Raw genomic sequence first — 71,773 nt, 5'->3', positions numbered from 1 at the left:
CAGCAGAAAAGGACATAAGGAGGTTGGTCAACAGCACTGGCCAGGTGGCCAAGAAGGCCAATGGTATCCTGGCCTGTATCAGCAGTAGTGTGGCCAGCAGGACCAGGACAGGGATTGTCCCCCTGAACCTGGATTAGATTGGACAACAAGACAAATTTCATGTCTGATGGGTTATCAAGCATTGGAACAGGCTGCCCAGCAAAGTGGCTGAGTTTCCATCCCTGGAGGCATTTAGCAGGTGTGGCACTAAAGGACTTAGTGGTGGATTTGGCAGGGCTGGGTTGCACTTTGTTGTCTTAGAGGTATTTTCCAGCCTAAATAAGAAACTATCTTGCTGTGTGATAGCTTTAGGGTGCTTGGTTTTATTCCCAACACCCTCAATACATGTGAGAAGCAGCAGGGAAAGAGCACACTATCCTGAGAAAGGTACAGGTGCACTCCTCAGAGAACGGTACTTCTGTGCTCTTCACAAACAACATAGTAAATAAAGAAGCAGAACAACTACACTGTGTCAGAAATATACTGTATTATTAAACCTAGTACTTCATCCTTCACAGGAAAAGAAAATATTTCAGTTCTTGGGTTTTAATCTGTTACAGATCCAACAAAAATTTTGTAAATTTTCCATGCTAAGAAGTCCTGTTTGTCTACACTCTCAGAAAGCAATAATTCCAAGATCCCAAACGTTGTTCTGAATGTGTTTTCACAGTATTTGAGGATATGAGAGGAACTATGACAAGTGCTGACATAAAGCTTAATAGAATAATGGAAATACTCTATTACATTTAATCACTAAGGGCACCTGCTACTTAGTACTGATTGAAGCAACTTATCTTAATTTCTAGATCAAGTGTCTTCTGTTAGTGCCTTAATGAAACAGTGTGACATACAAGAAAAATTACTTTGCTTTGCATATTGCCATTTAAATTATTCAGGGGGGTAGAAAATCAACCCAAACAAATATTTCAGTACTTTTCTTGTTTTGTAAACATCTAATTTTCCATAAAAACCCTTCTACGACACAAGTGCCTCCTGGGTAACTTCTCTCTGTGCACAATATGAGTGCATTCTTTGGAATTTCAGTGCTGTTCAAGTCACCTGCTGTTGGCTTCAGCAGGGTAAGTGTAGGCTCCCTTTACTCCAAAGTGGGAATGCTCTCACTGCCATGCTGCACCAAGTTGAAAGCATTAAGGCATTCAAATGAAGGATTGTCAAAAGCAGGGGAATATTTTTTCCATTTCCCTCTTCCTGTGCTGCTTCTTTCCCTTCTAAGACAATTCCTACAAGCCAGAGCAGTTGCATTTTGCCCTCAGCTGCTTTGATTCTGGTCCTGTTTCCTACTTTGGTGTGTCCCCTGAGGGCCACTACAGCCCTGCTCTTCCCAACCCCACCCTATTTGTGCCCTTTCCTCTCAAGCCTCAATTTCCCTGACTTTGATCCTTTAATTGGTTATTTCCCCCTCTCAGCCATTAGCCTGCTTCCCTGTGTGCTGGCCAGCATCCCATTATTAATCCACATTTTGAGAAAAGGGCAAATCACAGGATTTAAATGGCACCCAGGAGCACACAACTGTGCTGTAAGGGGTCTGAGCAAGCCAGAAAACCAGGAACACAAACCCTTGATGGGGAACACTTGCAGTGACTGTCACCTGAGGCTTTCTAATGAGCACCAATCTTCATCTTCCTTGTCTAAGTCCAGTGGTTTTGCAAGTTCTTGTAGCACCCAAGACTGTGCCATCCACTGCAAAACAGAGTGGTGAGAGCACTCACAAGAAAGATTTTGTGGATAAAGAATGTAGCCACTGGCAGTGTCATGAAACAAAACAACTCAAATACTTGAGTGTTCTGTAGGATAAGGAGCTAAGACCAAAATGAAACCCTTATAAACTAATGACAGATGTGCAATAGTTACTCAGGAAACATTTTCTAGTATGTGGGAATTATTGACATTTCTTGTATTTTAGAGAGGGAGATGCATACCACTTGGAAGAAACTTCCTGAAATGTAAATCCACCCTCAAGTTCCTTTTTTACCTTTCAGGTGAATGTCAGATAGTCTTGGTGTCTTTCTCACTTTTCTGATATGAGCTGCCATTTTAATCAAATCCAGCATACTTGTAAAGTATCTCCCTAGAAAAACCCAATATGCAAAAAATTGCCAGCCACTTCTCAAAGGAGCTCTATGGACTTGGAAAAATTTCCTTTGTAATTCTCATGTCTTCAATCCATGAAGATGTGTATGGGGAGAATAAAATGAGAGAGCACCATAGTTTCTAAGGTAGCAGCAGGGAAATAAGAAGGTAAGCTGAGATGAAAGAGGAAAGGGAAAAGGAAAGAAGAAGAAAGGACCATGAGATGCAGAGCAGTGTGGAGAGCTGATTCTCTTCCTCTGACAGGCCAACAGCTAGATTTTTCCCTAAGAAGGATCAGCCCACCTCACAGCTGCTTACAACATGAGCTGGGGGATGGGAGGGGAAGCAGAAAAAATAGCAGCTCATTGCCAAGCAGAAATTGCACTGGAAACAGGCCCTGGGAATGTGCAAGACGGGATCTGCAGGCACAGCCATGCAAGGTGAAGAAAGAAATCATATTCTGAAAGGTAGGAGAGGCCACTAAGACAGTTCTAGTGTTCAGTGTGAGCTTCTTCCTTCAGAGTTAATTTACACAATTTGGAAAAGAAAAGGAAATTTGTAATAAAATGGCAATAAAAGTTGTTATTTTTATAGGAACATGTACCCTGTTGGTGCTTACCCTCACAGTTTTGGGTCCCCCTGACCCTCAGTTACATGCTGGCCCTTCAGTGCACTTGGGCAGTGACCCAAGTCCAAACCCACAACACACTTGCTGCCAGAAAACTCTTCCCTAAGACACTTTCACCCATTGCAACAAATCTTCTGGACAGTAGATTTCATGGGTCTGCTAAATGAGTGTATTTCTATTTGGGACCATGTAACAGCACAGACTGTTCATCATTCAAGGTTTGCTTTGCTGTCATGATATCACTGTCTGGGACTGATATTTTTGGTGATGGCCAGGAACAGCAATAACATACTTTTCCTCATGTTTTGATTATACAGGAAGAACTCATACGATAACACTGATTGAAGTTCAGAAAGAGAACTAGTCAAGTTATTTTAAAAGCAATTTCCAAGTGAAAACTTAGAAATTGGGTTTTCAAAACTTTATAAAGAAAATAAACATTTGTAGGAAATGTGATAATTGCAAATATTTCTAAAAAGCAGGTAAAATTCCCAACTTCCCTTTTTTGTCCTCTTTCTAGTAAGAAAAAATGAAAGAGAGAAAAAAGAGACAAACTTTAAAAAGTCAATATTCATGCTTAACTTTGAAATTGAATTCTAATCTAAAAGCAAAACTATTTTAATATTTTAGACAAGTGTATGAATATTTCATTTATGAAACCACACCTTAGGGGAAAAAAAATGTGAACAAAATTTTCATAAAGAACTTTGTAGACAAGGTATGAATTTCCAGATAGTGTCACTATTTTCTATTTAAAATTTAATTTAAATTTAAAAGTCCAGCAGCAGGGATAAGACAATTTTGCCCAGAGAAGCATGTAACACTGAAGTGCACAAGGTGAGAATTGTTTAGGGTCACAGGGATGGACACCAGCTTTCTGACAGTGCTGTAAGACAACTGGTGGCATCCTGTAAAAATGGTTTAAGTGGTGTTTATCTGAACTGACAGCAGTTAGAAGTGCATTTCATCCTTATCTACCAACTCTAGGGCTGATCTAACTGGATCCAAGACCATATTCATGGAGGGCTGCTCCCACAGTTGTGCTTAGACAAGCAAATGCAGACTTGATGTGGCCTGAACCACATACAGACATTGCACCAGTGCAAACTGCATGCAGAATGTTTTTTCATCCAGAATGGCAGCACTTCACCATTTTCTTGCACATCTTCAAAAGAAAGGAGTCCACAGGGTCAGGACAACAAAGAATTAAACAGAGAGAGTGACAGGGAGAGTGCAATTATTGTGAGTTACAACACTGTCAGGATTAACATGTCTCTTTAACAAAACGTGCAAAGGAATCTCAAGCCATTAAACTGTCTAGCTCCTAGCTATTATATTTGATCCATAAACAGTACCTTCCACAGCACAGTGCCCTCTAGCACTGTAATAAAGTATCAACCATTAGTTAATACTTACCCTCTAAATTGCTACTTAGAAACCTCTTTAAGTCCTCCCATTCAAAACCTATCAAAAAAGAACAGTTGATTCTGAAAGGGTGCAGCCCCATTTAGAATCAGTGTTTGACTCTCTTCAGACTGTTAACTCTTCCTCATCCCCAGGGAAAGCAATGCTATCACTCATATTTTACTGGTTTCTAAATTAATGTTGTGATTAATCTTCCCCTGGAGTTTTCTTTATGACAATGCAGGTTACTCCCTGAAACAGGAATGGCAGTAATTGAGAAGTGGGAGCAGAGTTTAAGAAACCATGATTTTGAAATGTGGCTAGGAGCAAAGGAACTAGGTAAGAAGTGGAGCAATTGACACCATATTATAGAATTAGCTGACAGTAGTGGCAGGATGGATGTGTGGAACCATAACAAACTACACTCACATTTGAGTCAGGATGAGCTGAGCTATCTCCTCACCTCCCCATATCCAAGTGCAGCTAACCTGTGTGAACTAGACTCCTCTGAGCATTGGTCAAAAGAGCTAATTTACAGGAGCAGGATCAACCTCAGCTGCTTGATGCCAGACCCCTACACTCAAAGATGACACAGCTTGGTGTGATTGTCCTGTAGAAAGGGACCACAGCATAGCATGGAAAAATAATTTTAACAACCATAGAATCACAGAGTGTTAAGAGGCTGGAATGGACCTCAAAGATCATCTAGTCCCACCTGCCCTGCCACGGGCAGGGACAGCTCCCAAGTCATGGATAAGGCTCAAGGCCTTATTCAAACAAGTTCACTTTTTTGGCATGTAGAATAATGGACCACAGGTAGGTAACTCCACTCTTAAATGGTTAATGGTTAATCCACTCTTAAATGGCTAAAACAGAGATTATAATTTATCAATTATAGCTGTGCACTGCAGTCATTGGCAAAGTTCAGTGGGTGCCAGCTTTTCAAGAGGAACTAGGAAAAAGCAAGGACATACCCAAGGCCTTTGTATGCAGTCCCAGGTTGCAAGGGCACAGCAAGGAGGCACCAGGCAGGGAACATCCATATCCACACTCTGCTGACTTCTGCTGCTGCCCAGGGGGACAGCTGAGGGTCTGTAGCAGTGTGGATACAGTAAAACACCAGGTTTGGAGAACTGGGAGGTATTTCAAGTGCCTGAATACTCACTACAAGATATTCTTTTTGAGTGATGTACTTCTAACTGCTTCTTGAGTTGCTGGTCCTGTCACATCTGTATGAAACTTCAAGCTTCTCCCAGGTTCATGTTCTTGGCATTCAGAATTTCCATGTTCAGGCACTTACCCCAGATTCTGCTGCATGGCAGAGGGGCTACAGAGACAGAAGTTCTGTGCCTTTCCCCAGATACTTATTTTTGCAAAATACATTAGGCTGTGCCTTTGAGCTCCCAGCAGTATTTCCCCCAGTCTTGTTTAGATTTTAGAGGACACCCCTAGTGACCAAAAAAGAATGGATAAGATAGCACACAGAAAAAGGAGGTATTTTCCCACCTTTTATTCCAAATGTCTATGATATGGATATGTCATGCACAGCAGATTATATCTATGCCTAAAAGCAGCAGGCCACTCAAGGGAAATTGCACTAATTAAGTATACAGGCTGATTGTTGTCTCACTTAGTTCCTGTCAGTTCTGCCCTGAAAGAAGACACAAAGAAGAGATTGTGGAAACTTCAAGAAGCATGGATGAGTTTTTCCCACAGTTTAGGATACTCACATGTTGGAAAGTCAGGAATCAGTTCAGGTGCTGTATTCTTCCTCCCTTACCTGCTTCACCTTCCAAGTCAGGGCCTGTTAGTCCAAGCAAAGTCCATTCAGTCAGCGTGGTGGGAAGTTCTGGCAGTCCAGCGAGTCTCTGGGCTGTAGGAGTCAGCCCTCCCCAGCTAGCAAGCTACTCCATTTGCTGATTGGAAAACACAGATTGCCCCAGTGGTCCTAGCATCTGAATCTGGGGGATTAGGTGGAATGCAGAATGTGACAAGGGCTTGGAAGCAAGAAAGGGAATCAGAGCCCAGAAAAATCCCTTCTCACATGGCCTCCTTCTATCTCCTCCAGTGGCCTGGAGATGCTTTTGTTTCAACCTCTGTTTTCAGTCTCTTTGGTCAGAAAAAAAAGGAGCAGCTGGAAAATACTTTTCTAAAGGCTGTGGTAAAGTTTGTTCAGCCTAGCCTACATGGCAGAAAACCAGAGCAATTCCTATTTTTTGCTGGAAGGCTTCTCTCACATGGACTGCAAGATCCCTGAAGTGCTGTCAGTGTTATTTGGAAATAAAAACTACAAGGAGGTCCTATTTTAAAACACTCTGTGTGTAGAACCCTGTGAAGAATACATGTGCAGAGCACTGTGAGACACTGTACCTATTGTACAGTTTGCATCACTCATTAATGCAGGTTGGGACTGCTGTTAACTGACTTCCCATAAACCCAATATATTTAAAGAATCCCACAAAAAATCTCTCAAAATACTTTGTCACATGGAACTATTTTGAAATAAATCATGGGCTACTGGTGCTAACTAGTGGGCTTTGAAGTCGTGATATTATGTATGAAAAGCTGATTTTGTCTTTCCTCCATCTCTGATGTAGACTTTTCCTTTGGAAGCCTGAACACCACCAAAAAAGCTTGGCTTAATGCAAAGGAGGTGATTAGTATTCCAAATCAAGCCTTTAACCTCTTGGATGCATTTCAAAGCCAGACTGAGGTGAGGGATGTTGTAAAGGTTTTATTAGCACAAGCTTGGGATGCCCTGCATATCTCAGTTGCAGCTTTGCCAGATGCAGGGTGTCAGAGCAGCAGGAGAGGGCTGCTCTGCAAGGCTGAGGGTGACAGCAGGGCAGGCAGGGCAGTGCTCCCACCCACGAGGGCAGCAGCAAGGGAGCAGAGCATGCCCAGGGACTCCAACCAAGGCCAGCAGCTGCCAACAAGGCTGCAAAGGCTGTCAGGCTGTCAATTCCAGTCCCTGGGTCAGGGACCAGGGGCAGGAACATCATACCCTGTGCTGTACCATGTGCACAGCACAGCTGCAGCAAGGACAAAGGGCCTGAGCTTGACAGTGGCTCTCAGCACTCCAGGGGTCCCTGCCAAGCTCCACACGGGTCTCACACAGTTGTTTCACTGTCTCACCCCAGGTGACAGCTGCACACAGCAGACCTGCTCCTGGGCACAGGCAGCCAAAACCCTTGCTAGGGGCAGGGAATGCTGCAGAGCCTGCTGGTGCACTCTGGCTCAGGAAGGCAGCTCTTCCTCATCTCAAGAGTGGGAAATGTGAAATCAGTGGATGCTGTACCTCCACCAAGTAGTGCCCAGTGCCTGAGGATGAGCTGTTTTATAACAGTCTGGAAAACAATACAAAGCTGAACTGAACAAAATGTCCAGAGCAAGCAAGCTAACAGAAAAACATCTGCAGCATGTTATGGAGACACTCACAGAGTCACCCACATCCACACCCATCCACACAACACATCTGAGGTCATTACAGAATCCTATTTGCTTCTGCAAAAGAGAAAGAGAAAAGTAGTTGAAGTTTCCTTCTTGATGCATGTCTAGCACCTCTGACTCAACTTCCTCCCCCTCTCCATTTGGTTTGACTGCACTCAGTACACCTTTCTCCTGCATCAACCATTTCAGTAGCATAACAGCCTCTGCCACTTCAGCCCACTCATCCAGGACACATAACAGCTACTAAGAAAGCTCCTGTAGCACACCTGTATCAGGAACAGCCTCCTGATACCAACACCACAACATACAAGAGATTGTGGACACTAACCCTGGGAAAAATTATAATTAAATGCAGGCTGGGTGCTGAAGAGTATCTTTGCTGCAGCAGGAAAATAAAACACAGCCCTTACAGAGTATATCCAGTCATTCTCAAGCAAACCATTGGCTGAGACCTTGTCATTGCCCAGACAGGAATTCAGGAGTGTGCATCAGCACAGGTATCCAGATCCAGAATATTTGGGACACCCTGCAAGCAACATATCTCAGGTGATGGCACAGAGACACTGAGAAGGTGAGGGAGCTAATTAGTGACAAGCATTAGCACTCTGTTTCATCAGTCCCTTTGCAGACTTCTATTCAGATACTAAACAAATTCAAAGTCAAGTGAGACTTGGAGATTAGCATCTGCCTGTCTGTTATATAGAGGCTGTTATTGATGTGTTTCACATTCAAACCAATAAAAACTGAAACACCCAGCACCCCAGAAAGACAGCAGATTTCCAGGCTGAGAAAAAAAATTCTGAAGGGAGCCTCAGAAAGACCCTCTGGTCAGAAATGAGAATTGTTATCACTTTTGTCTGTGGAAGAACCCACCTCATACCTGCTCAAACAGCATAAACAGACTCTAGCTTGTTTCTTCTGAAATTTTTAGATAATCTTGAAACTGTGTAAAAGAAAAGGCATCAAGAAAGAGGAGTGGGAAGCAGAACAGTGCTACAAATGTAATCTTTTGGTGAATAATATCTGTGCAAGCTCTGATTCTATGGCTGGTGAAGTAGCACACTATGGCAGGAGGAAAAGGGACTAGAAAAACAAGAGAAGGAAAACAAATAGTCCTATCTCACTCAACACCACCAGAGACTATAAAAAAGGGGAAGAGGGTTCTCCTGAGCTTGGTACATCCCTCTGTAGAGGGAAGGTCACAGGACAGCTTTTGAAAGTTCCTGACCTGGAGGCCTTCCTGCTCTTTGAGGGCCCCTCTTTCCACATAATGCTATTCCAGAAAACATGTCTCATAGTGGTTTTAAACACTAAGTCAAGATCAAGGTATTAGAAAATCTGTTAAATGTTAACAGGAAAAAATGTTTAGTATTTTCGGGAGTTTCCTCAACTTGGGAGGGGAAAGGTTAAATTAGTGGATTCACTGATGAAGAAAAAACACTGTCAAACATAGCCTAGAGGATTATTTTACTGCTAATCAGTGGATTTTATTGTAATCTGAATTAAAAACACGCTGCTGGATATCAAAGCAGACAGGCTTTATCACTGAGCAGGGCTATCTTTAGTAGGGACCACAAGAACTGAAAAACAAGACTTCAAATGTAAGGCTTATTCTATTCAATTAATTCAGCCTACATAAGAGAAGTTTTAGAGGTGACATAATTGCTGAATAAAGGGATTTACACACAGAAAAGCATTTAATAAGCGGAGGAGGCAAGCAGACAGGCGTTTCAGTCTTTCTGTCAGAGACATAATGTGAACCAACAGCTGTAAGTTCAACAAGAAAAATTCTTTCTTATTTAAATAAGTTGTAATTTCTGGGAAATCAGAACTACTACAGCAGAGGTCACCATCTTTTGGAGTCTTTGTGACAAGAGTTTATATCTTTAAGAACATATATTTACTATCTAGCTTCAGGGGGGAAACTGAAAAGGGTATGACTTCCTTCATGAAGTCAAGATGCACTCACCCTTGGGATGCATTCACCCTTCAGGACACACAGTGAAGTCTGGGATGGGGCTGGCAGCAGAGCAGCCTGCAGGAGCACCTTTTAGCAAATGGGCCAGGCATGGTGCAAGCAGCCAGCACTCAGTGCCCCCAGCTGCCCTTGCACACGTGAGGCAGCAGACCAGCAGCTCCATGCCACAACGTCTAGAAGCATCTCAAGATCAGCTAAGAATAGCTCACCCAGTGCAGGGATCATCTATCTCCCTCTGAAGCATTTGGCAGTGGCCAGAGCCAGCATACCAAAGGAGACAGCCTCCTGGGCAGGCACAGCCTGGCAGTGGCTGCATCCTTGGCACAGGCTGAATGCACACAGCCTGTCCTTGGAGGTCTCCTATGCATGCAGCGACCAGAGCTGACCCTACTTAATTTATGAGCTTGTCTGAGATCACAGCCTCATGTATTATGGCTCCAGGCTCCATTGAAATGAGCTTTATTAAAATAAATTCCAGCTGCTTGGAAGGAGTTACAGAAATGACAAAAAGAAGGCAAACTCCTCCATTTCCATACTCATGGATAACAGAAGAAATAGTTACTGAACACCAAGCAAAATTCAGCTGGCTCAAACTGAAGGGGCATGAGAAAAAGATTTAGCCAAAGAATAAGCAATTTTGATAAAATGAGATGGTTACAATGCCAAGGCAGAACTCCCAGCCAGACAACAGGCTTAAAGCAGACAGACAGAAGGACAAAGGGTTAGGAGGGCACCTGATAAAGCTTCTGACTGAAGGTGGGATACACTTTAATAAATCAGATTCATTTGCAAGGGGTCTTGAATGCTTGTACCTTTCCTGTTTTGTCTGTTCCCTGGCCTTTGGTCTGCTGTATTTCCTTCCCCAGGATGCCTGTGGGCTGTTAGTGGAGAATATTAGGGGGCAGCACCAGGATGTACCTCACTCTGCATGTTGTTGCCAGCAGCCTACATGTTCATTATTGTCCCTGTTTGGTAGATGCTCTTTTATCCTTGCTTGGATTTTGGGGAATTTTAAAAGGATGAAATTTCTAATGAAGCCTGGCATTCTTACCCAGCCACAACTAACAGAATTGCAATCTGGTAAGGATCTCAGAAGGAAAACTGTGGTTTTCTGCCCTTTCATGGGTCAGCAGAGAGGGGATTAGGTCTAGACCCTACCAGAATTGCTCTCCTTGGTCATAGGGCTGCCCATTCCCACCTCATGTTCTGGCACTGACACTGCCCCTTGGAATCCCAATAGGAGCACCTAAGCTTTCAGGAGCCAGAGGCATGAGACAGCAGAGCTCATCTGACCTTGTCCCCATTCCTACCTTTCTGCTTCTCAGCAATGAATTCTCATGACCTTCTAGCAGATCTCCCCAGTTTTAACCAGCATTGCCAACAGCCTGCTTTCCTCAAGAAATTCTGGAGTCTTCTTACAATAATTTATTTCACCTCAGGCATCACAGACAATATGGGTGATACTTACCTGTGGTTCCTAGATCCAAGCCAGCTACAGTGCAAAGAAAAACCCAACAGAAAAAAAACCAAACCCACCCCAAACTAGAAGCCTGGGATCTAGTTAGTTCAGTGAAGTGGAAAGAGCACATCTCTAGTATACTCAGAAAAGCAAAAACGTTTGCCAGATAATCCCGTAAATTGGGAAGATCTTCAACAGTTTAAGGGCATGCACTGCCACTGTGGGAAGGATGGCACACCTCAGTAAGAGCAGGTTCCACTGAATGAGATGAGAACATCTAGTTCAGCAGTAATTTCACCTGGTGTCAGCTCTGTAGCAGGGGTTTCATGTGAACAGTGTAGCTGTAAGCCATTAGACTTCTTCATGCTATCATCAACCACTTTTGGCAAGGCCTGTTAAACAGAATAACTTGCAGAGTGAGCCAGAAATAGGGCCTGTGGAACAGATTCTTCAGATCTCAAATATTAAACCATGGAAATGGATTGGTGACAAAGAGGGTGGAGGAGGGAGAGAGAAGTTTCCACACACTATTTTTTCTCCCCATCACCACCCCACACGTGGTCTACACCCCAACATATGTTTGCCATGAGTGTAGCCCAAGAGACATTCCAGGTCTTACTCAAGAGCTGAAACTTGCAAGAACCAGCCAAGTTTGGGATTAATCAAAGGGCAGGGTGATGGTGTGTGAGTGCAATGGAGCCACCCATGCTTAGATGGACAGACAAGGGGCAGAGAGGCACCAATGGCCCTGCAGTAAAGACTGATCTATAGCCCGAGGCTCTCTCTTCTGAAGGGCTCACCTCCCAGCCCAGATTAGGTTTTCAGCTGTGACTAGGCTGTCAATTTATGCACCCAGGTGTGTTCCCAAAGTTAGAGAGGTGAAGCCTGCTTTGGGGAGCACTTGGCTTTGAGAGAAGGTTCTTTGAATTTTATGGCTCCTTCCTTTCTTGCCTCTGCTTCTGCCTCTCTCCCCATTACACTGGATTGGCTTAACAATTTTCACAGAAACATTCTGAGCATGAAAGAAAATGTCTCTTCACTTAGCAAAATCCAAAGTGTGCCAAGGTGGTTGCTAAAGAGTGAATTCCATGTCAGGTCATGTCAGATCAGAAATAAGGATGCTAAATTATTTTAGCAAAACAAAAGAAATTAAACACAGCAAGAGGGTTACCGTGGGATACAACTCTCATGATCATACCATTCTTCTAAAAATCAAAGTTATACATCTATGTTTCATAGAGAGATTTAGGAAGAATAAATTTGTAAGTTTGATAGATTTGGAAACTTGTATCTTTAAAATTCCTGAGAAGATATTACAGAAAATTAGGAATACAGATGTATGTACTAACATATTTCTAGTGCCATAAGTTAATTTAGGGAGACCTATTAGGAGAATAGTTTATACAAATGAGATAGTTTATACAAATGTGTTATTTTATTTATCAAAAATGTTTGTGTACTTGGTTAAAAGACAGCTAAAGATTTACTGGGACTTGGGATATAGGCTGGGGATTTTTATAAAGCTATAAATGAAAAGGGAGCAGAAAGGAGAAACATATTTCAATTTTATATACTCAGTTTTGAGACTGGAACTAAATACAGAGCAACAGAACAGTGATCCCAAAGAGCCACAACTCTGTCACAGGGGGGCCTGGCAGGTAACATATGGAATTGTTAGATGGAAAATGACCCACCAATTTTTGGCTTCAGTAGAACTTTTTTTCCCCAAGGGAGTAAGAGCAGTAACTAAATAAAAATTCATGGAATAGGCTGAGTGATGCAGGTCCATATCTTATCAGAGTTGGTGCCTATGTTCAAATGATGGATTCGTTTTGGCAACTGAATTTGGAAATTTATGGCTGTTTTTATTTTTCTTCAGTGGAGGAAAGACTAGCAGTTGGAAAGGAAGCCTATAAATCTTAACATTAGAGAAGGGAAAGGGCAAGGTGTTTTACATACACACAGGGGCTAGACAAGAAATTGTTTTTTCTAGACACAAAGAGCAATGTGCAACAGATTTCTTTTGAAGATTTTTCATTTACTGAAAAATAGAAAAAATATTCAGTGCACATCCCCTTTGTTCTTTTAATTCCAGGTTTTATTAATTTTCACTGAAAAATCTGTAGGCATTTCAACACGAATAAAAACCTATAGCTTCTTTTACACAAAAAAAGGGATCACAGATTTTTGCCAGAAAGAGGAAATCACAAAAGAAAGCAAACCTCTTTATCTCTTTGGAAGATGATATAACCAGAGTTTTTTCTGGGATGAGAAGTATTTGGGCATCACCTCACCCTCATATGAAGTATCTGACCCAAACAGTGGTTTGCTATTCCCCACTATGGATCACAGATGGGGAATGCACAGTCCCAGTGGGGAAATAGCCAAGTAGAACAAGGCTGCTGAAAGGGTGATGGGAACAGCTCTTGTAAATGCTAAAAAATCCTGACATCAGTTGAAAGTAGTCTGAGGAGCTCCAGCCTACATGGGAAAGAAAAAGATGCAGCAGATATTTAACTGTTCTCATAAAACTTTCCATTGGCTATTTGCAGTGATTCCTCCTGTCCCTGGGCAAGATGAACAGAATTGCCTAATTAAGTCCACATCTTTGAATGCCCCAATTAACCCAGCTCCTCATCTTCTCTTGCTGAGAGACACCCTACATTCCCTGATTGAAGCTGGTGGCAGCTGAGAGCTTTTGGCTAAAAGTTAGAAGCTCTGAGAATCTCTCCCATGCCCTGAATTTGGGATGGGGCTGGTAAGCAGCAGGCTCTAGAAGGAACATGGAGACTTCAGTTTGAAATGAGCATTGAGGAAGTTCATAAACTCTCTGGCAATGGCAGGTGATGACAAGAAGCCCTCGAGGGTGACAGGGGCTGGCAGCAGCTTCAGAAGAGATCTGCCTCTTACCTTGGCAAGCACAAGGGAAACTCCCTTCTCTGCCTCCTCTCCCCTGAAACAAAACAGCCCCTCAGAGCACTTTGGAAAGGAGTATTAGTGCACCAAGATGACAAGGCATTCTGCAACATGGGTCTGAGGAGCTGCTTCCAAGAAAGAAATCCTCACACACACAGATCACAGGAACCTGAGCCCTTTCCTTATCAAGGCAATTTGCTCAAGGGCCTTCAAAGCACATTCTCCATTCCAAGGTCTAATGGAGTTGGAAACCTTCAAGGAATGAGAAAAGATAAATTTCTGCCAAAGAGCCCCACTCTCTGGATTTTTAGGAGATCAAAATGTTTCAACTGCTAGGCCTGCAACTAAATATGGGATAAAATGAGATATTTTATCCCATTAACAACACTCCCTTCACACTCCTTTTTCTTCAAGTCCCTGGTTTAAGAAGGATTAGAGCAGTGGGAGGTGAGAGAGGGAGAAAAAGTACTGAAAGGAGAAAAACTGCTAGAAGACAATGCAATGACATTTTAAACAATAGAAAACTGAAATTAAATATAATTGTATAATTGGAATAAGGCAGCATCAAATATTTCTGATTTATTACACAGCTTGACTTTTGATTTCCAAAGAGTAGAACCAGCATTCTGATATGTTGTGTGAGTCATAGAAAAACAGTTTCAACTTGAAACTGTAGGATGATGGTGACAAGATCAACAACTGACAACTCTGTAGCACCCCACAAAAGCTTTTGGGGTGTGATTTCCACATCATGATCAGATCAGTGGCTGAGATGAAGCCTTAGTTCATCCCAAACTTTTGTTTCCTGATCTAAGTTTTAAATCCAGTCCAGCAACCACTTGCCACATCAAGCTTCGTGCATTTACCAAAACCTTCATCAACCTCTCTCTTAAAACTACAAGTCCTGAATAAATCCCCAAAACTCCTTTCAGTCCCCAAGCTCTCCTGAATGCTTCTTAAGCCTGGCCTCACCTTAGGCTGTCCTGACTGGTACCTAAATATCCACAGCCCTTCTTGGAACCAGCCTTCATTCTTGCCCTGCAGGCAAGGAAAGGCAGAACAGGATGATAAATCTTAATCCCAGCCCAAATCCTGGCTGCCTCTCTGGTGGAAAGACACCAAGCAGTTCTGTCACCTCTGCCAAAATTCAAAGCAGCTTATAACTCAGGGCTCTCTCTAAATACTGGAGTTAAGAATAAACTTGCTCCACACTGACTTGTACTCACAGACCATTTCAATGGGCAGCCACCAGTAAGATCCTGGAAACTACCCCTTCTCTGAGACCTCTGAACTTCAGCAGACTACAGGTATGATCAGCATTAGGAGTTTGCAATAAACAGTTTTCACTGCAGTGCCAGAGGGCTTGCAAAAATAATGAGCCTTTTGTAGCCCAGTGGCTCCAGCTGAACTTGCACAGAGACCTATTGCAAGGGTTCAGGTTGGATTTCTGATTCTTGTTCCAAAATACAGGCATCAAAGAGTTTCAGCTGGACTCCTACATGTAGGTCTCCCAAAGTAAGTGTAAGCATGCCAGAAAGCTCCTCCAAGCCATGATTACTTGCAGGGATGCAGTGCCTCAACAGCCTTCAGCTAAAATTAGGATTATGAATAGGAAGTAACTGGAGCTCCTTTTGTTCATTAATCCCAGAAATTTGTACCAGCAGGCAGATAGGGCCCTTCAACTTGTGCTTTATGTGAGTCTGCAACATCAAACTATTTTGAACACTGGATGTATAGCTGGGGTTAGATTTTACTTTTGGAAAAGAACTACAGGCCATGACCAGTTCTTATCACACCCTCAAAGCTTGCAGCAGAACAAGAAAACAGCAACATTCAAGGGCATTTTTTAGATAACAGGAGGTCTCTGCAGTTATGGTGTAGCATCAGGGTGTGCAAGCAAAATGAGGAGAATGGGAGTTGTTTTTACTTAATAAAAGATTTCCATGGATCATGGACAGAACTATGTTCAGTAGGGTCCTATTTCTAACACTAGAACAGGTTGGCCAGCAGGGTGGGAGATACACCTTTACCAGAAATATTCAAGGCCAGGTTGGATGGGGCTCTGAGAAGCCTGATCTGGTTGAGGATGTCACTGCTCATTGAGGGGGATTGGAGTTACTGGACCACCAATCTAAACTACTCTATGATAACTCTATGAAATGAGCTCCTCCTAACTCCCTAACCAGATTATCAAGACATTCTGCTATAAGCAGGTGAGCTTTACAGTTTTAATAAACTTCCATTTGTCCTTGCATGGATCCTAACCACAATCTTCCACTGCCAGTGAGGCAGGCTTTCCTTTACTGATGGAATCTGACAACAGCAGCTGTGAGCACTACAAGCCTCCCAGTATCCTGAAATATGCCATCCTCTCAACCTTCTGGTCCTCAGCTTTTATCCTTACAGGAAACATCACATCACAAACCAATTACATGGGCTACTGTAGTTCTCTTCCTGCAAACAACAGTAAGCAAAGCTCCTATAAGGTCCTGCTGGCAGTAACAGGAGGCTGTGACAGAAGTTCTCTTAGTCTGGGAGAACAGAGGGTTGAGCATGAAACAATTTCCCAGGAGATTCCATCATTAAGTCAGAAGCTAGCAGATCACCCTTTCCCAGCAAGCTGATTCCAGGGTAAAGACAGACACTGCTTTCTCCTCTACTTCTGCTTTGCCCTCCCCTTTGCTACTGGAGCATAGGAGTCCTCAGCATGGCTTGTGAGGAATTCAAGGGGAGAAGATCTCATCACCATTTTGCTGCCTATTAAAGAGTGAGACAATCAAGCTGTGGTAAAAAATAAATAGCTGTATGCAATTATGAGAATCTCCAGACATCTCATTTGATGTCAGGCAAGACTATTGCCTAATAGGAAGACAATATAATCCTGCTGCTGCCCTGCTCAGATGAGAGAGACTTGAGCTAATTAGCTCCCACTATAGCCAGGCATGAAATTGCCAACTTTATTTTATGATAGCCATCTGAACTGTGATGTGCTCTCTGCATCTTCTCATCACATAAAAGCTGGTGTAACCAGCTTCCCTACTCTTACAAAGTGCTACTCTTACACTACACTTACAAAGCTCCTCAACAATGACCTCAGGGATACTGAGGGAAACCTAAGAGAAAACAAGAGAGGGTTCTCAAATCCCAGACACACCTCTTCTCTGGAGCCTTGGTCTCTGGTGGAACATCTTCCCACTTCTGCTCACAGCTCACCAGTGTGAGGAGATTCCTTGCAGCCAAGAGCCTGGACCCCACAGCACTCTGCAGCCAAGCTTTCTCATCAAGTTTTGGTATTCATTAGCCAAAACAGGAATTGCTGGGGACTCCAGGAAGAGCCAGCAAGCGTGAGAAAGAACATTCAATCTCGGTGTTACAGGAGGCAGGAGATTGTTTTCATAACATCTGTGGTGAGAGTGCATAAAGCAATAGACAGACTGCCAATACTTGGAACTACTCAAAAGGCAACTCTGGCAACAGATTGTTTTATAAACAATTGGTTTCAAACTGATCCTGAAGTTAGTGGGAAAGGAGTCGCTTAAGGATAAAGGTGCTGTGGTTTCTGCATTCCCTGCTGACTGCTTCCACAGCAGCAGCCCTACACTGGAGTGCTCACTCTCAGGCACAGTTCTGTTCATCCATCTCACACTGCTGGCAAGAACCAGTGTGGCAAACCTCAGCAGATTAAACACAGCTACCTGCTGCCCTACCTTGTCAGCCCCAGTCTCCTGGGAACAGCTCTCCCAGAGAAATTTTCATCCTACATCCCCCCGTGGCTGGCTGCAACTCGTGCTGCTATTCTTCATGGCCAGACCATGGCTTGGCATCTGCTCAGCACACCAACCTCCCAGGCCGTGCTGGTGCTGCTCTGTGGGGCCCATTCCTGTCACTGCCTTGCCATGCCAAGCCCCACACCACCACTCTCTGTCCAGACACCTCCAGACCGTCAGCCAATCCTCCCCCTCCTCCTTAGGCAGCTCCTTCCTATGAGTACATCTCACCTTCCAGAGGCTCCCACGCTGCCCAGCCCACCCTCCACAGATTCATACAGACCTGCTACTCATGCATTTCCCCTTCAAAACCAAACAAGACTAAAAAATCCCCCAAATCCTTCAAAAAACTGCATCAAACCACACACAGCAGTAGCAGCGGCTGCATCACTTCATTTCTCCACCAGTCTCTCCCCAGGCTCAGAGCACACAAGGAGACACATTAGCACCACCAAGCACCAACATGACATCAGTGACACACCTGCTGCCGTGCAGGCACTGAAGTCAAACCCTGACCCAAGCTGTACTCAGTTCCCAGGTGACTGGGAATGCACTGGTTTTGAGGAGAGGCACCCCTGATTTCTCCAGGCAGCTTCTCTCACACAGCACGTGGAGCCCACCTCACTTCTGCAAAATACAAACTACTCAGGTGTCAGTCTCTTTGCCCAAGTAAAAAGTGACAGGATGAGAGGAAATAGCCTCAAGCAGCACTGGGGAATAGAGAAGAAAGGGGATAAATGGAATACTAGAAAAAATTCTTCATTGAAAGAGTTAGCAAACATTCCTCAGTCTATCCCACCTCAGAAGACCAATACAATAGGTTTTAGGTCACAAGTTTAGAATATAGCTTTATAGTCCCATTTTGTTCAATTCCAAGTCTTTTACATAATGTTTACTATGAGGTAACCACTGAGAAAGCAGAAGAAATCCCTCAATTACAAATACTCAATTATTTTACGTCTGTTAATGCAAAAGATAAAAAAAAAAACAAAAACCCACTTTGTTTTATAGGAATTTATACCCTCTAGAGAAAAACAATTTTGCCAAATGAATTCCCAATCAGTACTTACCAGAGTTAATTACAACATCATATTAAAAGAACAACTTATTTTTGAATATTTAAGAGTATCATGAAAAAACCTCTGCCAAAATTAAAGGTCTGCACTGTGCTGGGTTATTGTTCCAGGCTGTCTGCAGACATCACTGCATGAGTTATTCTATTCTGACATCATTTTGCAAGTTGAGTGCACAAAGCACATGCCTGTACTATAACATGACAGGACCTCACATTTCCAGCCTAGTAAACCCTAAATAGCTTCCAGAAGTGCTGTGTAGAAAATACCCAGGAAGCACGCTGGGTAAGCCATTCAGATGATCACATGCTCTGGGATCCTTGCTGTCTCTGAAGAACTTCCATATGTCCAGTCTGTAACTCTAAGGAGGGCAAAAAAAGGGAAAAAGTTAGTCTGGTGCACAATCCTCTGATCTCCTGTGCTGTCACAGCTATTGCTTTGGAGCCAGTTACCTGATGGTGGCAGACAGATTCCAGAAGAACTGCAGGCTGACAACCTCCAGGAAAGTTGTTTGGGCAAGAAGAGACAACATGGAGAAGATTTAAGGTTATGAACAGCAGATAAGCTGGCCAGGGACTCATGATGGAAAAGGTCTTCTGGTGACATTCTGGTGACACAGTGAGGATCTGGGGTCCTGCAGGAGGCCTAGGTCTGATGTCAGTATAGTTCCTAACCTGATGAACACTCACAGAACCAAGAGCAATATCAGGGTAATCCCTGAGCTGCTGCCATTGTTCAAAGAAACATTGTGAAGGAATGGGAGTTGCTAATATCAGGACCCTACAGGTGGGAAGGAAAATGCTCTCTTTTCCTAAAGGTAAGCCTGTTGTAGTTTGACAGTAGTTTTCTGCTAAACTCTGGATTGTTGAGGACAGAGGAGTTACTCCATGATGCCATTCATCAGTGAGAGAGGTATAGGGAATAAGACACCAGAGAGAAATGTAATTGAAGTGCATGAAAATACCATCCTTGGGGCCTAAGGCAGGATTTTCCCTCTTAGATTCCATACCTCATAAAGCACCTACTTGTACTACTCCAAGTACTACTTGGAGCATTATCCTTCTCTTAAACCCCTATTTTAAATGGAGGTAATATTTTTGCCTGGAGAGCTGAGAATAGCTTTTCTCCAGGTACACAGCATCCAGTATTCCCCTAATCCTTCCCCACAAAAGCCAAACAGCACACAAACCCCAGTCAATTGTATTATTAGGAGCTTAGAGGAAAGAAACCAGACAATTTTTACCTGTGAGAAGAAAGAATTCATGGCCAGGGTTACAGAATTTACTTAGGAGAAGGTAATTTCCCATGTTTGGCAGAGAAGATTCCTGCCACAAGGCAAAAAATTTGCATGAACTCTGCCAGCACACACCTGCTAGAAATTGTTTATAATGGCTAAAAGCACACTGAGTAGCTTTACTAGCAACATTTTACTAATAGCTTTGTTTCACTAACTGCATATTTTTGCTAAGGGCCTTTTGCCAGTTTACAAGTGTTTGAAAACTCCCATGCAGGTAGGATTTTACACTGACAAGCTTTCAGTACCAACCTGGTTTAAGATGTCACTCAGAAACCCTGGCTGCTAGCTGAGGTTTATATGCAATAAAAGCCAAGGCTAGGGCAGAGTCTCAGAGGCTAACAGGACAGAGGCAGCCCAGGAATAATTGAGGGTATGCTCTCCATTTATGCCATTGAATGGTGCCATCTGTGGGAATGCCAGGGCCCTTTGGCTTTTCAGCAGTGAGCCCCTGTGGCTGCCTGTTCCCCACTTTCCTCAACCATGGCACAGAGTCTGACACCACTTGCAGTCTGTCCTTTGGCAGCCAGAAACCAAGGCTCTTCTGAAGTCTACCACATTCAGCCTAAATCCTGAACAAAGCTGGCAGGGACTGGCCACACCACCACACATGGGAGAATTATAGGGAAAAGAACAGCTGCCACATGTTAAATTTGAGCATGTGCCATATAGAAAACAAGATGCACTGTGACCTATAGACTTACCCATAGCCAGCCTAACTAATGCAATTCCTCTTCCCTCTCCAGAAGAAAAAAAAACACCTCATGGAAAGAATTATAGCAGCTTGTGAGTGCTCCATGATCACACAGAACAAAAACCATCACCAGTTCATTACCAGGGGCCTTGCTTCAGGCCACAGGGCGGTCACAACTCTGCTCTTGCAATATTAATTATTGGCCTGGGACAGCTACAGAGCAGCTTATTGGCTGTGCACAAAATGCTTCCATGTGCTGAGCTTCTGCAGAGGCTGCTGCTGTGGGCTTTGCTAGACAAACACTGCAGCTCCCAGCCAGTCTGAGTGCTAGGCTGATTTCTAGTCCCAGCAGCAAACCTTCACCTCTGGGGAGGAGCTGGGAGCAAGGAGCAGCAGCAGCAGATTTCTCAGTCTCTGAAGGTCTGAGGACTTTCTTCCTGGAATCATTTTTGGATCAAATTTAGAAGTATTCAATGTCCTTGCCTTCCCTGCAGACTGACAACTCAAAGGAACTGAGGATGGAGGGAAACTGGAAAAAATACAAGAAGCAAAATGGGAATTTCCTCATGCTGAACTTCCAGAGCTAGGAAGAGCAGAAACACAAGGAAACACAACTCCCACAGCAGTGGAAGACATCCAACAAAATATCCAACTGTGTGCTTCTCCAAGAAATGGAAGGGAAAATTATCCCTAAAAATGCCAAGCATGTAGCACAAATCATCTGCAAGGAGAATACATTTGTAATTACAAGTTAATTTAGCTACCCCTGCTGCCAGGAGTAACCGGTAGCAGAAGGAAGAGATCAGTGTCATCTTCTCATTCCCCTGGGGCCAGCCTGGGCTGGGTTTTCTTGGTGGAACACCTCCCTCCAGTGGCCAAAGGCAAGTGGTTTCCACAGAGCTCGGGCAGCTGGGGACAAGCAATTGTCCTCAACTCCCCAGCTTTCTCCTTCCAGCTCCACAGCAGGCTGAATGGAAACCAGCAGTGCTCTTCCCCACCTAGAAACCCTCTGGCCAGGGTTGGTAGTTTTGCCAGGAAGCACAGCCCCCTAAATCGTGGGGCCCTGGGAAAGCATTGTTCCCAAAGGAACAGACCATTGCATCCTGCTGTGGCTCCAGGATCCATTTAAGCCCATCTTGCTCTGCACTCACCTGGTCAGGATTCCTGAAATTTTTACATCAATTGCCACCACGTTTGCTGGTAGCACCCCAGTACCTTCTGTGCAAATGAGGACTTCCTAAAGCACCAGCTGTAAAATTCATTAGCAGGCTACCTTAGGTCCTTCTAAACCATTTCAAATGCCCAGATGCACCACTATAGTGCAGGACCTGAAGGAATTTTGAGACCTAGCTCATATCCACTTCTCAGCTGCTTAGCTGAGAAAAGCAAAAAGATTTATGTATTTGTCTATCTACTTCTGAGGAGCTTTTCAGTCAAGGCCAGCATGTGGTGACATAAACTACAAAAAATGGCCACCTAGCTTTCTTCCTTCTCACAGTGATAGGGCAGGGGCTGAGGAAAAAGCAGAAAGGGGTGTAGAGGATGCAAGGGGAAAACACTTCAATGCACAAGTCATAGGCACAGATATATATTTTTTAGCAAAGTCTTTATTACAGAAATATTCACCCTCTAGACTTTTATATCTGTACATGCATTTCTTCCAGTAGGAAGATGTTGCTAAAAACAGACAAAAACAAAAAAGAAAATCCAGAATGGGCTCCTTTTAACTTGCTGCTCAGCATTGGCATCTGTAACTGAACAAGAATCTTACAAATAAGAAGACATTAGAGAATAGACTTTGTGTTACAAAAGCTAGCAAGCTTTACTGCTAAGGGTGCCTTCTGCTACAGCAAAGGTCAGCTTGAAGGATCTGTGCAGGAAGGGGCAGATACCTCAAAATTGCAAAGCTTATCAGACCTCCATAAACACCAGTTGCCCAGTCACTCTCCCCAGTCATTGCCCTGTCCAAAGATGAGGACAGAGCAGGGACCCACTGCTGGGGCCCTGATTCCCTGCACCAGCCTTTCTTCCCAGAAGGAAAACCAAGCAGGTAGTGAAACCACTCCTTGGAACTGCTACTAGGGTTACTACTACCTGCCCCACCCCTGACAGGAGACAGTCCTGGAACCACTCTGTAAGGCAAAGGCTCTCTCACCAAGGACCCTGTGACAGGCACCTGGCAAGGACCATCCACTTTTCTCCCACACAGCTTCCTGATGTCACAGTCATTGTGCCACATGTAACAGCAGCAACTCTGCTGTGCCCAAGTCACCTCTAAAACTGAGGATTTGCACCCAGCTCTCTTATGTAAGCAGCTGGGGCAGTGTTTCATGTGCATTTCCTACCTTCTTCTGGTCTACACCACTCCTTGCTGCTGGCCACTAGCTCAATAGAGCAAACACCCTAGCCATTAGCACAGAAACCTGCAGCCTGCACAACTGCAGAACCTGCTACTTATCTGCTGCAGTGCTGGCACTTGAGGCAGAACTCAGGATGCAGCCATGGCTCCAGACCACAGTGGAGTCAGAAGAGTGGACAACTGAAATAAAAGCAATTTATCTTTGCATCCCAGCTACAGAACCCATACTGGGGATTGACAGCAGTGATATTCCCAGTATACAGCATCAGCAATCCAGTCAGATCCCTCCATACTCATATCTAAATCCACAGCTAACAAATTTTATGCTCATAAAGGAGCAGGGGAAGTATCAAATTAATTGTAACCTCTATAAAGTTGGCAACCCGAGAATGCAAACAGCAGGGCCAGCCTGGGGCTGAGTCCACAGTGTGCAGCAGTCTCTGAATTAACCTCCAAGCTGACAGGAGCCAGCAAAGCAGAGCTAGGGGCAGAGGAAAAGATAAAGAGGCAAACGGGAGAAACATGTAAGTGTCAAATCCAAAACCCAAGGGATCCATTCCAGAAGTAGCTGAGCACCAACACCACAATCTGCTAGGTCACACTAGGAATAAATAGGTGGGCTTGGCTCCCTCCCAGTGGCTTCTCATCACACTCAAAGGGCAGAGCTCCACTGAAGGCAAGGCATAGCTGACTCCAGAAACAGGAGAAGCGAGTGTGACAGTAGCACTCTGTATTTCAGATGAGAACCTAGGCTGGAAGATGCATAGTAGGAGCTGAATCAAGTTAACTGCAAGGGATGAGAAGGCATATAAAGCATGACTAGTTACCACCACAAGTCAGTGAAGCAAGTGAAGCTACCAAAGCACTGGAATCTCAGCAGAATTCCTGGCTTGTGGGACTTCAGGGGGGAGGTGAAAAGATGTGCAGGAGAAGAGCAAGGGGCAGAAAAGTTACTGTATGTTAGGCCCAGTGGGCTGTAGAATGAGGGTATGAACAGTATTGTTTAACATGGAGCAGGCAGCAAAAGCATCGTCCCCTCAGGTTAATCGGTGTCTCACGTGACACAAGAGTTTAAGTTCTGCTTCTTGAAGTAGAAATAATCCAGAGGAGGGATGCAGGCAGCCCAAGGGCCCTATTGCCAGAAGATCAGGCTGTGTTGCAGCTCTAACAGTTCTTAGCAGAGTGGTATCAGAAATGGGATGTCACAGGAGTCATGGTCAATGGTTGGACAGTCTGGGTATGAGGCAGGAATGTTCTGTGTGCTCCATTCTCTGTGGTGCCGTAGCTCTGGAGTCAGCCAACTCAGGACTTGGGCACTTTGGTGTAATCTTCACTGTGTATGTTCTTGCAAAGCGAAATGGACAGTATCATCCCCAGCAGCTGGAATAGGGATGAAGAACAGGAACAAAATCAGCAACCAGGCAGATAAGGTGGGAAGGATGGGTGATACAGGGGAGCAGAATACAGTGAACATCTTTTAATGGCACCATACAGGTGAAGAGAGTTAGTCTGCAACGCAAGGAAAATGCAATAATTGAAATGACAAAAAATTTGGCTTCATAAAGATGTGACTTTATCTGGAAACTATGTTATGAGCTTTTTAAGGCAACAAGTGGGATTTCACAATAGTGGGATTTTGCTTGCCTCAGTTTTTTAGTTACAGAATTTCCAAAAGTCAGATACAGCAGATAGAACCACAAGTAGACAAGGCTTGGTTTGATTTTTAATCCAATCAACAAAAGCAGCAGTTCAAAGGTCCAGGCAGACACAACTGAGAACTAGAACTGCACTGCCATTATTAAACCAGGTGTCCATTACTTGAGAAAACAGCTTTGCCTTTAAAAGTCTCCATGATAAGACAGTACAAGTTCATGTCAGGAAATTACTTACCTCTATAACAGCAACACCAGTGCAAACCCCAAGAATGATACCAAGGTTGTCCTTCAGCCACTGCTCTACACCATCCATGCATCCCTATAGAGAAAACATAGCCACAAAGAAAAGAAGCATGAATCTGAAAGTCAAAACTGAAAATCCATATGCATGCAGGGATTATCCCAGTTACATGCTATATCACGTTCCATGGAAGCTTTTGCAGGATCTCCGTCACTCTGTCCCCCCTTGCCCCAATTTCCACAGGTGCTTCAAGTAATAAGGTCTGAAATACATGCTCTAGATTTTCAGGGGAATGAAGACAAGGCAGTCTCAGTGGCAGCTTCACAGGGCCCAGACATACCCACTCACCTGCTCATGAACAGGCCAGTCAGCAGATGTTGCAGTGCCATTGACAGGGTCTTCCAGACTACAGAAACCTCCTCCTTCCACTATGTCCTTAGATCTATTGGAGCAGGAGCACGGATACTCAGTGTTGCTTTTGTTCTTAAGAATCTCATTATTTTCCCATTCCTTTGCTCCAGTCCAGCCACAGCAGGCAATCTAATAATGGGAGAGAGATCATTACAGTCTTACACTTTGCACTGGCAAGATAAGTGCACATGAAAATAAGCAGGCAGAAGTACTCAGGAGCTCTCTGTGCAACAAGGACAGTCAGGCCATACAGTTTGCAATAATTGGCTGGTTACTTATGAGCTGTCCAGAAGACAGGGACGTTATTTCCTACTGAAGAGGCACTCTGCTAGCAAAACAAGAGTTAAAAGGCCCGGGGACAGCAGCAGCCACCACGTGGTGGCGTCCCCATGCCACCAAGCCCCAGCACATCACTGCAGCCAGCAACCCCCTAGTGCAGCACAGACCAGCTGGAACATGGGACAGGGGAAATCTTCCATCCCAAGAAACATTTACATTCCTATAGAGCCACGTGAGAAAACTCTATTTGCTGAAGGGAAAAGCACATCTGCAAGTCTAGCAAGGAGTAAGAGCCCAGTGCTTGCTCAGTGGTACAGAGCAGAAAGGCTGTCTATGTTGAGAAGTTCAGGGAAAATCCTCTAGTCAGAAAGTTTCTGCTAAAACAGGCATGAGATACAAATAGCTGAACATCCACATCAGGACAAGCATTTGGTTTCCAAAAGAGTGTTGTGAAGACACAGGCTCCAGAAGGAGCTATGTCTCCCTCACAAGAGGCCTGGACTTTAACTCCTGAGACTCATTCACAGAACCCCATCCTCTTTCAAATGCTAACTCCAGCGTGTGAGATGAGGTAGACTCCTAACATTTGACTTCTCCATCTCTGCAAAACCTTTTTCTTCTGTTCCTACATAAAAGAAGGCTCAAACAGCAGCCTCTCTCCACAGTAGAATTAGGCTTGAGTTCACTACCAAGGAATAGTGACAACAGTGAAAAAACATACATAAATCATTCTCCAAGGAGAAATAGTGCAGGTCAGTGCTTTGCAGACCAAAGAACAGACAGAAGACAAATGCTGTTACTTGTACTTACTACACATCAGTCCCATGCTAGGCATGTATTTAAACCACAAAAACCAGCCAGCTCTCAGGCTTGTGGTTTGGCAGTAAACAGCTGTCATGACTCCAGTGTGCTTGAATACTCTCTAGCTGCCCAAGTGCTGACCCTGATGCTAAAACAGAAATCAAGGGCAGTTGGATGGCTCCCAAGAACACTGGTACTTGCAGAAGAACCATCACAATAAGCAAGCAGCATTCAAGTAGTAAGGCAGGTGGTGCTGCTGACTTGCCTGGCAATAAACTAGGGATGTTTTCCTACAGAAATCATGTGCAAAATGTTTCTCCCACATGTTAGCATTCAGGAGGTCAGGCAGACAAAGAGAAGTGTTGGAGTGCCATTTGACAGGCTGGATACACTAGGCCATGCAGCCAACACTAGCTCATTCTAACACCCAGCAGGCAGGAGTGGTTCAGGGTCTGACACAGAAGCAGCAGCAAGCAAGCCCATTTTCTAGTCTGCAAACCTCATAGGCCACTCTGCAGATTAGCCAGATCAATGTGCAACAGCTGTTTCTCTGTCCTCAGCCTAGCTTTAAAGGGCATTGCCTGCACTGACAAATAGCATCATCTCCCTGCTGCTGCCCCCCAGACTCACCTGTGTCTGCACATAGTCCCACGCATCTCGCAAGTTCCTCTGGCCTTCATCCGCAGGGTCATAACCTTCAATCAGCTCTACAACTATGTCAGACAACTCGACTTTCAACTGGCAAGAGAAAAAGAGGCAGGAGGGTTACATTATCAATTCCTGTAGCCTTTTCTTTGGTGTTTCAGACACATATATAAAGCTACAGTCACTCATAAAAGCTGACTGCAAATAGTTAACAAGTACAGATGAGGACAGCAGCTTTGCTGCTGCAACAGACAAAGCACCAACAAGTCCTTGCCTGGACACAAACCTGATGAGCAATAAGGAAACAGAAGGGTATGGCTATCCTGCTAAGACACAGGCTGAACAACTAACTGCCTGCCCCAGACAAGACAGATGTGCAAGGTGAGTGCAAGATGAAGGTCAACATTGCCTTAAGAACTCACAGGATGTTTATTTCTAACTTTGTACTGCAGGCAAAATCCTGGTTCAGAATCTCTGCCACTGCAGTTCATCTCCCCTGCTCAGGGAAGGTTTGAGCCACTCTGCTTATGAATGCAGATGGGTTTTCTGATATACAGCTGATGGAAATTTGGCTTTTTCACAAGGTGTTGATCTACCTTCCCCAAACTCCCACAACTGCTGTTTCTATATTAAGACAGGAAATATTACACCTACCTGAACTGCTCATTAACAGTCTTATCACAAAGTTCAGGGGTATCAAATCATCCCTTCACCACCATTCATTTTCCAGAGGTATTTACAACACCCTTCAGTTTGATGAGAAGTGCAAGCTACCAACTGACTGACTCCTTCACCTTCTTTCTCCATCTCCTTCTGAAACTCTTCTTAACCAGCCTATACATGAGGACTGCTAAGGACAGACCCAGATTCACTAGAGATTAGAGAAAAGTGCCATTAGACTGCCTGAGGGATAGAATAGAGTTATATCAGCCTAAGCACTAGGATATTCCCATACCACATATTACCTTTCTGACTGTGGTGCTACAGCATATTTCAAATCAGTGGAAATGTTTTCTCTTTTCTTCTACTATCAAGCATTTTCAATGACCATGGCAAATACCAGGGCACTCAGCAAGAGAAGCATTACCTACTGTTGAGAGAAGCTTCTCTACATCAGCACCTCTTCTTCCTAGGAAAACTGCAGCTCAGTTCACTGGGATCAGCTATGTCAGGCCAGACAGATGGGAGCTGCATGATCTTTCTTCTCATGATGCCTACCTCTTCCCCTTTTAATTACTTCACTTCCCCTTTTCCTTCCCTTCAAATCAAGGCAACCTGACCTGGTTCTCACTAATGGGATTGGCCTTGGCTGCTGCCATAAGCCTTATCAGTTACTGAACCTCTGAGTTCCCACCCTGACCCCTCCTGCACACTGCTGCTCCACATACAGAGGGAGGCCACGAGAGCTGGCTTTGTTTTCCTACCCTTGGCTGTTGGGTCAGATGGAGCCTAGTGTCACTTCTGCAAGAATCCCAGGACCCTACCACAAGCAGGCAGGACTTGAACCTGATGTCCCCAATCACAGCTGCATAGGGAAGCTGTATGTCTGCTCTGCCCTTCCTTTTACAAAAGAACAGGCAAGAAGTTTCACAAACAGCTCTGGTTACAAAAACTGAGGTATTTCAAATCAAGGGAAAAAAAAAAAAAAAAATCAGGCATTCCCAGGTGTTTCAGCAAGCAATCTGAGATGGGGAATATTATGCAAACAATGGCACAGCTCTGGAGCCACACAGGCAGCTTGCTTGTGGGTTCAACACACAGAGCAGCCCAAAGGGAAAACACAGGCACCTGCAGCTGCTCACCCTTAAGCACCTGGCAGAGGAAAACTGAAAGAGCAACAAGCTAGAAAGGCACAAGGAACACACAGGCTTTCAACATCCTAACCACCTTCACCCATTTAAAGTTATCAGGACTTAGTATGGTGTCAGAAGTGCTTCAGGAAATGGCTACCCTTGCTTTCAGGGCTTCTTGCTCCTTGTGTCAGAAGGCACAATCCCAGCACCTCAAAGCAGGGGCACTCAGATCCTAGGCACCACAGCCACAGCTCACTGCCAGAGAGCAGCAAGGCTGTCAGTCTCCCCATCACAGGGGCTACTGAAGAGGGAGATGGGGAAAGCTGAATGCCAGAGGCAAGAGCAGGTCTTTATCACACAGTGGATTGTGCATGCTGCTTCCCCTATCAGACACTGTCAGCCATCTATCCTGTCCCTGTCAGACACAGATCCTTCCCTCTGTATTTATTAGCATCTAGCCTGCACACAAAAACAAGCTCAAAAAACCAAGAGGGAGCTCTTTCTCCTCTGCCTTGTCACTTCAGACTGAAAATAAAGCATAGTCCATAGCCCCAGACAAGTCACTGCATGCAATCACCCAGGCCTGTTTGCTGCAAACAATAGCCAGCAAGCAGGGCTATTCCCAAAACACCACCATTCCCCACTACTCAAGGCACTTGGAGCCAAGCTGCACAGAATTGTGTGAACTGGGCCAAGAGAGAACTTGCCCAGGCTCTCACATGTTTAGGGGCTTGTGATCCACCAGTGTAGGTGAGTAGCAACATTCAGTTCACAGAGCAGGATATCATTTGTAGCACTTATGATGTTACTATTTTGTTGTCCACAAAAAAACCCCACCCCACATTTCAGTCATCAACAAATGTGGGGAAATGAATGTTGCATCAACATCCTCCCAGAAGTACTGGGCAATTCCAGTCTGAAGGGGCATTCCTCTAACAATGCCCATGGGAGAGGCAAAGCAGCAGCCTTCCTGTCAGAGGCTCAGCCTTTTACAGCTCACTAACTCTATTTCAGCATACTTCCATTTGTCAGTGTGGGGGAGGATTTTGACACCAAAAAGGAACAGGTATGCCAACAGTACCTTCAAGTGAATCCATTGAAATAAACACTTCAGTTACAAGTGAAGGAGTGAGTTATCACCTTGCTACACTCTGGATTCAAAATTCTTTCCTCCACTCTTGTTATTCCTTGTTTTATATCTAACCAAGTTCCTCAAGTCAGAAATAAATAAACACAAAGAACACAATAGATATCTAGGGACTGGCTGTTGAGCAGTCACAGTGTGCCTCACTGTGCTCCAGGCTGCCCTGGGAGGAATAGAGCCAGTGAAGCAGAGAGACTTGCACAGCAGCACTGAAGCACAGCCCCAAACCACTGTGCTGGAGGTTTCAGCCAAGACCTTCCTCAAACAGTTTTTCTTAGTGCTCTAGGCAGGTACTCTGGAGGATCCCTGAAACAGAATGGCTCTAGAAGAGCTTTTCCATTACTTTTGTTCATTAGGGACTGAACAGGAGCATCTGTTGAAAGCCCAGCTTCCCTGACCATTCTCCCAGATCTGTAAAAGTGATGATCTCAGTCACACTGGCTCCAACAGCTATGCAAAATAACCCCCAGCACTTTTAAACTCTCCCTGGTAGGATGAGGTTTAAATGAAGAGCTGCAGCTTAAACGCTGGAGTTTTCTAGAGTAGACTGGCAGCTGGAGGAGAAATGCTAACAGAGGTACAGAATTTCCTGGTCTGAAGTCACATTTCCCCATCATAGGGGAATGCCCACACCTCCATATCTGCATTAGTCAGAGTTGTTTGTTGAGAATCATCTTTACACATCAGTTTTAGTCACTGCTTTAGTTTCTCCTCTAGCTTCTGCCATCCCCGAGAGCAAGCTACAGTCACACCACATTTGGCAAGGAACCCAGCTAACAGCTGCTCAGAGTCACCACAGCACAAAGCTCACATCAGGCACCTTCCCCCTGCCCCCAAACTTCTCCACCAGGCCCCATCCATAACTTCCTCAACTGTTCTGCTTTCTGTAACTATCTAGCTAAAGAGCTGGCTTGGGAGAGGCAAGCACAGCCTTGTATATATATAGTGATATATACAGTTATGCAGCAAAGGAGAAGGTTACCCACAACTTGTACCAGAAGCCAGCAGTGACCTCACAGCTATAACTTGTTCCCACTGCATAAATGTGGCTCCCAGTTTAGCTGTGATCAGACCAGGGAACCTACAGCAATGAAGGATTGTTGCAGTGCACTTAGGTAGCTCAGAAATTATTTCCTTTTACACTATGAAGTGTACTGAAGCTCTAGAAGCACACACTGTGAAACTGCCTTCCTGACAAAGGGATCAGCTTCAAGACATTAAACCACTTGGCTATAAACTCCAGCTGTAAAACAGGAACCATCAGATATCTGGGTTTGCTCCTGGGGAAAGAGGAGCAAACTCTTCCAAGATGCAGGAAGACAGAAAGGACAGGGCAAGATGGCACAAGGAGGTAGACCAGTGACAAAAGTGCTCAGGCTGGTCACTCCTCAAGGCACCAGTGATGGCAGCATGGCAGTAAACACTGCTACTGCATGCCCAAATGGCTGTCTACAGCAGGATCAAGAGGAGGTGTGTATGAAGCATTTTAAGACTTTTTTCTTTTCACTGCTCCCACTACTGAAAAATTCAGCCTGCACACCAAACAAAGCTTCATAATCCTTGAGAAAGCAGCACTATTGAGGCAGACAAAATCAAACAGCAAAGCTACTGATCTGGGGTAGAGAAAAGGAGAATCCAGTTATGGCTGCTAACAGTATAGCCCAGTTTGGAAGAAAGAATTTCCAGCTATCACCCTTCTCCCAAGCCAAAACCAAGGAAAAGATGCATTATTACTAAGGACTTACCATTTCTTTCTGGAAGTAGATGACCAGTGCAGCAGCAATCTGAGCTAAGAGGATTATCATCAGGCAGGTGAAGTACTGGAAACAAAAAACAATGGGTGATCACTGTCAATCTTTAGAAAGGTCTGCACATAAAAGTCAATAAAATTTCATATACGAGAGAAATGACAACATTAGCTCAATGTCTTTTTGCCTGCAGACAAAGTCTGCTATAAATCATGCTTTCCCAGGAAAAAAATGGGATCAATGTCAGACCAGTGCACTCCAGCACTTCTCCCATTAGGCCAACAGAAAGACTTCAGGAGGGAGAGGGTTAACAAGCACTCACTGCATGTGTCATCCCAACTGGGATTCTCTCTCCCACATCCAACTCCATTCCCAGACCATTCTGGCCTCAATCAATCAGCTGGGACTCTGCCTACCCCATGCCTCAATGGAAAAAAAAAAAAGAATCAATTTTACAAACCTAATTTTAATGTGTTTTTTTTTAAAAATAAATTACCTTGTTTAAAAATGCTTTTTAATTTGTTTGAGGATCTAAATTTAAGATTCACCAGCAAACTTCTGAGGCTGCTTTTAAATGGTGGCAGCTACTATTGCTAGACAAGGAGTTGTTCCTACTATCAGGATATACAAAGTGTTCCATGCTTGGTTTCTAATACTTGTGCCATGGATAAGATAGGTAGCAGGCTGAGGTGTATGAAGCTGGTATCATCTCACCCATCATGGACAGAAAGCTTCCTACAGATGAGCTGTTTGAAGAGAGGTCCTGACACACAGGACATTCCTAGTTGGGTCTCTGTTGACTCTTGCACTTTCCACAAATGTGGCACAACTGGACATTGTCACTCTTCCTCTTTTCTTTCACTGCCCTTGGAACTTGCTCCTCCACCACTGAGAGTACCAACTGGGAAGTCAGGGTGAGGGGGACAGGGTACACTTCTCAGCTGGCAGTCCCCAACCCACTGTGTGCAGAAAGCATCAGTGACATCCTCTCTCATTCACAGTTCTGAGCTCATTACCAGTAATGTCTGAGGAGCTCTGCTGCAGTCTGCTGACTGCTGGAGCATTTAACATGTGCAAATTAAGAACTAGATCTAAGTTGACCTGGCATAAATAACATCCCTGGGAGACCAAAGCCCCATCTTCAATCCAACAGAAACATTGCAGAAGTATTAAAGGTTGGCTCTAAAACAGGCTTGAATGCTCTCACCAGTCCCAAGAGACATCGGATTTCATTGACAGCTCCAAGACAGCCCAGGAACCCCATCAGCATGGTGAGCACCCCAACGCCGATGAGGATGTATGCACCAGTCTTCAGGGAGGGAGATGACATCTCTGCAGGAGCCAGGAGAGGGAACAACATTAGCTACTGACAAAAAACACCTCTGCCATCACCATTCATAGAACTGTCTCCATATCTACTGATAATTGTCTTGGTCTGCCCCAAAGGGACTGCACAGATGTGTGCTGACCATGGTCACAGATAGATGCTTCTGGCTGCCTTTTGATAAAGGTAGACTTAAAAGCCATCCTGCAGGCCTCCAGTGTCTGGAAGATTCAAGGTCACTCCAAACAAATAACTTTTCCCAAACAAGGTTTATCTCCTTACCAGAATTTTACTCCTTCATGAATGTACTTCAAGTAACAGTAATATAAAAGATTATCTACTCCATAACTACTGCCTATTTGCTTCAATTCCCTTTGCTATCTTCAGGGAAGCTTTCTTCCAAGTCCTAAACCCCCTTTTTGGACAGCATTTTCACTTTAATGCACTATTTCTTGTTGTAGCCATTCTGTTTTCACTTACCCACTTCCAGTCAACACTGGGACAAATTAACTCTGTGCTACAAGCTACAGCTAGTGTTGAGCACAGATGATGTGACAGGTTACTTAGCAAGTCTGGGTTGAATGGCTTGTGGCCAGGCACTAACCACAGGCTGTTGCAGCACCTGTGCATGACACCCTGCAAACAGATGCTATTCCAGGATCAAAACAGATACCCAAATTAGCTCCTTTTACAAATCCTCCTAGATATTCCCTGCTGCTGTTTCTAATGTCTGCATTTTTCAATGCTCAACAGTTTTTCAACCGAGTTTAGGTCAGATTATTTCAGACATGGTGATGTCAGCCCTCTCCCCTCAGCTTCTTTCTCAGAAGAAAAACTCTTATATTTGAGTTGGTCAGCAGACCATTTCTTGCAGATTAGGATTGGACAGAGCAATCATTGCAGCACAAAAGTTGAAGAGATACTTTGGCTAGAGATAATAACTAGAAACCTCATTTATCATTAAGAAACATTCCTATATCTGCAAGTGACAGAGTATAGGGGAATTCTGGATGTCCAGTGATTAATGAAAACAACATTTTTAGAGCTCAGCATTTAGTTTCCTGAACTAAGGAAGTCTCAGGAGGCAAACTTCCTCTGAGCTCCTCCTGAAATATGTTAAAGGAGAATAATCAAGCCCACAATGATACTCTCCCCCTTAATATATACTTCCCTCTGCTTCTGATACCTGGCACAAGCCACCAGCTTCCAAACTTTTTTCCCTAAAACATGCTGAACAGAGGAAAGTACAGTTACCAAGAAGTGAAGCAGATCCATTTGCCACACAGGTCACTTCAGCCTTGATTAATTTCCAGGCCAGACTCTCCCTGGCTGGACATATTCCACAAACCCCAGGATCCTTCCTCACCAGTCCTGTGACTCTAGCTGTGCGGGTTACGTGCTGATACTGCAAAGCATTTACTGAAGCAGCAGCCCTACAGGAGTGACCCTCACAAACCTACCCTATTCCCTCCCTCAAAACCAGCTCAGCTGTCATGCAAATCAGTATTCAAGATTACAGCACCGCAGTGCGAGAAAGCAGCTCATCAAATCCCCATGAGAAGAAATAAAGAGGCACTTCCAACTCAAAAGCCCTTGGAGAACTGACAGTGGCAGGGGACAGGAGCCACACTGCCACACTTGCAGCTCTCATCTGCAGGAGTCTTGTCTTGCAAGAGAAGGCTCTGAGGGCATTCAACTCCTGCTGTTTGCCCTCACTCCGTGTTTTTCCCTGCGCTGGGCAGGCAGCCAAGCAAGTACAACAGGCTCCTTTGGCAGCAGCTGGGTGCCCTCCCTGGTGCCTAGGTTACTAAAGCAGAGGGAAAGAGGGGCAAGGCATGGGAAAGGAAGTGAGGGGGCAGGGAGAGAGCTGATACTGGAAATCTCCAGGAAGGAAATTAAATTCTTAAATGCTCTGTTAGCAGAGATTCTAAGTAAATGGGAAGAAACAGAGCCAAGTTCAGGGACTTCTCCCTCCACAAGTGGCTGTGACACCCATCAACCCGAGGGAATCAGCTGCTGACCCTCTGGTACTAAGCACACCTCAGACTAAGGGGTACTGCAAACAGCCAGGCCATGATAGGCTCCTTTTAGGCTGCATGTGCTGTTTCTGCTCATGCCTCCCCTTTATTAACCAACACCCCTTGCTGTGCTTCTTGACCTTCTAGTACTGCAGTAGCAAGCCAGATGCCACAGCACAAAAGTAGAGTATGAAGCAGTATCTGCATGTGTGGTATTAGCAGGGGTGTCTTCTCCACCCAGCACCTTTCAAACCAGGCCAGAGTGCTCAGCAGGACTTGGGAGATAAAGCCCTTTGCAGAATCAGTGTAGCTATGAATGCCATTAGTGCTCACTCCCCATATGCAGGCAGCCCTCCTGCACTGTCTGAGGCTGGTGTCCAACTCAGAAGTTCTGGAGGTAGTGACAACAAATAACCAGAGCCACCAAGCAGAAAAGTTTGAAGTGTTTCTATAAAAAACTCAAAGGAAGCAGAGCTTTTGAAAGATGGAGCTGAGATACTCAATTGTTGAAAGTCCACTTACAGTCCTCTGAAACCCAGACTCTGCTAAGCCAGCTCAGTTTTTTGGTTTTTGCAGAAATCAGACCCTCTGTCAAGACTCAAGTCAAAGTCTGTGGCTGACTTTAGGGAAAGGAAGCTAAGCTCCTTGCACAATACAGAACACCTCTGATGCCCAGGGTAAGTCTCATCAAGTGAATACAAGAGTATGTTTCAGAAGTCAAAGGACTTCACGACCCCACACCCCGCAAATCTGCATCCTCTACTGCTTAGGAACAAACATACCATCTCTTTCACTGTACATGAAACATCAATAAAACCAGGTACTTACTTTCTTTGGCATTTAAAACATTTAAATTGAAATAGACCATTACAGAAAGAAAGCAGTGGAGGAGTCAAAAAGCAAAACTGCATTGAGGCATTAGGGGCCTTAGCAAATAATGACAAGGAAATCAGTGTGAAAACACAGTGAAAATAGGATGAAATACTAGCCCTTGTGTTCAAGACAAAATATTTGGATTGTTGTTTGAAGAGGCAGCAGTCTCACTCAGTCTGTCCCTGGTGATTCAATCCACAGGACTAAGAGGAATGCTATGTCTCCAGGGCTGCTTCCTTTCACCATGTCCCTGATAACAATCCCATCTTGCTAAACACTGTGTTACTGCTCAGGCCACAGGCTGTGCACAGAAGTATTGCTATTCCTAGACTATACCATGGTCAAACAGCCCCAGAATAGAGTCAATTTAGAAAAAGAAGGAAGATAAAGAAACACAGTCTTACGTAGAACGGCAATGAAACTGGTTTTGTCGGCCAGAATCCATATTCCAAACCCCAGGATAACAGCACCCAGAATCTGAAAGGGCAAGAACAAAACATACACGATTTTGTGTGAGTTATAAGCTTAGATAAATAAGAGGAGGCAGTCACTATTATCCATACTTCCAGTTTAAAAACAATCATTCCTTTGCTGTTCCCACCCATCTCCCCTATGGTACTCCTCCCAGGGTAAACAGGATTAGCACAACTCCAGGAAGAATGCCTCAGCCAACTGCACAGGAGCCCCAGGATCTGCTTGGCAGTTTTTCACACAGTATTTTAATAGCACATAATGTTGTATAGGAGGACTATTCAAAACAGTCTGAGGAAGAGAGACCCTGCTGCTAGAACATTGTTGTCAGAAGCAAAAGGTAAGTGCATTGCTTCTGTGAGGAACCAAGCACAGACAAGCACATGATTTTAAATATTGTTTTAAACAGAGAAACCCATGACTCTAAGGGCCAGGCTGGAAGATAGCTGACAAAGGATTAGATATCTGGCAGCTGGAACCTCTCCAGGCAGGAAATCTTTGGCTTGTCAGGCTCTGTTACAGTGTTATGGCCTCGAACCACAAAGACAAAAAGCCAGCAGCAGGTTCCCTTCAGCAAAGTGCTTCACCCCCTACGAAAGCCAAGCTAAGGCATTTTGGCTTGTCCCCCATTTTATGGCAGAATACCTGAGTCCCAACAGAGCCAAGAGTTATGAAATACTTGCCATGGCCTCTGCCTTGCTCACCACACAGTCTTATGTAGGGCAAGGATTAGTAGAGCAGTATGTCCCTGAGAGGACTCAGCTGAATCCAGACACTGATTCAGTAGCCAAGAAAGGCATACATGTTCCCATCTCACTTTGAAAGGTGGGGGGAAGCATGCTCTGTTTTAGCCTTCATGTATCAGCAAATCTTCAGGTTTGATAAGAAGCTGAAACTTGTGCTGTTCAGCCAACTAGGACTGGAAAGCACTTGTGCAAAGGTCCAAAACAGGCTTTGAAGAAACAAGGAGTGGACAAGAACTGCAAGCAGCTGTTCTCACATCAGCAGGATTTCAAGACAGGGTGAAGTGAACTAAACTAACAGGGCTGAAGAGAGATTGCAATTCTGTGCTTCATTAGATAATGTTTTAATACTTGGGAGCCATGGAAAATGCCAAACCACCACCTGAAGCAAGCTGGCAGAGTATGGACATTGGCTCCACACTTTGAAAGTTTACACTAGGCTTCAGCTGCTCGTACAAAGAAGCTTTTCTGAGCAAAGATAAAGCCACAGTCTGAAATAAGCTGCTTGCAAGCTTTCCTGTCTTGGCAGGAGGTGCATCATGTAGTTAGCTCTGGGGACAGCATTAGAAAGCCATCAAGCAAGTTCCCATCTAGGAAGCATACTGACTCAGCTTCAGAAAGCATGTAGCTGTTGTATCCCAAAAAAAAAAAAAAAGAATTCCCCCTTGCCTTATGTCCCAACATGCTGCACCCACAGTGCTCAGTCTGCTGATCAACCCTTGAACATGCAACAGCTGGGACACCTACAAAATTCCTCTCAAACTTGGTAGCATCAAGAACTGTTGGATTGACAGTTTAAGGCAGTCTCACATTTAAACTATAGTTTTAATAAACATTTGTCTTAAAGATGCAAACAGGGCTGTATGTGACATCCCTTTTGGTTCACTGACCCTGAAATGTCACCTAAGTTTTGCTGTTGCTGACAAAACACAGGACTGCTGAGCAGAGTTCCTGGGAAGTTATTTGTTATGAGGTGCTCAGACTATCCAAGGCCTGTTTTCACTCTGATCTTTGCTCCAGTCCACAGCTTGTGCATTTGCCAGGAGCTGCTGTGGAAAACACTGCAAGGGGAAGGCAGGGAGACAGTAACTACAGGCTGGGAGAAAACACAGTCCCATTAACAAGACTGTATTTACTTCCTAGCAGGATAGTTTCTCTGCTCAGCATCTTCAGGAGTTTACATGGCATAGCAAGGCTGCTTCTGCCACTGGTTTGGCTTCAGACCCTCCATAGAAGAAATCACATCTGCTTTCCATGGAGTTTAATTCCTCTGCTCCACTGCTGTAAACTCCTGCAGTGGGGAACAGATGTCTCCCCTCCTCCCTGGGGGTTTGAGGTTTCACCCCCAGTTTCAGCAAAATCTCCTTCTATACCCAAGCCAGAAGGATGCAGATCCCTCAAGACAGGGTCAGCAGTTTCCCACAGAGAGCTAGTCAAGAGGGGCTTGGAAAAACTAAGCTGTGATGGAGCTGACTCATGTTGCTGGAAAGAGCAGCTGGGGGTTCCCAGCTTTCCTTCCCGCTCGGATTGTGTGATGTAACACTGAACCTGTTGGCACAGGGGACAACAGAAGGGCTCTGAAACTCCCGGCTTTGTTTTAGGTAGCAGCCTTCTGCTGCATTTACTGAAGGGTTAGAAGCAGGACAGACAGTTATATGTTCCAAACAAATAGTTTCCAGACACTGTTAAACTTGTCTTGTGGAGCTGTTTTCCCTTTAAGGAGAAGCATGTACTGCAACATGTGTCTGCCAGCCAAGAAGGTAGATGTGTTAAATTCTGTTTAGGAAACTAAGGTTATACTCCAAGACTATCTGGTATCTTTTCTAGCATACAGGCAGGCAGTCCAAGTAACCTTCTTCCCTTTAACCAAAGCAGGTCAAACCCTTCCCTGAAGTAAAGTTCCAAGACTGCAAAATATCACTGAGTCCCTGAACTACTTCAGCAATAGCAAGTGACCTTCTCACAGACCTCGAGCAGCAGAAAAGTGCAATTTCAATGACTAACTTCTAAAAAGAGTCACCAGCATGTCTCTACAGGCTTCAATCATCAGCAAGGCTGAAGAACACACTTCAGCCAGCAAGGCCTGCACAGGGTGCAATCACACAGGCTCAGCTCAAGGTCCAGAGCAGACACAGGGCTCTGCCAGCAGCACTGGTGCTCACCTTTGCTCAAGCACTCTCCTCACAAAGCTCAGCAGCTGCAGGAAACCAGCACAAGGCAGTCAAAATCTGTCTGTGCTGACAGCTCACAGCAACTCAATGCAAGCAGTTTCTCTGCTAGATTAATATAGCTCTACCACACTGCATAAGCTCAAGAATCACCAACTACCCTCCCCAGTTCAGACCTTGAGCAATAACAGAAAAATGTCTCAGGTCAATTCCTCCCTATCAGAGGAAGGGAGTAATGCATGCCACCTTCCTCAACATCTGGCACATGCAAAAAGCCTGCCCTCAGTAAAGACAGAAGCACACTCAAAATCTTCTCTAGAGAAGTATCAAGCTTGGCCAGAACACAGTGGCTTTGGAGACCTCACTCAGACAGAGCAGCCCAAGGAGAAGACAATGCCTGTGCTGCACAGCAGGGTTAAAGAGCTCATCTAAAGCAGCTTCTCCCTTCAGTCAGCACAGACCTTCTCACAATACATCCTGCCCTAAAGTTCTTACCCTCCAGGTCCAGCTCAGTGAATCAGATCAGCTTTCCACTGAGGGAGGGGGCTGGGTGCTACACCAGAGGAGCTGGCTCACAGCAGGGTGTGCACAAGACAAAGAACAGCTACTTCCAACCACTTGCCACCCAGACTGGAGTTCTCAAACCTCTCCAGGACCCAGAGAGGGATTCAGTGCCTGCCATCCTGGATGTGGGTCAGCTCAATAAAGCAGTTCAGCTCTGCCTCCTGACAGCATACCTATCCCCACAGGCTGCCTGCAACTATGCCTGGCTCAGCAGAGCAGGGAGAGAAAGGCAATGGGGAATAAAGGTGCCACAATGACCACTGAAAGCATACAGCAAAAACAGAGTTGTAAGGTACTGCAGTATTTCAGGCTGTCATCTTCCTCCTTTCCTAGGCTGGTTTTCTTGAAGAGAACTTTCCCTACACAGAGATTAGCTAATGAACTCAGACTGAGGTTTGGGCATTAAGGAAAACTAGACAGTGGCCAGATACTGGGCTTCAGCAAGACTCACTGTCTTAACAAATACTGCTCTGCTTCCCAGGGTAGACTGGCTGTTATATGCTGCTTAAAATTTATCACTTCTTCAAGAGAGGAGAGAGACTGAATGCTGATACCTGCAGAGGAGTCCTGCACTAGTAGGATGCCTGGACTCTGATGATTTTTCCTATCTTTAAAGTGGACTAAATCATACTCAGAAGTATGTGGCACTTGAAATACCTGTTCTCTCCCTCCCAAGAACCTTCCCCATGGATGCTGTGAGCTCTCCTGGCTTCAGACCATTAGACTGCAGTTAACTACTCTTAGGATGGAAGTAAACACAGAGAGCAAAAAGTGAGCACAGTAAGCCAGGGAAAACCAGATCCAGATGTGCCTCAAGTTCATCCTGTGTGCTACCAGCACAGTGCAGTCATGCTGGAAGCAGGAGTGAATCTGTGTGCAGGGAAGAGACCAGAAAACAGTGCTCACCTTATCATGATTCACTTCCCTCCCTTCCCTCTTAGCCTGACCCTTCCTTTTCCTTGCACACTGCACAAAGGATAACACTATCAGGCTACTTTCCTGCTGACATGTGGAAAGCTGAAACCTTGCACTTCCCCACTACACTTTTCCACTGCAAGAAGGCATCACCAGCAGTACCATCACTGCCCACAGGACACACCATAGCTAGGCATCAGAAAGATGCCTGCAAGAATGTGTGTGGCCCTCCCAGACCCAATCTGTTCCAAAAGGAGTTCATCTTTTGCTAAGCCTCACACTTGAAAATAACTGTACCCAGTGGGCTGTTTTATTTCCCCAGACAAGCCTGTCCCAGTCTCCCCCACCTCCCAACTCCATTTCAAACACACTTGGACTAATTCATCTTGTCACAAATCAAAACCAGCCGTTGGGACTCACACAAATTTAGAGTTGTTCTTTGAAGCCTGGCTGGCCTATTTAGGAGGGTACTGCCATTACTTGGCAGGTTTTGTAGCTTTGCTGCTCAGGGACAGTTCAGCTGCTGCTCCAGATGTGTCAGAGAAAGTAGTTCCAGAAAGAACCCATAACTCCTGCTTTCTGTTCCCAAGGCAGGAATGGAGCTGGGTGCACTGGAGGCAGCAGGTGGTTGCTGGGAGTGGAGCTGCTTGGCACACCTGAGACACACACAGCAGCTCTGACATCCCCAACTTCAGAGGTCCCCTCCCTGACTCCAAAACTGTGACCATTTTATTTAATGAACACACTGGGCCAACACCCAGAAAAAAACAATCTTCCAGCTAACTTTAGTCCAGGACTTCCTTCTTACTGCACAGATGCTCAAAATACTTACAAGGAACAGGAGATTGAAAAGGAAGAGGAAGTACTTGGTGACTTTTAGGCAGCCAGACCCCATCTTCTTTCACTCACAGGACCTATGGGAAAAGCAGACAGACAATGAGTTATGTCACGGCCAGGTCCTCTAGACATTGTCAGAGCAATACCCCTACCCTGTGCAGAGCCCTGGATCATCTGGTGGGCCTCAGAGCACATGCACAGACAGCTGGAGTTGCCTTTTCAGGACAGTAAAGCAGGACACCAGCACCACAGTAGTCACTGCTGCCAAGATCTCCTGGAGAGTGACACAGCTATCAGCAGTTACAGAAGAGATTTAATCACAAGTACACTGCTAATTCTATCACTATTTATAAGGACTTTGCAATAGTAGCATCAACTAAGACACCAACCCTAGCTACTACTCCTGGTGGTGAAAAGTGATGCAAGCTCCTTCAATTCCCTGACAGCAGTAAAAGAGATGCATGGAGCTCCTGGAGTAACAGAGATTATGAAAGGCAACAGAGATTATTAAGGGGCTGGAGCATCTCTCTCATAAGGACAGGCTGTGAGACCTGTTCAGCCCAGAGAAGAGATGACAGAGGGGACCTCATCAATGTCCATCAGTATCTGAAGGGAGGGTGTCAGAGGATGGAGCCAGGCTCTGCTCAGTGGTACCAAGTGATAGGATAACAGGAAACAGGCAGAAACTGATGCACAGGAAGTTCCACCTGAACATGAGGAACTTCTCTGCTGTGCATGTGACCACACACCAGTGGTGTGGAGGTGTCAAGGTGTGCAGTTTCCCTCACTGGAGATGTTCAAAAACCATCAGGATGCAATCCTGTGTCATATGCTCTTAGATGACTGCTTGAACAGGGAGGTTGGATCAGCTGACACTGTGGCCCCTTCCAACCTGACCCATTCTGTGGTTCTGTCAGCCTTCCTGCTTCTCCTTCCCACCCCAGACTCAGTTGCTTCCTACACAAAAAACCAGAGAACTTTTAAGTTTTTTTAAATTTACTCTACCAAGCTCTTTGCTCCAAACACACCATGCCACTTTAAGAGTCACCAGCCAGAGGAACAGCAATCCCAGGCTGGGGTGACCAGCCTGGCCTGGGAAGAAACAGCCCCAAGAGAGGGCAAGATCAGCAAGGTTCTCTTCTCTCTGCCTGGGTGTACCAAGCTCGCCAGAGACCAGTCCGTTCTTTTGTTGCAACCAAAGGCTTTTGCTTAATCCTATTAAATATTTAGGTTAACTCTGCAGCTAAACTGGTATGTGGGCCTTGGCTAGCCTTCCCAACAAGCAATGGTCACCCTCAAACTACCAGGAGAGAGCACAAGTCTGAACTGTGTGGCTCAAGTTGTTGCTCTAATTTCAAGGAATGCCACGGCTAGAGACTGTGCCCATCACTGCACAGCACCTACCAAGATGTTATTGAGATGGGAAGCAGCAGAGATATAAAATGTCAGCCAGCTGTGCTGCAGACTGATCTCAAATCTCATCTGTAAAGCAGTCATTTCACCTAAGGAACTCCTACTGCACAGCCAGGTTGACAACATCTCAGTTTTCCTTTGGTTAACTCCTCAGGTCAGAGGTTGTAAAGCCAGTTGCACCCAAAAGTAGGTCCTTCAAATGAGCCATGGAAAAGTCCTGTAATAGTTTCTGGTCCATGTACACCAAATATCAAACACAGCATTCCCATTTTCAGTGTCCCTGGGTGCAGGGACATCACCATGAGTTGGTTCTGTTCCAGCACAGATGCACTGTACAACAGCTGCATCACTACCAGCCTAGGAAAAGTGAATGAAGGCTCTCTGTTAGCAGAATTCCTCCTTTCCTCTGCAGGAGGAACATTCTCTCAGGCCACTAGTCCTGGAAGGTACCAACACCTAAGGCTGCACTAGGAGAGGGTAACTAAGATGTAAATTTTCCCACCCAGCTGGCTTGCTTCCTGGCTTCATCATGAACACATCTCCTCTTTATAGGATCACAAACTGGAGCCTGGCAGTCTAACCAGAGCACAAAGGCAGCCAGATCCCTAGGCAATGATGAATGTCTGTTGTGGGAGCTACAAATGCTTTTCCCTTCTTTAACCTAGCCAAGAGCTAACCTAGGTGACACCTTCCTGCACAGTGCACTGGACTTCTTACCTTAAGACATCTGATCAGGTGCAACCCTCCTAATTTTCAAACTGGAGGGGCAAGTCCCAGCACTTGCTGACTGGCTTCCTAGCACTAAAATCCATATGCTGCCTATTTAAACTCTGCCCACATTGTTTTCATTTGGCAGGAAAACAGATTTGCAAAGCTGTTAGGATCTTTATAGAAGTTATTTCAGCTAATTAAACAGCAAAGCAAGTTTACTGTGGAAGAAGATATGCCTGAGGTAACAAGAGTAAAATATTGCTTTCAGGGCTCTTCTACTGCTAGCTATTTGTTAAAGACATCTCATCTGCAAAGTTTATTTAAAAAAAAAAACAACAAAACAAACAAACAAACAAAAAACAACACAAAGAGCAAACCCCAACTGTGCATTACAGCATTATGCACCACTCCTCTTGCCACAGGGCAATGTATCTCTCATAGCTCCTGGCCATAAAGTAATTCAAGGTACAGTTTTCATGTCAGAAGAGAAAAAGGGTCTTAAGGTTTTGGTTTGAGCTTTTAATACACTTCAGAGCTCCACAAAAATATTACATATTTTTTAATCTTCCATTCTTTGCAAATTAACTTTTGTCCACTACATCAATGAAACGCCTCAAAATTCCATCTTCTGAAATTGCACAGTCATAAGATCAGCAACACTGTCACACAGTAGAAGCAGAAGCTCAACAAAATTTGAGATAGGTTAGGTTTGGAAGCAGATGAGCTTGCAGTTATCACAACCAGCCACATTCACAGGTGACTTGGCAGCAAAAAGCCAACTTAAGTATACCATAGCTAGTGCTGCAGTAAAAGCTGAACTTTGCCTTCTGAAGTTGGTCAAGTTTTGAGTCCTAATGCCTTGCAGCAATGCATGCAGAGGTTAAATACATGAAATCTTTAGCTTTCAAATTCCACTTATTGTCCACAATAATTTGTTTTTTCCTCTCTCTCTCCACTCCTACTGCTTTGACCATTTGAATTTTCATCCCCAAGCAGCAACACCCACTCTTTTCAGCAATCCTGTATGTACACATCCAAATTTTCCCTATCATTCTCCAGATTGATGCCAGCTCTGCAGAGGATTTCATAAGACATCATCAGCTTGCAGAATGGCATTTCTTCCCATCTCTCATTCTCCATCTTGTAAAGATATGCAGGATTATTTATGCAGTGTGTTGCTTTGAGGCACTGCTGCCATAAAAACTCGGTTGCCAACACAGCCTGCTCAGCCACTGTGAAGTTGACCCAGGGTGTTTCTTAGCCCAGGTTCAGTCCCAGGAACTGAAGGGAGAACTAATTTCAGGAAAGCATCAATTGATCCAGAACTCAGGGGTTTCCTACCAGGAAGAAATGGAACAGATCTTCACAGGCTAGACTGGCATCAGGGGATGGCTCCCTGCCCCCTCCATGACCTCCAGCTCTCAGGCCCAGCAACAGTGATGACAACAAGATCTGTATGTGGAGCAGGACATAAAATCCAGGATATGTGTGCCTGAGGAGATGCAGACAGAGTCCTGCTTTGTTAGCAACTGAGAGAGTCCCATCACAGCTCAGAGATTAACTTATTTTTGCCACAAGAGCCTGTGAAACTCCCAGTCCCCTCCTGTAAAGGTGACCCCAGAGAACAACAGGTGATACCAGGAGAGCTGAATACCTCTGCCTCCTGCCCCCACCATTGGCCACAGAGGCAGGAAGGGGAAAATTCCTGCACAGAAATCATAACCCCATCAGTCAAGGGGCAGAAAGGCTAAGTTAATTTTTAATTGCAATTCTGCTCTATCCAATTAGATCCTGTACTGCCTCCACCCAGCAAGCACTGCATGCTTGGTGCTCAGTGAGGTTTATACTTGGCCAGGCCAGTGCTGTACATGCCTGGGCCATGCAGCTCTGCTGGGAAAGGCTCAGCTCTCCTCTGCAGCACCACCCTCCTGCTCACTCCGCAGGTTTCTCCCTGATGAGCTCTGGCAGCTGAAACACCTCAGCTGCCAAGTTACTGTACAGCACAAATAAGGGGCTCATTTATGAGGGCAATGAAAGAAAAGAAGAACCACCAAACAAACCAGAGCAGAACAGCTGTGGAAATTGCTGTCTCAGTGGATTTACAAAATAGTGCAAAGTTCACGCAAACCCTTAAGGACAGCACATGTTCCCAAGAGCACTGACAGTCAGTCCCAATAGCCCAGCTCAGGTAAAGAGGGCTCACACTTGACTGTAGCTACACAGCCTGAGGATGCTGTCCCCTCTTCTCCACATCCTATTGCTTAAGGACAGGAAATGTTGGTTACAAAGCAGCTGCAGGCTGTGCAGCAGATGCTCCCCAGCAGCACTCCTCAGGCTCTAACACCAGGGGATATAAAACAAAGGTAGATCCTATAGGACATGCTACTACCATCTTCTACCAGGCTAGGATGAGGTCAAACCAGCACCAGATTTGCCTTCACAAGTTGCTATTTCCATTGCCCCACAAACACCTCGAGTGCCCTGCAAGGCTGGCATGCTGCTCTGTTCTGCTGTCCCTCCTGCCTGCTCAAGCAGAAACTTCCAGTTTGACATATGCAGAGATGTAGCAGCCAGCACTACAAAATAAAGTTCTGCAATACACCCTAAGGCTCCTGATCCTCATTCACATCTTGCATCTGATGTGGAAGGGGGGGGATCACTGGGTGAAAGTCCAGCTGGTCCACTGAAGCAACCTCCACAGCAGCCTCAGCTGATCTCAGGCACTGCAGGTGCTTCTGGACACAACAAGCAAGCACCACCTTCCTCACTTAGGTAAGTCTTACACATTGCAACAGGTCATTTCCCTCAAGATATTACAAGGCTGGACACTTAAAATATCTAAAGTTGTCCCTGATCTGATCTCACCTCCATGTCTTTTCTCACACCACAACACTGGCCAAAGTTAGCTGTGTTCCTTTGCAGACAGATTGACCAAGAAACCCTGGAGATGGAAGGGTTCCCATTGCTGTACTCAGGTTGCACAACTGGCTCCCTCTGCCCAAAGCAACTAGCAGGTGTCCCTAGGAAGGGGTCAGCATGCTGCTGGTTCCATAAAGATGTTTATCTGCACCATAATTTGCATGAGGCTGAGGACATTTTGAAGGCCAGTGTAGTTACTTTTTGCAGTATTATCCCAGATTAGATGTGCAGCTGGACAGAGACCCACAGAAGCCAGCACACTAGAGTTGCTCTCTAAAGGCCACTTTCCATCTCCAAGGCAGACATCCCCATGCAGCAGAGACTGGGGAAGGGGCAGCTCAGAAAGCCATGGGGCGGAGGAGGAAACAGGTTATTCTTTGCAGGATTCTTGCACCCCAAAGCCCAGCTGCTTCTCCATCCATGCACACGCAGAACAGACATTTGGCAATCAGAAAGTCTCCTGATCATGACTGATGAGACAGGACAGCTTCACACAACAGTACCAGTTAATGAACAATGACAGAGTTACTAAGTCTCCTGTTAACCAGGTACATCACTGCCCTCAGGGCAGGGACTGTAAGTTACAGCCCCATTAACATACAAAGAATATCCTAAGGAGTTCATCTCCTTGATGTTAATATACAAAGGCCTTGGACTTTCAGTACACCTGAGAGGTACATCTTGTCTCTGGCAAGCAAATAACCACAGAGCTGATAAATGACCCAAGTCTGAATTCATTGAACTTTCCTTTAAGCTTCACTGAGATAATACCAGCCGTGTAATGACCTTGAAAACATAAACAAGATTATGTTTGTCATGGGTATTTTCCAAATAACATCTCTTCACCAATTACAATGGAAGGATTGAGGAAGAAGCTGGATTTTAAAAATTAAAGTATATATTATGTATTATATATATATGTTTATATGTGGGTATCTCAGTGATAGAGCTAGTTTCTTTTTGAAGGAAAGTCTCCGTACAAGGTAGAAAAGTATTTCTGCATATTACAAATTTTGAAAGCAGAACAAATCAGTCCTTCTCTTATTCCATCTACTGCTAGAAACAGTTTTTCCTTCAGGAGAAGTAATTGCCTTCAAGGGCAGAGGAGATGGTCTGAGAGACCAGCACAGCCACATCAGCCTGCAAACTGCAGCAGCACACTCAACTATCTGCAAACTTCAAACTCCCAGCACAGACATGTACAGTGGGACCCTAACAGCATCTGCAAGACATCTGCAGGATGGAAACTCAAACGTGCATGCAGCCCCTCTGAATATGCTACTCCTGGGGCAAAGGGAGCAGACTAGAGCAAGGCAACAGCTGGCTGCAAAACTGCAGAAATTCCACTGGAAAGAACAGATTTCTCAAGCATAGCTTCTGAGGGAACTTGTCAGCTCACACTGCAAAGGCAGACATGCTCCTGGTAAGACAGTGAGCTTTTCTGTCTGACTTCTGTAGCTAATATACTTTGGTGTGAATTATCTGACTAGCAACTGCATTCCCCAGCAAGGCTCTGGAGTAGAAAGCACCCGTAGGACTTCCTGCGATGGCACAGATTTTTCAGTATGTTTTATCACAGCAAGCACAGGATGAGTATTTTGTAAAAAGGAAATGCGTATTTTAGAAACGTACTTCTGATGCTTGACGGGAAACGATCAGATATTTATAAACCACTATCATATCGTGAAAAAGAAACCAAGCCCACAGTTCAGTATCAAAGAGCAGCAGAGGTTTTAGAAGTGCCTGGTTTTATCTCTGTGTTTACAAGCAGTGTAACACATTTTGAGAACATCTGGTCTTCACACTTCAGTTTGAAAGCCAACATTTAAGTAGGTCTTCAGTCCCTACAACTGGCAAATTGAGAAAGTTCTTTGCTATTTTCAGCCTACACACTCATGCTTGCACAGCATGACAGCATTCACAGGACAGCATTTCTTTGATTTAAGCAAAACTTTCCATACATCAAGACCAGAGATGGAACTCTGCTGAAAAATGGGAGGAAAAAACCAACCCCACACCCCACAAACTGTCCCAGAAGTCATTTGGTTCTCCTCTCCCCCTACAAAAAAAAAAAAAAAAAAAAAAAAAAAAAAAAAAAAAAAAAAAAAAAAAAAAAAAATAAAAAAAAGCAAGCCCAGAAGAAATTATTCAACTTACAAAAAATAGCAGACAGAAGAAATGGCCAAAAGTACAGCTTAGTGGACTTTCTCTTTTTAATTACCACGTATTAGAATGTTAGTTGTGCAACAAACTGTGTAGGTCAGGTCCAGAAAGAGGTCTCCACACTGACTACAGCCAGCACACAGTGCAGTAGAAATGCAGAGTTTTCACAAAACTGGTTGGGCAACTCTGTCACTTGACTACATTGGCTCTTTAATCGCTTCAACAACGAGACCAGCTCAGCTTTGTTTTCTGCACTTGGAGCTGCCAGGCTGCAAACCTAACCTCTGAAATGGATGTGCCCACCAGCTCCCACACCTGCCACACTGTCCCCCTGCTCTGGCCTGCCCCACACCTCTCCACAGAGGAGCAAATCCTGTGAGACCTGCACTCCAAACTGCAGCAGGGAGACCAGCACAGACTAGCAGCATTCTGCTTGTGCTGAGGCAAGCTTCTCCCCAGCACAGTTCTGAAGCACAGGGGATGCTTCAAAGGGTTTCCCTGTGCTAGTCATCAGCTTGGAAATCCCAGGTGAAAGTACATGCACAGGACAGGCTCACCCACCTCCCTTCTCAGGCAAGCAATGCCTTGGAGGTCAACAAATCTCCAAGGAGTTGCACAATATCCCCCCTGCTGCCACTTGGCTTGGAGACACCTTCCTGAGGCTCAGCAGCCTTTTCCCCCTGCCAGAGCACCCAAAAGCTACCACAGTCCAGGCAGGAAGAAAGCCTTTATTTCTATTTTATTAAACAGCAACAGAGATTGCAAGACTTAGGTAGGAGCCAGGTAGTATAACTGATTTTTATCTTTCCTACCTCCTCCTCCCATAAAATGCAAGAGGTCAAGGTCGAGGACTTTTTACTGTAAAGTTTCCCTTACCAAACAAACTGGTTGTCAGTTGCTTTCATTTTCTCACATACTAGGGCAAATAACTAGTGGGTGATTAGATTAAGCACATCCATGACAAACATGTTTCTGAGAAGCCACAGCATCTGCTTGACCTGGGAAATGAGGTTTCCTACTCTCTTGGTTCTTTTCAGGAATTAGCAGAGAAAGTAGTTTTACTTCAAGGGCAGGAAGTTTTCCACAGCTTAGCAACTTGCACGGCACTTAAACAAACAACTCCTCCCTCCGCCTCCCCTCTGCTTATCGACTCCTCAGACCACACACCTCCACAGGCAGGTGGCTGGGGCTGAGCAGAGCCTGGGCACCAGCATGGGGAGGAAGCTGAGCTTACACAGCCCCACTGCCAGCAACCCCACCACTCCCTGCAGGTTCTCCTGGAGCTCATTTCATAGCTGAAGCCAGACACTTCTAGAAGTCAAAGCACTAGAGACTTCCTATTCAGAAGGGCATAGGGCAATGACAACTCCCTTGTCCTTCTCAGATTAAACCTCTGGAGGAGTCAGACACCTTGCCAAACTATCTGACTCACCAGAGCAATGAAGTCCCTTGCACATCCCACTGGAGAATGAAGTGTCTTCTGCCACCAGGATTTTCCCCAAGACCTCTCGTACTAGAGTACATCCACATGCTCTCAAGCGGCAGAAGGAAAAAACAAAACAAAAAAACAACCAACAAACCAAAAATGCAAAACCCAGCACAAGGCAAACCAAAGAGGCCTCTGGCTAGTTATTCCATATGACTGTGAAGCTTTAGAATTAAGTAATCTTCCTTGAACAACAGAAGAGGCAGGTTAGTAGTCTACTTTAATCATATCACATGCTTTGTACCAGATCCTTTGCTGATAGCAAGGCACTGATCTAAAGAAGCCAAGGCTTTAACCCTTTAGCCCATGAAGTAGAGCTGGAAGAGTACTGCAAACCCATCATGACTGGAAAGGGAAAAGAAGTCCTGCTGGCACAGGAGAATGCCTCAGGCCACCAGGGGATTTTGGCTTGTTATCAGAAACAGTCCCTTTATTGTATGTAATTTTAGAAAACTTTGGTTTTGCCAAATAGACCATTTGCTAATATTTAGCTACCTGAACCACCACTGTGCCCCTGCTAGTACATGGCACAGCTACACAGGATTCTGTAACAATTTCCCCTCTTCAGCAAGGTCTGCCTACCATCCCCATGGGCCTCCAGTCTGAAGGGCCCCACTGCAGGCTGACAGTCCAGCAATCAGCACTACAGGATCCCTGCTAGATTCTCACACAAAGTACTTTGTGATCTCTCCCAGATTTGCATACCAGGGAAGACAAGGCAGGCAACTCGGCCAAACCATTTGCTACAGGCACTCGGGGCCAGCTGAGCCTGGGGTCCCCAAACCCATGGTACAGAACCACATTCTGTGGCAGCAGTGACACAGCCACAGAAGGTTATTCCTGGACACAGCCTCTGCCCCAGAAGCAGCTGTGCTTCCCACCAGCCCATCCTAGGGTCACACGAGACCTTGTGCCCTGCTGACGAGGGGAGCATTGTCACAGACAGTCTGAGATGAACATTTCACAACATCCTGAGTTTCGTGGACGGATGCCACCTGACACTACCAAAGGGTACGAATGAAAAGAGAAAGCCGAGCTATAAAAAGCTCCTGAGGAAGGGATTCTGTCTCGAGCAGCCCCTGTTTCCAAAATGATGACATACAGAGGGCAGGAGGGCAAGAAAAATCTGAGTACAAGACTTTAAACCACAGATATTTTTAGTAATTTCCTGCTATTCAAAAATATTCACCTCAATCACATTTTCCCTCTCCAACATAATGGTAAATAACACGAAAAGTTTCACATTTGTGTGGCAGCACTTGGCCACAATGGGCAAACCCCTTGCTGCCCTGATCACTCTGAGGATGCAACTCAGAAGCTATTCCAAACCTTGCTCTGGAACAGCCAGTCCCAACAGGGGCTGCTGTACAGTCTCTCAGATGTACAGCAGCACTGTCTAGCCCTTTTTCCTTTCACCTTTAGAGAACACCCTCCTCATGCCAAGCTCTTCCGACAGGAGACAGAAAAGGGGAAAGAAAGCAACATTGTACAGCAGCAAAGAGCAAGGCTGTGAGGAGCAAGAATAACACAGCATGAGCTGCTACAGAAACTGCAGTGAAGCTGCTTTGCTCCCAGTCTAAGCATTTTAGGAAGTGAAATGCCACAATAAGAAATCTCAGCAGACAAGGCTGGGAAACAAAGGGGTCCTCTAGAAAACACTTAGCCAGCTGGAAGGGACACCCAAAAACTTTTGGTTGCCCTTCTATGGCTCTGAACTCCAAGGCAGGCTGCAATACAGAGTTTTGCTACCCCGATGATTGTTACATTACCATGCAGGTAATCCCAGCAGAGTTAATTGGAGCAATACAAGAACATTGATTAGTGATAGACCTGCCACCTGCAATTAAGATCACTCTTCCAACACCATCCCAAAAAAAGAAAATACTCAATCAATACTTCAAAGCAATACATGTGTTGGTTCTGGACCGAATTGTTTCAAGCCAAGAAGAACAGACATATGGGATAGGTTCCCTAGGAATTTGGCAGTTAAAAAAGACAGCAAGACTTTGAAGAGCTGGGTCTGTTTTGGGAAAAAGAGGGGCCCCCTTGGAGTCTGCAGACCTACACACAGTGGTCTGGAAAATGGGCTCAGCTGAACCTGAACCAAGAGAGGCTGGGTGGCCCTTTCTTTCCTGCAAAGGTCTCCTTTTCTATACTTAGAGCATAAATATTTCAGAAGACTATTTGATGGAGGAATGCTAGAAGAATAAGAAGGAAAAGAGTAGTTCAGAGGTATTTACTTTAAAATAAGAAAGAACCCAGAATAACTAATTTACAAATAATCCAATGAGCCTCAGTGCAGACATAAATGCTCCCATTTCAGGGGGAAAAAAAAGCAGGCTGTTCCATCTTTAATCAGTAAATCATGATTGAAGCTAAGACTATTTTTTAATAGGATTACAGACACAATTTTTTCTTTCTTGCCTCTGTCCCACCGCACTGTTGTCTTTTCCCCCACAGCCCACCTGGTTGTACTTCACATCAGCTCCACAATTTTTAATCAAGCCAAACTCACCAATCACCTAGAACTACACCAAGGGGTCTCATGCATGCTACCCGGGCAGGTTATGGTTGTCACACATGGCTCCCTCTGCCCCCAGCATCCACATCCACCCCTCGTTAATGCAGCAGCAGAAACCCAGCCCAGCAAAGTCCCATTGCCTGCTCCTCCTCTGATGGGAGGCTGCCAGCAGGAGAACCACCCACCACTCTCCACTGAGACCCTGGGCACAGGAATAACCATCAGACAGCACCACAGTAACACGCTGCTGACCTGGCTCAGCTCACACACGGCTGCACAGGCTGCTCCTCCTGCAGCAAACACCCTGTGGCAAAGGATGTCTCTCTTCTGGGCAGACAAGGAGCAACTGCTTAGGTTCCCATGGGACAGCTGCACGGCCACCCACTTGTCTACACACTGGTGGGTCTTGCTGGTGGCTGGCAGCTGGGATGGGAAGAGGTTTCCTATCTGTCTGAAGCTACACAGAGCAAGAAACTAATGTTTTACTACAGGATCAAGTCTAAATCACTGCCACAACAGCCTCCAAAGCTGCAACACGATGGACTGGTAATGAATGCAGAAACACTCAGGCCACCAGCAGGACTGCAGCATCAAATCAAAGAAGCCTTTGAGATTTTGGACTTGGGAATTAAAGCAGCTTGCCATTCCTCAAAACAGCCTTTCCTTGAAATAGTCTCTTCTGCCAAGGCAACAGCCAGTTTGATGCAGTTTTTGACATTAAAAAATTCCTATGAAGTTTTGGCAACTACCTTTTTGTCACCTCAGTTTCATTCCAGGAAGCCATGAGTCACACCACCTACCCCAGAGAAAGGGTGAGAGGAAACTCTGACATTTCAGGTCCTCTCACATCAGGCAGGAGAAGCACCAGCAGCTGTGGGCATCACCTCCAACCCCTCAGGAGCACCAGGACACCCCAATTTTAGCTGCACTCTCACAAGGTGCTCTCACCCTGGTGTGAAGGAGCTGCTGAGCTCTGTGCACAGGGAGCAGACAGCCCTGCAGCAAGTCCCACAGAGGGGCTGGGGCTCACTTGCAAGGCTGATCTGCCACACTGGGCTCCACTCTCCCACACCACCAGCCTGCAGAGACTTCTCCTGTACCTGCAGCTCTCCCCCCACTCCTGTGCAGTCTCCCCAGAGAAGTGCAGCAGACCCCTTGAGAACCAGGGCAGGGCTGTGCCTTTACCTTGTTTCACACAGCTCACCAGGGCTTTTCCACACAGCTGAGGTCTAGCACTGCTCCACACAGCAGCTGCTGAGCAGAAGTCTTCTCTAATTAAAAGAGCTTCCTTTGGGAACAGGCAGATCTACTGCACAACTCAGAGAGCTCTTTAGTTATTCCATGTGCATAGCTGCAAGCCAGCACTAGAAAGGGACCTGAATGCAAAGGAGAGTCCAGCAGCTTCTCAGACTGGTGGGAAAGCACATTTAGGCAGATGGGCTTTTATCTGGTTGGGGCTTCTCCCTCCCCCAAAAGACTTCTGAGGTGAACATGATTAGAACTTCTGCCTGCCTTTTCAGCCCCATTTCTTCAATCATGCAGCACAGATGCTGCAGAATAGTCGCCACATCTGTTTGGTCAGTGCAAAATACAAGGTCAGCAGTCTGCCTTCTTAATCCAAGCCCTGCACTGCTTCTGTGCTCTACAGGGAGCCTAGCTCCATGACACAGAAGAAAGGCAGTGAGGGACAACAGGCCAGGAAAGCACACTGGAAAGCTGAGGGCATTCCAGCAAAGCCACTCAAGACTGACTCATCACCAGCAACTTCAATCCACGACAGACACATGACCAGCTCCACAGCAGGCAAGAGGACACTTTGTGCCACAGCATCACATGAAAGCAGCCCCAGAACCCATGCAGCCCTAGAGACAGTGTCCTGTTACTACCCCAGCCAGAACAGCACCCTTTTATGCAAAGGGTACTCTAAAAATTAATTGATTACAAGCACAGAAGAGAGGAGCACAGCAGCCTGCATGGTGACTTTCAAAAGTAGGCATATTAGCTCTGGGGACCAAAAACCCCTTGACATTGCCACCACTGAAAACAGAAGTTCCATTTCTTTCCACACACATTCCAAGTAATGCTAAGTAAGCCACCTGCATGACTAAGAAGAAATCAGAAAAAGTCATATAGGAATGGAACAAGACAGTCCCAACACAAATATTATTTCCTCTATTACTAGAACACTTAGAAACTGAAATACCACAAAAGGTATAGAAACTTCCCTGGAAAGGTCTAGCTAGAGCACTGAGGCATTCTGTGCAGTAGAAGAGATAATATATTTAATTTGGACTTAGTAATTGATTCCCCACAAAACTGCTAACCATTTATCACAGGAGACATATCAGCTCCAGGCATTTAGGATTAGCATATTCTTATATTATGGGATGACAGTAGCAGCCCTTGCAGTCTGTGTCAAGTGCCAACATGCCCTTTCCATGCCCTGCATGCTGTTCCAGAAGCTCTGCACCAATACTGCTCAGGTTGTGGCCCCACAGCAACACAGTGCACAAAACCCCAGGGGCAGCTCACTCAAACCTATCTGGTGCACCAGCCCGAGCAAAACCAGCATCCTGGAGCAGGTTGCTTTTAAAACTAGACAGACAAGGTGCTGCATGAAGCCTCTCCCATAGAGGCAGGAGTTGAGGGCATCAAATTCCTGTGTAGTCCCTTGAACCCATGCTGGCAAGGACACAGAAACCTCACAGAACACAGAGGCAGTAACCAAAGCAAGATGCTGGAGAAGAACATGATCAGATCCAGTGACTGTAACCCCTTTTCCAGAACAACTCTGGAAACAGCCTCCTTCATTCCCAACAGGTAAAGCTACTTTCCAGCACATTCAGTCCCTGCTGTGCAAGCTCCTCTGAAGTAGTTCCTTTCCCTTCCCAAACTACCTCCTTGGCAATGGATGGGGAGCAGGAGGGAACAAGGGCAGTTCCCAGCTCCAGTGGGAAGATCAGCTCAGCTCAAGGTGTGTGGCTGCAGCTCTGACAGCTCATCTGTTCTTTTGCTTGTATATGAGAGACTGAAGCAAACTTGTTTTGCCTACAAAGGGAACTCCCCATTATATAACTTCAACAGGCTGCTGGATATCCTAATGTATCCAGCTGGTCCCAGATCAGCATTTCTCCAGTACACACGGCCATGGGATTATCATCATACTGGAAGAGCTCAGCAATCTGCTTACAGCTCAGGAACAATTTTGTAGTAAAGGGTAAAGTGCTTTCATGACGCACCTGCCTCGAGGCTGTGCTGCAAAGCAACTAAAATCAGCAGCCCAGCAGCATCCTTAACAAATTCCATCAGCACTTTGCTTATGTGCAAGGCTCTGCCTCTGGTCCTTCTTAGCTCTTTAAAGACAGACAGGGCACTTTCCACAACAGCAACTTTCAGCAATTAGGTACATGCACTGCATTTGGTTTGACTTGCTTTTAAATGGTGGTGTCCTCGTAGGTGGTGTCCCAGTTCTGAAGCTCCATCAAGGAGACAAAGAACTAGAGCAGTCAGCCAGACAGCCTGTGCACACACCTCTTCCCACAGGACTAAGCCTGTCCCCAGCTGAGTCTCCTTCCCTTTCTCCCCTGTATTTACTGTGGATGAGCCACAAACCACCCAGCTTCCCTTGCTCTCTGACGCTCAAAAAGACACATGCTTGGGTTCCAAGTCGGCAGTCTCCATTCCCTGTTCCCATCCCCAGAGACTACTGTTTTATTCCCCTTTTCTCCTGTGATCAGCCAGGCAGTCCCTTCCACAGAGCTGCTCACAGTAATGCCTCATCTTTCTTCCAGAAAATTAGCTAGCTCCGAATCTCACCGTGCACACAAGAAGTGATTTAAGCAATCTCCACTACGCAGTTCCTCTGCTTCACTTATCACCCCATCTAGACTGAAGTCAGCCATTAACTGCTTCAGTGTTTCCAAGCCCGGATAGCCCAGAGAGCTTTCAGCAAACAGGCTCTGCCACAGCCAACCAGCTGTCAAGGAACTGCTGGCGCTGACTCTGCCTCCTTTTTTATTATTATTCCTTTTACCATGCCAAGAGAGCCTGTAATTTTTAGCCTTTCCTCCATTTCATTCCCTCTAAGAATGCAGAAGAACCAAAAAGAGACAGAGGTGGTTAGCTAATGATTGCATCTCATTACACAGTTGCCAAAGGAAAGGTGGCTCCCTCAGCCATCCTTTCACACGTATGTCATTAATCAGTAGCCTGTAGAAAGTTCCAATCCCACATTCCTCGAACAGATGCATCAGTGCAAGGACACAGTCTATTTCTCTGCCCATTAAATCTGGCAACCACATGGTAGTGGGCAAGCTACTGGGCCCAGCTACCCCTTTGCTGCACAAAAGAACTCCAGAACTCTGGAAGGCATGATCCATGCTCAGAGACAAATGAAGGCAGAGAAGGAAAAGAAGGGGACACAGATGCCATGTTCCTATTTTAAAGAGGTGAAGTTCAGGCACTCCAGGGTGAATGCCATAATTCTTGGCAGTAATAAGTTAGTTTTGGTGCATGTAAGTTTTTCCACACTGGAAATTGAGGAGTAAGTGCGAGAAGGCTGTGACTCCAATCACCCCTTGTTACACAGGCCCACTGGAAATATTGCTACCTCCTCCAGCCTTCCAAGCTATTCAAACAGAGCCTGAGCCTCGACAGACCAACCCCTTCTAGCACCTCCCACTCACCAGCCAAGAGAAATGAAACCAGGAAAAAAGTGCCTGCCATGCCACAGGCACCATTAAAGTGGAGCAATAATTACTGCTCCAGATAGCACAGGGCATGACCCAAGTCCCAGCATCCCCCTGGCACTCCCATAACAGACCCTGTCCATCAGTGCCCAAACATCTTTGTGGCAATGCCTTTTACCTGTGCTGAGCGCTCCCTGCTGTAAATGCCAGCAGGCACCAGGAACCACAGCCATGGTTTGAAAATTGCCCTGGGGCCTGTGGTTACCAGAGGTCTGCAAAACTCCCACCTGCATCCCGTCTGACGTGAACATCTGCCTGCACTGGACAGACCCTTACAGCTGTGAGACCAGGACACAGAGCAATAGAAGAGTGCTAAAATCTTTCCTTGGTTACAGTCAGATGAGAAATTTCATGTGAAACCCCCCCCCTTACACTTCAAAGAGCTTGAAGCAGAGTGGTTTGAGTAGCAGGGACAAGAAAACCTCCATGGGGCTGTGGGAAGGCCTCGCTGGAGCATTTCCTGCACCAGCTTACAGTTGTAGGTCACACTACACCTGCCTGTCACCCGAGAACTAAAATAGAGACAATAACAGTAATGAAGAGAGTCCAGATGAGCCACATCATTAAAGCCTCTAAATCCTCTTAAGGGAGGAGCTTCCATGCAGCAGGACAGAGTGCCCACGGGGAGGGCTTTCTCCAGGCACCCAGCTTGCGTCTTGCTCTATTTCTGTCGCACGCAGGTAAGAAGCTGAACAAACACTGCAAGACTTCCCCCAGCCCTGCAGCACAGGGATGAGAATGCCATCTCAGCAGTCCCCAGAGCCCCTGACAAGGATGGAAAAACCCAGCCAAAGGGGCTACACCAAGCAAGATCCTTCTCTGAAAGGGATGTTCAATGACACAATGCTAGGAGTGAGGAGAGGCTACTCACTTCTCTCAGCCACTCCAAACCCACACATTGGCTTGCAGACCAGTTGCAAAGTGCCCAGCATGAGCAAGCACCCATGGATTTGCTTTCTGGAGTTTTGTTCTCTTGGTTGTTTTTTTTTTTGCTGTTTCTTTTGTAAAGAAGCACAGCTGCAGCTCTAGGAGTTCCTGCTCCAGCCAAAGGACCAAAACCAAATGTAAATGTTAAAAAACCACCTCACTGTTGCAAGAGGTTCTGCTATGTAATGCTGACAGGTCTTCCAATGCCTGTGCAGTGACACTGCAGAACAGGTCACTGACTGTACCACCCAGTGCCCTTCTGCCTCATTAACACTTTCTTCCCACTTAGTGCTCATGAAGTATTTAGTAAGAGCTGAGTAATATATCATTTTTACAGTTTGTCATATGCTTGAACATCAGCATACAGCAGCACACTTCTGAGACTGCTCTTCTAACTCACTAGACACCTCCATCTAGATTTTCAGATCAGTGTTTCTACACTTTGCCCTTGTGGTCCATCCAAATTACCCTAGCCACAGGCTTCTGCTGACTGTTCTTATGCGGTGAACAAGCTTTACAGCAGCAGGTTCACATCTCAGGCTTTGCAGGGGATTTTTCTTAAGCCCAAGATGTCTGGGAAAGGAAAAAAAAAATCAACAAAAAAACCCATGGAGAGGAAGTATCACTGATGTCAGATTTCAAGACAGCACTGTCCAGCTGTTCACCCTCGCTTGCACAGGAGCACATGGGTGTTGTCAGAAGCTAACAACCCAGAGGCCTCACAAGTGGTAGGCTGTGTTACATCCCTGTAAACCTCTAGCCTCAGCAGCAGCTCTAACACCTCCAGGAGCAGCTCTTCTCCCCAGCCATTACCCTGAGAGCACTGCAATAGGACGCTGTCCCTCCCTTGCACAGCTAGTAAGTTTCAAGCGCTCATCTTATACACAATATGCTACAGTTTGTCCAAGACATAGGAACACTTTACCCTAAACTAGCTTTACAGTTTACTGTAGCCATTATTTAGACTTTGGGATGGTTGGGTTTGGGATTTTGGTTTCTTTTTTTTTTTTTTCTGTTTTTTTGTGCCAAACATCCCATCACCCCATTTTACATGAAAGCACACACAGCAGAGCTTTAATTCTCTGGGGCAGAATCAGCATGCCTGGAGTGCAACAAGCTGCTATCCCCTTATCCCTCTTATAAACAGATTTGTTACCGGTCACATTGCAAATGTAATTCGCATTTGCAACATCTACTCTGCTGCTGAACTGCAAGCACTACTCCTAACATGAAGGGGGGGAAAGGGACACAGCAGGCTGGCCAGCACCAGATTTCTGTAGTCGTAATAGGGTAAGATCTCTAGAGAAGCATGTAATCCACATCCTGGGAATCAATCAGGACGGCGCGGGCTGAAGCCAGCTGTGTGCCCAGTCTCATCAGCAGAGGCACCGATGTCCCCGCACAGCAGGACCCGCTCTGCGGGCACCGCGCCCGCCGCACCTGGCCACGGTGTCCGGCCCCGGCCAGGGGTCACGGCTCAGCCCGACTCCAGCGCGGAGGGCACACTGAGAGCGGCCAGCAGCGGGACCGGCGCCCCGAGAGGCTCCGCCAGCACCCCGCAGGGGCGCGGGGCTGCTCGGGGCTGCCGGCCACCAGAAAGCCCCGCAGAAATGCCCCGGGCAGTCCCCGCGGGCACGGCCCCGTCCCGAGGGCAGCGGGGTGTCGGTGCGGTGGATGGAGCCCCGGCCGCGCTCCCCCCGGGCCGCCCCGCTCCCGGCGCTCCGGGCGCGCCTACCTGCTCCGCTCCGGGCTGCGCTCGGCTGGGCTGGGGAGAGCACGGCTGGGCTGGGGAGAGCACGGCACGGCTGGGGAGCGCAGGGCACGGCTGGCGAGAGCACGGCACGGCTGGGGCTGGGGAGAGCACGGCTGGGCTGGCGGAGCGCTCCCCTCGCCGATGTGGCCCGGGGCGGAGCCGGCGGCTGCGCTAGCCGGCCCCGGGGCGGGCCGCTGCCCCCGGCCCTGCCCGGCCCCCGCACAGCCGGAGCCTGGCCCGGGCCCCGCCGTGCCTGCTCCGTGCGCTTCTGCCCCGCGCTGCTCGCTCCTCACACCGAGCCGCACGGTTTACAGTGCCCACCTGTGAGGCTCCTGCTCTCCCCCGGGCCCAGAGCAGCCCGGGCAGGTGGCCAGCAGTGCGCTGGGGCCCTTTGCCCGCTCGCTGCGCTGCCGTGAGCCCGTCTCCTCCCGCGAGCCCCCTGCCTGGCCCGTCTAGTAGGTGCAACAAGCGCCCGCACACAAACACCCCTGAACCTCGGCTTGTCTGCTGCTGCGAGACGCACGCTGTGGCTCCCTGCCCAGTGAAAGCGAGCCTGATGACCCACAGAAAGATTTTTCCAGTGGGCCCCAGTGAATCCTGTAAACATCACCCGGGCTGCACATTGTTCCCCCTCCAAACCCCGTTAAGCTCTTGTTTGCCCCAGTGCCCCCAGCACAGTGAAGATGGTGAGGTGCTCGCATGCTGTGGCTGCTGTTTGCTCTGCTGACCAGTGCCACTGCATTGTTTCCACGGCCTTCTGTGTTTTGTGTCGTGTATCCGCTCTGCGCAGCAGGCAGCGAGCTCGAACCAGCAGCTCTTTGTTCTTGGCACGTGGCGTAATTAGCCCAATGGGATCCTGCCCCTTCACTGCAGAACACAAATAAAAATAAAAGTGATAAGGCAGTCTAACAGCAACAACAACAATGCGATCCTCTGTAAATCGTCGTTTGAGATACTGATACCAAACCCACCAAGCCAATCCTAAAATCAAGGAAGATCAAGATCCCTCATCCTTCTGAGGAGCAACATTTGTCACTTTCATGTATTCTGCTGTCCTGGCAGGAGGAGGACTGGCCAAGTCATGCAGCTCAAGGTCCCAGTCCTCATTCCTGGGGGCAACAAAAAATAGTTTGGCTTTTGTACTGAGACAGGTGTGCAATGGCCACCTTACTTAACAAAGTGCCTCTTGGTCATGTTTTTGTGTCTGAAGGCTGATTCTTCATTATGCTACCAGGCTTAAAATTAATTAATTAAATAAATAAATAAATAAATAAATAAATAAATTTTTAAAAATGTCCTTGTCTGGGCTGTCCTTTATTCATTGCATTCTGGTATTTAGTCCAAACCTTTCCCTGCAGCTCCCAACCATTTCCTCTCGTACCAGGATTAAACACATCCTCCTTTCTTTTTTCAGCAGTGGCACTCTGCAGCCTTCCCACTGGCCTGTATTTTATCCTGCAGACATATTTTTTGTCATGATAAGCATGTAATGGGCAAAGCCAGGTCACCTAACAAGTCCTCCTTCATTCATGGATAGGGTGAGGCAGGAGGGGCCAAGGGAGGAGGAGCCCCTGGAGCGCAGGTGTCACTTGCTGAGTGCCACACCCATTGTGTGCCACACCCTGGGCTCCACACCCCCCTCCTGCCAGCAGCAGGTAGCTGCAGGCTCATCAGCGGGCATGAGGGCTCGCTGGGGACGGGGGTGGAAGTGCAGGTGCTCAGGCAGAAGAGGGACCCTAAGGTGGAAGTGAAATGGCTCGTTCTGCAAAGGGGTTTTTCTGGGTGTGGTCTCACTACTCCTATTTCTGCAGCTGCTCACAGGATGCCAGGCCTGCAAACTGTCTAATTTTGCTCAGACTCCTTTCTCATAAAAAAAAAAAAAAAAAAAAAAAAAAAAAAAAAAAAAAAAAAAAAATTAGGCCAGTTGTTAGTGTCTAAGACAAGGATAAATTATGCATGAGAATTATTTGGGGCAATCTCCTTACAACCAGTCTTGGGGACTGTGTCTTTCTGGAAATCAGAAGCACTCCAGCATCTCTTTTCAAGCAGAATTAACCTTCATTAAAAATACTTCTATTCTCAAACAAAATATTTGGAGTACTGCTTCTTTACCTCTTCTCTCTCTGTAATAGTCTTTGTCTTTAGCTCAAACACCTGCTCAGGCTTATGCCTGTAGTCTGTCTGCCAGAATGTTTACCTGTAAAGACACAAGGGTTGGTGGGGCAGGTGAAATAGCATCTGCCTGTTCTTATATTTAGTCATCCTCATCTCTGTGCTGACAGATTATCCAAGCCTACGGGTACTGAATATGTAGCTTGTTTCTGATTCTTACAAAAATTGCCCTACTTTGAGGAAGGAAGCCTGGGCTCAAAATATTTCCCCTGAGGATTAGTGCAAAGGCTGTTTCTTAAAGAAAAATGGATTTTAAATAAAAAGTGATTACAAGGTGCAGTGCAAATGGATTGTGCCAGCAGCTCTGGTTCACCAGCCTGAATTCATTTGTGTCAGAGGCTTCGAGAGTGGGATACATGTTAGCAAGGGCAGTGTGGGAATATACATGCATCAGTGATTGCATGCATAACTGGTTGTGCTCGAGTGCCACTCGGATATGAACCAGTGAGTCTAGAAAAAGCACTAAGTCTATACCACTGCATTTGCTGAGAGAAGGGAATAGGTTTTAAAAAATAGGTTGGAAAGAGAGCTTCCAAAGTGCCTGAATTTTATTAGAAAGTCTGACGTGAATCATGCTCTTCAGAAGGCTTGCAACAGGGACTTGGCAGCAGAGGAGAAACAGATCTACTGAGATGTTGCAGCTAAGCTGCACACAGATGGCAGACTAAAAGCCCAAGTATAAACAGCATCTTTTACAATGTACACATCAGGCTGGATTCTCAGCTAGTGATTAGACAAAAGTGCTTGTAAGAAAACACCCAGGCTGGAGAAACCCACCATTATGTGGCATGTAAGGCCGAAAACTGAATACCATTTCAAAGGCAGCCAGGGACCAGCCAATGGGTCATTGAGCCAAGAAATCTGGTTTTGCCTTGGGCCATCTTCGTTTCAAACACAACAACCGTTCCCTGTCAAATGAATACTTTCTTTTTAGGAGGAATTAATCTCTGTACCAAATCAAGTCATGGCCTATTCTGTGGGTAAACAAGGGAAGTCTGCACAGGACTCCAAGTCCCTGTGATGCAGTTTCATACAGGTTCTGATTCATTTGTACACAAGGTCTGTTTCCTCGGGCACAGGGGAATACTAATGCCCTGCACAGAGCTGGCTGGCTGTGCTTTTATGGCTGCTTGCAGCCTTGCCCAGGGTTGTGAGAAGCTGCTCACTCCCCACTGCTCTGCAATGAAAAACACGAATATGGCAGGGGTAGCTGCTAATTGTGGGTGGCTGCTAATGATGGAGGGAGGAGCTAGGGCCCCCTCATTCTCTGTTGGTAAACCCATGCCTGGATTAGCTGGATGCAAGCAAGAAACTTCCCACCATTTTATGTACAGGCAGCTCTTCGTGTCTCTCTGAAGCTGGGATGAAAGGTCTCAGAGTTGTTTGGCTGCAGGCTGCAGAGTGGAAGGGACCAAACTTCTTTTCTTTAGTCTCAGAGGATCTCTGAGAATAAAGGGTTTGAGTTGCAGCTGGCACAGATTGCTGCCCTGTGTTGTATGCACCAGAAGGAGGAAATTAGTCTTTGGCATTAGCGAGAACAGAGAAACAGGAAGACACGTGGATTTCTAATGTTTGCATATCTATTTCCCTTGAAAAGTCTTTGAATTGGCCTCACACTACTGTGACTCTAGGAGAGGAAGGATTTCTTTCCTGATAGGGCCAAAACATTGAGTGGTCCAGGTGTTGTAGTGATGAGGACTGTAATTATCAGTACAAACTGCCTAACTTTTAAAAAAAAAAAAAAATCAAAGTTGCTTTTACAAGGAGAAGAGACTTCAAAAATAGAGCAAAGAATTGCTGTGGAGGGTGTGTTTCTGTTTAAACTCTAAGTTAAAAACAAAATGACCAAACAACATAGAGTTCATGGTTAGTGTCTGTTTGATAGCACAGTATAATATAGAAAGAATGCAAAACACATTTAAAATTACATATTTTTTCAAGTCTCATTTGAAGTGTGCTCATGGCACTGTAGTTGAAATCCTCTTTTATTTGCTCCAAACTGTGATTTACTATCAGATTAATAACATATAAATAATAATGGTTAGAGTGAACAGCAATAAAAGTGCAGTGGTTGCTGAAGTTTGTGGGGCAAGAGGGGACAATTTTAACTTCTACTAGAGGAAGGCATGTTTATTGAAAGGTGTGTTTTCAGGACTAAAATATTTTTAATATTCTGTGGTTTAGGACTTTGAAGGACTTTGAAGCAGCCTTAGTAAACTGATCTTATTTTCCTGATGACCAGTTGCCCTCCCCTGGCTGAAATGAGAAATGCAGGCAAGTGAAGTTTTCCAGAAGCTGGACTTGGATGAGCTAAAAGTAAACTGTTCTGCCAGAGGCACCATATAACTGGGAAGCAGATTTGTCTGTAGTTGGGTTATTTTGGATCATGGTGTGGGTCCCTACAGCTTACTATTACAGAGGTGAGTGCACTCCCAAACTTGGTATTTTGTGAGAAAATATTGATCCCCCTCTATGAATGCTGGAAAATCTAGCACACAGGGATGTGTCTTCCTAGACACTAGATTTGGGGCTATTGAACCCTACATTTTTGTGATCTGTTAAGCTGTAGTGAGTATGTGCCTCCATACATGTTGGATATCTATGTGACCCTTGAGATGGGAAATTTGCTGGAACAAATCATCAAGATTTACCATCCTGTACTTTCCATAATTTTTCCCTTTGAAAAAAAAAATCCTCATAGAAACAAATCTCAAAAGGTCTGTGAGCAGATCACAGATGTCTCTGGTTTGAGGAGAGTCCATGACTGTTGCCACAGGCTTGTTCATTTGAGGCAGATAAGACAGAAAAATACTAGAAGGGTTTCAGAAACGCATCCCACTCACTAAGGAGCTTTTGCTAGTTTTGCTGAGCTCATGATCATACCTGGGCTAACAACATCGACAAAGTGGGGCTTTGGGAAACTAGGTGGATCTTTCATTTCATTTGACAAGGTCCTGCTCTCCTGGAGGTGGCTGAATACCTGCCTGTCCATGGGAAGAACTGAATTAATCCCTTGTTTTGATTTGTTTGTGTGCCTGGCTTTGTTTCCTTTTTAAAAATTAAACTGTCTTTATCTAAACCCCTGAGTTTTCCAGCTTTCACCTTTCCAATTCTTCCCCTGATCCTGTTGGTGGGGAGTGAGCAAGCACTGCACAGGACTTCATTGCTCACTAGGGGTACTTTGAATCCCAACCTCCTGTGCAGAGAGCTACAAGAATGTCCACTGTTTTTCCAGGAACCAAGTACAATCTTGTTTCTAAAGGCTGATTGCTGGAGCACAATAAGTTTCACCTATGAACTTATTTTGATCTAATATTTACAGACTGAAATTATATTCTGGATTTTATGTGCAGGTTTGCACTGGGAGGTTACAAAATGCCAAAGCACTATGAGTTTAGTACCCTCCCACAAGATTTGAGCTGTTTTGCACAATATGTTTCCATAACAGTATTTCTGAGGCTGGACTGCCTGGCCAAGTGCATTTTTCTGCATGGTAGGAAGAAGGAGCCAGGGTGCTGATAAGTTTGCTTTCCTTCCAAGTTCATTGTTTGAGTACAGAGTTGAATGCATCTGCCCTTGTCTTTCAAAATATGAAGAAGAGAATTGGCACTGGAAAAACATGGGCACATGGGCAGATCTCATACATGATTCATTTCTGGCACCCCTGTTGACCTGGACCAGCTTCATCTGATAGAAGACTGAATAAATGTTTTTAATCACCCATCTATAGCTTGAAATTTCTTTTAACTTTCTTTTACATTGGATTGAGAGGAATGAACATTGCTGACCCCCATTGATCTGAGAGGGTTGTGCACCAGGAGAGATGCTCTTGCCTAGGCAGTATTATTTCCACACCCCACAGCTCCAGAGACTGAGAAGTCATCCTTTTGAGCCCAATTAACATGAACACCTCAGAAAACCCGAGGAAGGAGAACCCATTTCAAGGTCTGCCAAAGCAAATGAGAGCACTTGGGAGCTGGTAGTGGCAGGCTGGGTACTTTCCCAGGGAATTGTGTGCAACACTGGCACCCTTTACCTGAAGGAGCAAGGCGAGTGGAACAAACAATCCTCTGACACTAATACCTCTTACATAAGCTCAGATCCACAAAAGTATTTAGAGACTTAATTCCCTTCGATTTCATTGATTCAAGTTCCTCCTTGCTATGCTAAGCCATTTTAAATCATGCATTGGAAAGAACCTCTCTTCTGCCTTTGCCTCTCTCTCCTCTCAAACAGATGCACGTTTCAATGACCACCTGGGCAGTGAAGTGCCCAGCTGCACCCCTGCAGCTCCTCCTTGGGCACATAAAGCTGCAGCAAACCACACAGAGTAGTTAAACCCTTAGGGGCAGCTGGCAACTTGCAATTACTCATGAGTCTTTCTTCCACTTGGTGTCTCCCTTTAGTCTCAAATCTGGGGCTGGATCTCCAGTAGGGCTCTCCTGAGGACGAATATTTGTTATTTGTACAATAACTGCACCCCAGAGTTTCAGTGGTGCACCACGACTCCCCTGTGATTAGCAGCACAGAGAACTCACAAAATGTGAGACTCCCCTCCCAGCTGTATAGCTTTGCTTCCCATCAGTTTTAAATGTGTTTAGGAAATTCAAATATTTATTTTTGGTTACTGTTTGTCTTTGAAAAAGAAATATATTCATTGTCTATTTTGATCTAATTTTTGTTACAGAGAGCTAGGTCTGGTTTGACTCACCCTATAATAAGTGTTAGAGAAGTTCGCAGGCATACAGGAGAAACTTAAAGTGTTACTTCACTCAATTAATAAAAGAGTATTTTTAAAATGATTATTTCAAAATAACACTGAATAAGAGCACGCTCTTTGCCCTTGTAAAAAAACAGAAAAGGCAAGGGCTACTTCTAAAGTTTCTTCGTATTGTAGTGGAAAAAATTCAGGGAGGGTGGAGGTGATTTAGCCTTTTTTGTACGGTATATAAGAATTACTTGGTAGGGAAATCTGCAAGTTTGGATTCCTTTTCAATTTATGCATAGTGCAATCCAGCTTTTCAGTGACTAAAGCTGCACTGGAAGTTTCTGCATTAAAGACTTCAGCTATTTGCAGCTACATGGAAAACACTGTGGCTCACAGCATATATGTGCTAATGTGCTTGATTCCCTCCTGCTTCTGGGCCTTTTCTGTTCTGCCAGTTCCTCTGAGATTAAATCTCTGAGAGAAAGTTGTCCAAATCTAATGTGTTTGGCAGTCCCCTCAAATAAAAGCTCCTTTCTGCAAAGACTGCTTGGTGTCTTGCTTAATTCTGATCTGGAGACCTAGAGACTAGACTCTCAGCTAGTATAAATGAGGGAAGTATACCACATAACAGCAGCTGAGGATCTGGAAAATAGTATCTACCAATAACGTCTTACTTCATGTGGGTTCTATCCAAATAATTCACTAGCCCTCCTGTGGGAGAACAAAGCACTGTATATTTCTTTTTACGAGCTGTTTTGCACATAAATGCTCTTTACAGGCCTAGTACATCTTCACTGAAACCAGCAAGAGCAAGCTGGCGAAATCTGTGTGCAGCTTATTTTAAAATCCTTTTAAAATCACAGAGGAATGTTCATCAGATTGCAGATCCCCCGTGCAAAATAAGTGCAAATAGTGCCAGCGTTTTCTTGGAGCAGATCTGAGGTAGCAGATCGTGCTTCTGCGGTGCCTGCGTGGGATGAGCGGGGCATCCTGGACTCTCCCGGCTGAGAGACACCGAGTTTGGGTGGGGATGGACGTGCCATCTAGTGGCTGCTCGGACAATCTTATCACCAATCGTGAGCAGGGCCCCCCGTTTGTCTCTGGAAAGAGAAAAGACAGACATCACAGAGTTTTAGCTGAAAATTTTAACTGCTCCATCTCTTCCCTCTAGCACCAAGCTGGAAGATTTCTGGATCAGGCTTCAGCTGGTTGGCTGGATTTTCAACACCCACTGCTTCTACTGGTCAGCAGGGGTTTGTCACTGTCCCTTCCTCTGACACAAGAAAAGGAGCTTCTGTCACTTGCTGTGCTAGAGGTCTCTCTCTCCAGAAGATTTTGCCCTCTTCCACTTGCAGGATTTTCCCTGGCATGCCCCATTTCACCCCTACCCTCCTGAGCTGTCTCAGCAGCTCCGCTTAGTCCCTGGCACAGGGGTGGTAGCACTGTGGAGGAGGCGCTGGAGCAGCTATAAACAACTCTTTAATTCTAGTCCTCATGCCAAAAACTGGCTAAGGCTGCTATGAAAGGGATGTTAGATGTGGGAAAGCAATTTTCAACCCCAGGATCCTGCTTGCCACCAGCAGAGTTTCCCCAGCGAGGAGAGGCAGAGAAGCATATTCCACACTGCCTCTAGACACCCTCCACTAAGCAATCCCATACATCAGGCCAATATCAAATGCAACCACAGAGGAGGCTTTCCCTTATCTTTCAGGACAATTACCAAGCTATACATCACTTGTACAGTATGGGAACGATGGGAGATTGTGGTTTCTAGTAAAACGGGGAAATCTTTTCATGGTTAGCACTAGCAATGAAATTTGTAGCCCACCTCCATCTGGGCTGAGCCACGGGTGATCATTCTTGGAGATGAGCTTCTCTCAATGTCAGAGGGCAAATAAATAACTAACTGTGTGTGAATGTGCATTTCAAGGAAAAATCTTGCTTTTATTCCTTCTCCCTTCCTGCCCCTCATTTTGCCTTGGAGAAATTAGGGGCTTGCTCAGGTCCTCAGAGAGGTTGAAAACTGTCCAAAGTGTGCTTCAGGAAAGTGATCACTCAAAGTGAATCAGTTTGCAGTGTCTGCTCACCATCTGTGTGCCTTCAGGAGATTGTCACACTTTCGGCTGGCTTCATCCATCTCTCTAATTCCTTGGTTACAGTCAAAACAGTTTTAAAAGTGTTTGGTTCCCACAGTGGGAAAGTAACTTGGACGCTGCCTGCTAGCATCACTTCACCCAGGAGCAGCTGACGCCTCTTGGAAAACTTTGAAAAGCAAATTTCTCTTCTGAGTCAGTTCTGCTGAGTAGCTTCTACTCTGAGAATTACTCTGCTCTTCTCTGTTTCTATATTTGTAAGGGCACTTGTATGAGAAGAGGATCCTGCTTTCCTGGAAGGATGTGCTGCCTTTGGTGAAGTCATGAGCATCTGTAGCACTTGTTTGCCCACTCTGAGCAATCTGAACTGGCTGATTTTCAGGCAGAAGGAGTCTGACACGATGAGCCATGGCTTTCTGGTCTGACATGTTTTGAATTATTATTCCTCTGTTACATTTTTCATAGAAATGCCCCAAGCCACTGACAGACTTGGTTTAGCAATAAAGAAATATTCATGTCCACAGCAGTTAATGGGATGCCAACAAAGATGCTATGTGGCTGAGTCATCTCTGTGTTGCAATAGTGCTGCCCAGCTAGCCACCCTACGAGATTTAGCAGGCCCAGACTTTTTAGCTGGGGTAATTAATCTTCTCCAGTCTCTCTCAATAAGCTTCAGTAACTAGAGAGGTGAAAAAAATGCCCTTTTCATTGCAGAAGACAACTGATGGTCTCACCACCTAAAGTGCTGACTGTCCCAATATGTATCTTCATTAAATCTGGCAGTCAGTAAGAAGGTTTGGAAAAAAACTGTCCTTTAATTGTCTGAGAGCTCAACAAATGATGCCATAGCACCCACTGATCTGTTCCTAACCTCAGACTGTTGGCCCATGGCTGGGTTTCTAGTGCACATCATGGCAGCTAAAGAGGAGTTTGATATCTGAATAATCATGGGGGATCAGGACCAGGATTAGAAAGAGAAAAGAAGCAGGAGACCAAAGATCAGTTTACTGTGAATGAATGATTACACCTTACTACTTGCCTGCTCTCACCCTGCTGATGAGCAGCACCAGCTCTCTGCTGCTGCCATGTCATGAGCAGGAACTGTTGTCTCCACAGCTTTTCTTGGCTCTTCTCTTCTTGCCACCTCTTGCTGCAATGTGAAAATTGTGCTCTGTTGGGCCATCTGTGTGTGCTAGATCCCTCCCTATGGAGCAGAGCTTCAGATGTCTCACTCTAAGTTCAGTGAGGCCCTCTGCATCCTGCTCAAGAGTGAATTAACTGGAGCTCTCCTCATTCACCTTTTCTGTAGCATTATTTGTAGACTAGCTTTTTAGTTATGATATTAAAAGGCAGCTACCAAGCAGTGTCCATATCTCAAACCCTTATGTCTCCTATTGATAACTGGGGCCACTACCCAGAGTTGTACAAAACTGGAAGGACAGACAGCATGTTGTATCCTGTGGTTGAACAGCAGCACCATGCTCCAGACAGATTGGGTCCTTCCTAAGCAGCAGCAGTGGGTACCTGGCCCTACCCTGGGGTCATTTCCTGGTGGCCACAGTGGATGGCCTGATTCATCCTGGCAGTGTAGAGGTCCCAGTGGACATTTATAGCACAACTCCCCACAAGGGATTTATGGTTTGGCTCTGGCATGGTGGCAAGCTGCTAAATACTATGAGTGTGGTATAAATTGGTTGGAGGAGAGGCACAAAGCCAGAGCTCCAAGAGCAGCACGCAGGAGGTCTTGCTGACTTATGTGTGTGGCAAAGTGATGGCTGAGGAGGCTGCTACCAGAAATGTGGGTATCACATGTGTTGCTGTAGTAGATGCAGCATCATGTAAACATTTAAGAGTTACAGCTCTTAAAATGGTATTCTGTAAGCACAGGGCTCTTTCCCCTATAAAAGAGGCCATCTCTCTTTTGCAGTACCAGAAGAAATAAGTGCATCTCTACTCCTATTTCACTGTGTATACTAAGACAAAACTAGAAGATAGTGAAAAGGAGGCAGTAAAGAGGAAAAATGTGTTTGCACTTCCAGCACGCAAAAAGTTTGAACATTGCAGTTTCTCTTGGACTTTGAGACCGCTGTGCACCCTAGCTGAAGGCCAGACATCATTGGTGTGTTTGTCAGTGTTGGGCTGAGGAGGAAACATCAGTGTGTGGCATTGGCCAACTCTAAATTCCCTCTGCTGGCCTGAGGATTAGTGTGCCACAGCAGCATGATCCCCAAGGCAGCAGGGCTCCCATGTGCTTGTTGGCTCTCCAGCACCTCATTTCAATGCGTGCTGAGTGCTATGGTGACGGAGGGGAAGGCTCTGGTTATGACCCCTTTGAGAGCTGAGTGTTACCAGAGGTCATCACTGCTGATGGCTCTTG

General features: G+C 45.6%; 1 protein-coding gene across 5 annotated transcripts; it reads right to left on the bottom strand.

Annotated features, from left to right (window-relative positions):
* Positions 1-22,382: 22,382 nt before the first annotated feature.
* CD82 (CD82 molecule) lies at positions 22,383-61,206 on the bottom strand. Of its 5 annotated transcripts, none has more exons than XM_056492475.1 (9): positions 61,152-61,206; positions 41,778-41,859; positions 36,489-36,561; positions 33,077-33,201; positions 31,867-31,941; positions 27,170-27,277; positions 25,397-25,588; positions 25,043-25,126; positions 22,383-24,532 (listed from the first exon to the last, which is right to left on the bottom strand). In XM_056492475.1, the coding sequence occupies exons 2-9, from the start codon at positions 41,838-41,840 to the stop codon at positions 24,455-24,457; spliced, it is 798 nt and encodes a 265-aa protein (XP_056348450.1). In that variant the 5' UTR covers positions 41,841-41,859; positions 61,152-61,206; the 3' UTR covers positions 22,383-24,454. The 5 variants fall into 5 exon arrangements, with proteins under 5 accessions (XP_056348450.1, XP_056348448.1, XP_056348446.1 ...); XM_056492473.1 differs by lacking the exon at positions 61,152-61,206 and adding an exon at positions 60,745-60,838; XM_056492471.1 differs by lacking the exon at positions 61,152-61,206 and adding an exon at positions 60,406-60,606.
* Between the last annotated feature and the right edge of the window lie 10,567 nt (positions 61,207-71,773).

The sequence above is a fragment of the Oenanthe melanoleuca genome, chromosome 5, assembly GCF_029582105.1.
Source record: "Oenanthe melanoleuca isolate GR-GAL-2019-014 chromosome 5, OMel1.0, whole genome shotgun sequence".
In the NCBI taxonomy this organism is placed as follows: Eukaryota; Metazoa; Chordata; class Aves; order Passeriformes; family Muscicapidae; genus Oenanthe; species Oenanthe melanoleuca.
Note: the sequence above shows the minus strand (reverse complement) of the source record. Positions and strands in the feature narration are given on the sequence as shown.

Bases quoted from the DNA above. Each gene is read 5' to 3' on its own strand.
- CD82 (XM_056492475.1), bottom strand. From the start codon at position 41,840: ATGGGGTCTGGCTGCCTAAAAGTCACCAAGTACTTCCTCTTCCTTTTC. The intron at 33,202-36,488 runs GTAAGACTGTGT...TGGCTCCTGCAG, and splicing joins CAGTTTCATTGCCGTTCTAC to AGATGTCATCTCCCTCCCTG. The intron at 25,589-27,169 runs GTGAGTCTGGGG...TCCCATTATTAG, and splicing joins GGGACTATGTGCAGACACAG to ATTGCCTGCTGTGGCTGGAC.